The sequence below is a fragment of the Adiantum capillus-veneris genome, chromosome 27, assembly GCF_014529385.1.
Source record: "Adiantum capillus-veneris isolate H3 chromosome 27, ASM1452938v2, whole genome shotgun sequence".
NCBI lineage: Eukaryota > Viridiplantae > Streptophyta > Polypodiopsida > Polypodiales > Pteridaceae > Adiantum > Adiantum capillus-veneris.
Window position 1 is genome coordinate 69,440,354 of NC_140957.1, and position 72,089 is coordinate 69,512,442.

Here is a 72,089-nt window from a genome sequence, read left to right on the forward strand (position 1 = left end):
CACACTCCGTAATGTACTCTTATCATATGTGCCACAGGTGAGTCTTATGCAAGCAACATGCATTTTTCAGTCAAATGGATGGGGGAAGAGCAGGACTGTGTATGAATTGTGGTGACTTAAGGTGTTGATATGGCAAAAAAATTCACGATGATATTGTTAGTGTTGGGGTTAAGGCTTATGTGCCTTGACCGGTCGCCCAGGTCATGGGCGCCCGCCCACTGTTACCCTATACTTATAGTGAGTATATTGTATAGGGGGAGCTGCCACTTCACAGTCTCCCCACCCACATCGTGTGTGTGTCTCGTTCTCTCTCTCTCTCTCTCTCTCTCTCTCTCTCTCTCACTCTCCGTCTGTGGTGCTCCCCGATCCCCTTCAATTGGTATCAGAGCTATGGTGACTGCGGAGAGCACGACGGCTTTGAGAGCTTCGAGGCGATAGCTCGCTCGCTCTCGACGGTAGAGAGATTAAGAAAGCTTGGAAGCTTTGTGAGAATGCAATGAGAGCTTGTGAGCTCAGTTGAGAGTGATGTATGCTCTTGTGGAAGCTCAGAAAGGAGTGTGGAAGATTGTGTGTATGTGAAGGTGCTGCCCTAAAACTGTGTGCACAGCAGCACTGTTTTCAGATTCGTTTTTCTCCTTGTAGAATGCAGATCTGAGAATTATTTCCATTCATGCCATCCGTTTCGACGTGGTCTACAACTTTGCAGAAGAAACTTTTTGCAAATTCCTCACCGTTTTGCTGATATTCAGCTCAGACTGACTGTATACAAAAATTCCAGATTTTCTGTTGTCGCATTGTGTGCGAGTTTGATGCACTTTTGGAAGCACGGGAGATGCTTGATGTTGAGTGCATAAATTCTGAGCTGAAGATGCAATTGCAGCTTGTGTTAAGCTTGTGATTTGAGGGTTTTTTGGTAGACTTGGGCAACGAAGTACGGAGGCGTTTACACACCATCGAGGCGGTCTCTTGAGAGACGCAGTTTTTTGGAGCACACAGGTGGAGCTTCTTTCACTGGTTTTCACAGGATACTTTGGCAGTGATTTTGGGCTTGGATTCATGGTCTTTGCGGATGGTTTGCATATGGTTATGGCGCATGGTTGATGCCCATTATACATGCATTTTGACGAGCACTTTCAAGTGCCGGTGAGCTCTCTTGAGAGCATTGTTTTCGCATTGAATAAGTTTTCAGATTGCAAATCTTTTGGCGCTTGCTTATGCGCGGTCACTCCGTTGATGTACGTTGAGTGCGGATTGCCATTGTATGTGAAAATGTGGAGCCATTTTAGCATTTCTACTCATTGGCATTGAGTAGTGTTATGGTTTATGGTAGAGATTGTACTTGAGTTTTTTGCTCAGTTTTTAGGGGAAATTCTGTCGGATTTTTCCCAGATTCTCGCCATAGTTTGTGATCGAGTGTCTACTCTCACTTTGACAGGTTTTGTCAGTTTGGACACAGTTTTGTGTTTTTGTATCCACTCTCGCAAGAGTGAGGAGTTGTGTATCTTTCTTTGCTTGAGACAGTGGTTTGCTCTCGGGTGGGAGAGTCTTGTGATCTCGAGCATTGTTTGCCATAGTTTTGCAGAGCTTATGCATGTATGTTGAGTGTAGTTTGATGCGCATTGATTGCTCATTGTATTGAGTTTGCAGGACAATGGTTATTTTGTGTTGATAGCCATTGTACGTCGAAACTCTGGCGAAATTTTCCCAAAAGTTTTATGCGCATCATTTATGCGATCTAGGTAGAGAATGCGGGTTGCACTCAGCATTTGCGTGCGGTGTTCTCTGCAGGTGGGAGATTTGTGCATGTGTATGCATCGATACCGCACAGTGTGGGCTTGGTGATTAGCTCACAGATTGCAGTGTGATACTAGAGCAGACGAGGCTTGTATTGACATTGCGGGAGCTCTATTTTGGAGTATTCTCACAGGTTTTACATTGTGTTTCTGGCCATATTTGTAGACAGTTTCCAGGTGTTGTTGGTGAGGTGGTTTTGCTTTCTAGTTTGCTACATTGTGCTCATGGCAGAGACAGGTGATCGCTCAGATTATGATCTCTCCAAAATGTGCATGTTTGATGGGTCAGACTTTGCGGCATGGAGAGAGTGTATGCTTGATGCATTGACACAGCGAGGGTTGCATCGACCATTGAGTGGTGATGTAGGTAGACCTTCAAACATGTCTGACGATCAGTGGCAGGAGCTAGAGGAGATGGCACTATCTACGCTTTCTTTGCACCTTGCGGAATCTGTATATGCTCTTGTTATGTATGAGACTACTTCGAGAGCACTTTGGCGCAGATTGCATGATATGTATGATAGATCTGAGTCATCAAGGACTCGTGTGAGACATGTACATTCACGAGCACGCCGACAGGTGACATGTTGGTATTGTGGTCATTCTGGACACGTTAGACGGCGTTGTTTTCGTCGTATGCGACATCGTAGGAGACATGGCAATCTCAGAGATGTATGTAGTGATGCCATGGACTCAGTTGCTTTGACAGTTGAGACACATGTAGTGTCAGAGTATACTAGTGACGGGGATGTCACTTTTACCTCGAGCTATGCACGAGATGCTATACATGTGGATAGTGCACTCCCTTCGCATTGGTTGCTAGACGCAGATGCTATGTTTCATGTCACGCCGCATCGTGCATGGTTTTGTAGCTATTCTAGCGGGATGCTTGGCAGTGTACGTTTGACCGATGGATCGGTGTATGCGATAGCAGGTGCAGGAGATGTGAGACTGTCATTACCGAGTGGTGCATCTTACTTGTTACGACATCTGCGCTATGTACCAGATTTGACAGTGAGTTTGATCTCGATTGGTCAGCTTAGAGATTGTGGATGTCAGATTTCGCTACGAGAGCGAGATTTTGTGATGCATTTGGGTTCGCTAGTGATTGCGAGAGGTGCCAGGAGTGGTATAGGTTACCCATTGCATGTGGATCACGCGAGAGACGGTGTTGTCTCTGTGATCATGCAGCCAGGTAGAGAGCGAGAGAGCAGGCGAGTCTCTTTTGCTTGTGGGTTGCAGGATGCTTTGCATGGAGTGCAGAGCAGTGACCTTGTTGTGCGGGTTGCGTCTACGGATGCACAGGTAGAGCGGGACAGCTCTAGTGAGTCACAGCAGGATGAGTCATCAGAGGTGATGACAGAGATGACTCACATGGATGCTGAGATGTCGGCTATTGTGGAGTCATTTCTTGATATGCTTATGCCAGAGCTTGATGCAGATTCAGAACAGATGGATACTCTTGGTACACATGTGATATGTGGTGGGCACGAGGAGTCACTCCAGAGCTCGGAGTCAGAGTGCCATGGTCTCTATGATAGGGGACAGGATTACCATGAGTTGAGTTCTGAGTTGGAGGTGGCAGAGGTTGCCAGGGTTGCATCAACATTCGGTGTCCTCATGTACGAGATGCTGATCTCGAGGCCCGACATAGCAGCTGCAGTGGGAGCATTTGCAGCAGGGTTGATTAGTTGTTCGATGACTGATCTCGGCATAGAGCATAGGGGAGGTTTGCAGGTATTGGACCGATACTTGCAAGAGTGCATGAGCTCTTGTAGACTCTTTGCAGAGCTTGGAGCTAGCTCTGTGTGGCTTCCACAGTGGGATGTTTGTCTATCAGTAGAGCCGGATGCACTAGCTCATCGAGAGTCAGTGGGCATAGGTTGAGAGAATATCTCACCTTCTATTAGTTGTACACTAGTAGATCTTGCTTAAAGGCACATTGGCCTTTAAGTGGGAGGTTGTTGGGGTTAAGGCCTATGTGCCTTGACCGGTCGCCCAGGTCATGGGCGCCCGCCCACTGTTACCCTATACTTATAGTGAGTATACTGTATAGGGGGAGCTGCCACTTCACAGTCTCCCCACCCATATCGTGTGTGTGTCTCCTTCTAGGGGGAGCTGCTGCCACTTCACAGTCTCCCCACCCACATCGTGTGTGTGTCTCCTTCTCTCTCTCTCTCTCTCTCTCTCTCTCTCTCTCTCTCTCTCTCTCTCTCTCTCTCTCACTCTCCGTCTGTGGTGCTCCCAGATCCCCTTCAGTTAGTTGATGGTTGTTGAAAGAAAATGTTTTGTTTGGCACTACCTTGGTCGACATGTATGCCAAATGTGGTGCACTTCATAAAGCACAAAACGTACTTGAGGAGCTTCCTCTCTAGGATGTCATCTCTTAGAATGCACCGAGTACGGGATATGCCCAAATTGGTTAGGGCCAAGGAGCTCCGGGATATTAAGAGTGAGCGAGACCCCTTGGTAAGAGCGAGCGAGACCCGCCAGAGGCAGGTCGCGTGAGCTCATGTCAATAAAACCTGCCTCGCCTTGCCGCCTCCTCTGAAATCTCTCTCTCTCTCTCTCTCTCTCTCTCTCTCTCTCTCTCTCTCTCTCTCTCTCTCTCTCTCTCTCCACGTGTCCCTTCGCCCTTTTTTTCTCCTTATAGTTATGAGAGCATCTCCACAGATGCCACTTAATGAGCCCAAAAAAAGACGTTTTGGTCACTTACTCATAAATCCTTGTATAATTATTTCTTGCAAATTTTGTGTTTTGTATCATGAAAACTTTGTTGTCTAATATAGGATGCCTTCAATGTGCAATGAAGAAATGATGATGGTTTAATATGTTGTCTGCCACCCAAACCAAAGTCAAGGGTCAAAAAAATATGCAAATTTCACCCATTCTGCAAGTGGATAAGGCACAGGGAGCTCAAAAAGATGTATTACAAAAAGTTGTCACACATATTCTGATCGAGCAATTGTGCATGATATTTTTCAAATTGCGATGATCCAAGATGGATGATTGGATCACGTGAAGAATATGATTTTATCCCAGCTAGCATGGAAGATAATCCTCGTGCTTTGATTCTTGATCTAAATGGTCTTCTCATTCACAAAGTGCATCCACAAAACAAATTGTCCTTTCATCCTGGTATCTTGAATATGATTAGGTTCTTGTGGAAAAGCCAAGAAGACTTTACTTCCTTGTGCTCCCTAATGCAAGACAATTTCTAATGTGGGCAAGCACACACTTCAACATCTACATATGGAGCTCGTGCATAGAACGCAATATGGTGGTGTGTTTTTGTGAATGTTTTCCAACTTTGCAAGGTGTGATTGCAAGATTCATTGCATAGGGTTTATGTGATGTTTTGAAGGATGTTTTGTTGCATGATCAAAAACCTATGTTTTTACAACACTTGGATGATTTTTGGAGTAGATATGAGGATGAATTTGGCGAAGAAAATATTCTACTAGCTGATGATAGCATGTATAAGTGTTTTTTCTATCCCAGTGGCACTTGTTGCATCGTGCCAAAGTTTGGCTCACCAAATGATACAAGGCATGCACCATTTCTTACCCACACGCTATGCCCATAGCTATGGAACTACTTAAAAGCAAAGGATAGAATTAAATTTGTTGGGGCAGGAGATGTGTTTGAGACATGGAGCAGTGAAGAAGATGTTATGGTTCTTACACTCATTGAATAATACGGACAAAGAAAACCAAACCGATGTGATGGTGTTAGGTTTGGTCGCATAGTAGAAAAGACCTCGGGCGAACTTGAGAAGAAGAAAGATAACAACGTAGGGGATGAGCCAGAATCAAAAGAGGCATTCAAGGTGGTGTGGAGCCAACCAATGTACAAACAAGTAGGACAAACTCAATTAGGCACATTGATGTAATTTTGGTGTATAGATATGTGGGCATGAGCTTTTGTTATAGCAGTGGCATGTGGCATAGCTTTTTGTATTTTAACTTGTGAGCGAAAGTATCACAATCCAATATCTTAATGTAATATGGTATTTTGTTGCTTTCTTTCTAATAGCGACATATTCATGTATTTATTTTGTATCAGATATTCATTTTCAAGCATTTTCATAATTGAAGTGGCTTCAAGTTCCATATCTTTGGAAGCATGATCTTTGCAATACAATAAGACAATTGGTGCTAGTTGTTGAGGACTATTTAGAACCACACAATATGGATATATTGTTGTTGACTATTGCAATAACATTATGGATGAATCCTTAAGCTCTTTTGCTGAACTAAAGAATCTTGCAATTTTTTCAATTGTTGGTTGGCACAATAGGAACTAACACACCTAGGAATCAATATGTGCCTAATAGCTATGGGGTAGTCACTAAGCGTTATTGTTAGATAGGAGCCTAATAGCTATATGGTAGCTAGTAGCTACACAAATGTGTGATAGCTATTTGCTAGTGGTTGTATATGAGTATGTAATAGCTATTAGTTAGCTTTTAAATAGCTATTAGCTCGTGTGACAGCTATCCATTACCTACCAATACTAACTTTGGATAGCTATTGGCTTCTAGCACATAAATATTTGACAACTTTGTGATAGCTACTTGCCAACTTTGAAGTAGCTATTAGCGAGTAATAGCTGTCCAATAGCTACCAAGGTAAGTTTTTGATAGCAACTTGCATCAGACACATGTATACAGCTATCAAAAAGCTATTAGCTACTAATAGCTTTTCTATAGCTACTGTATAGTTATGTACAAAAAAATTGGCTAGCTCACAACTTTTTTATCAACCATTTAGATGGTTATCAAACAATTATTAAACTTTTTCATCAACCATTTATATGGGTTAGTAAATGATTGGTTTTGAAAAAGGTGACCAACTTTTTCTGTGTATTGAAACGTTTTGAAAGTCAAAATATGGTCCAATTCCAAAGTTATCTTCTCAGAACTATGGTCCATTTAAACTCATCAAACTCATAGACGAAGTTGCTAACATGTAGGATTTACCATCCTCTTCCAGAGTGCATTCATTGTTATGTGTTAGAGGTGTACAACTACAGCTAAGAATTGATGACAATGTGGTGAACAGATGTTTTGGTACAGTAGATCAAACCACCAAGTTTGCCTCATGAACTAGACGTAATCTCAATTCTTATATTCTAGGTACAAGACATCAAGAACGCCATCAAATTTTGGTTAAGAGCAAAGGTAGACCAAAGAAGGGTTCTACTTGGGAGAACAGTAGTGTGATTAAGAAAAAATTTATCACTTTGTTTTCGAAATCGAAAACTTCTGTAGAGTACTTTGAGGACAAGGGTCTATTGCAAGGACTTCGCAAGAAGAGTAAAAATACAGGGGCGTAGCTATTCCATGGCGTTCAAGGATTGGACCAAAATGTGTGCTTAAGTCCCAAGACTACCATCAGTTGCCCCCCCTCCCCCCCGCCCCGCCCGCGGCTATTCAACGCCAATCACGAGCATGAGGCTTGAGCCTGGTCCTAATGCAAGACACTCACTGATTTGCAGCTGCTGCAAGCCAAAATTATGTGCTGCCACATAATCTGAACCAGGAGAGTGGAGGCAGAAAAATCGATTGAGGGCTGCCGTTGCCCTCATCTGAACCCAGCCTAAGTACGCCAAATATGATGCTCTTGCAAATCTTCAATCCTTAAGGTCACATGTATCTCAAGTATGGGGACAGAAAACTTTTATTTTCATTGCATATTGGCGGGTTACACCCTCTTATAAAGTAAGTTGCCATGGTGGATAATGCCACAAGTAGTTCTAAGTATGACCATCTTGATGCAAATGCTTACAGTATTATCAAGCCAGTAGCATGACACCGGACCATAACAAAAAGCATCTCTCTCTGTCACTCTCTCTCTCTCTCTCTCTCTCTCTCATGGGTGTCTGTGTGCACACACAATGAATGTGTGGAGTGTCACCATCCAAATCTTTACTAGGCAGAGAAAGACAATTTACTAAGAATAATCAGCAAAAATACAACAGTACTTGTGGAAAATGTGTTCTTCTCCACAAGTAAAAGATCAGAGTTAAATCTGCCTCAAAGCCCCTGCTCCTCAAAACCCATCAATGTTGGTAGTATGAAGGTTTTGTATTGTTGTGTGAAACAAGAAACCTTTTCTGCAGCACATAAGAGGGATTCAAGCCTATTCTTCTCTCTTGGAACCAGGCGCTTGGTCCTCCTGCCAGGTGGCTTGCCACTGCCTGTCATAAAATGTCCACTCCTGCGCTAATTGCTTTAAGGTATCAAGATCTTCATTCTTCCGGATAAAAAGCACTCCAAGCACTGATATGAACAGCAAGAGCTTGCCTAAAAAGCTGCTGGTTTGATCTACAAGTCCGACTCCCGTCAGACTATCAACCACATAACCCATAAAGAAACCAACCATAGCCGCACGCCCTGCAAACACATTAAAATACTAAAATAAGACAATGTGAAAAAGGTATTGGCCACAGACATAGAACCACATACATATGTACATACCTACATACATAACATTTCATACATACATATGGACCTCCATAAACACATTACATGGATGCGTTCATAACATACATACATATGTACATACCATTCTTGTGTACTCATATGCACCCACCGACACACATTTGAGCATACATATGTCCATACCTAAATACATAACATGCATGCATGCATCGGTGCAATGCTACAATTCTTGTGTATTCATGCGCACATGTGTACATACCACCCATACATGCATCGGCACAACGCTATTATGGTAGGAATCCCTGTAGCTTAAATCACAAAGTAGAAGGTTAAAAACCAAAAAGTACCATTCAAGAGTTCTGCCTCCGGTAAATGAAATCTTTTCACCCACGCCCACCATGGAATAATGCCAGTGTCAAAAACGACGGGGTCCTCATTTGTAGATGCCTCAGGGTTGTCTTCTAACCATTTTCTTCTGATGACCTCTGAGAGCAATTCACAGAAAAAAAAATGAAATTAAGACAAGAAATGAGAAAATTTGGCAAGCATGACAAGCTCTACATTTTACATAGGGGCCCTTGGAGACACTATGAAGACCACTCTATAAACAAAGCTACACGCACAACCAGATAAATACTCACTTAAATAGAAAATTTCCAAGCACTAATAACACAGAAGAAGCCCGAATAGAGGTGACCATATCCGAAACCGGACATAGTGTGATGCATTAGTACTTCCAATCAAAAGCCAGCTCAATGTGAAAGCATGCAATGTATGATATACACTGGGGATAATGTTACCGCCCAAATTAAACACTTGTCCACCTATAACAGAATTCCAAACCCTGAACTACAAGAAACAAGCACGCCTCAAAAGTACCCTCTCCTGGGCAGTGAGCACTGCCATGAGATGTCGTATGGGTGCAACCCTCGACACCGTCCGACTCCACTCTTCCATCGTCATCGGTCTCCGCATGTGGAGAGAGAAACCAAAAAAAAAAGAACTCAACATTGCCAAATGCACATCTCCTACGATCACAAGCTACACTAAGACTCAAAACTCCATTATTTATACTATGATACAAAACTAAAGCAAATAGACAACTATAATGCGACCGCCATATTGAATATAGCAATAATGGAAGCTTTGAAAAACAAAAGTACTCTCAAACAAAGGCATTTGACCCAACTTCAGTTATCAGACAATCTTCCGTCTTCATAAACACATGGTAAACCCTGCTCCTACACTAATCAAGTGCACAAATATCTGAGCACAAGGAGAGATATGGCAAATAAAAGAGGGAAAACCTGCATCAATAACAGCATCCCAGTCGACCTTGCCATCTACAGTGAACTGCTGAATATCCCAAGTCCCGTTCTTCCATCTCGCATCCTCAAAAGGCCCAGTCATGGCAAGTCTTGGAGCAGACTTGCCAAGAGCAGACGCACTTGGATCCTTACCAGCTGCCTTCTCCCCTTTGAGGGTGCCACCACGCTCCAACATGGAAGGCTTCCGTGGAGCCGCTTTGGCAGCAACACCGGGCGTATCCGGCTCCTCGTCTAGCACCGCCACTTGCCCTACCACAGAGTCTGACGATGCACCTGCTGCAGAAGAGTTGGATGTGTATGAATCATCCCCTTGCGCTCGAGGACACACTAAATTACAAGGATTTCTGAAAAAGTTAGGGTTCGTGCGAGCTCCTATTGCCAAAGATCTGAGGAAGAGCGAGGATGGACGCCATTGATGAGCTGCTTGACTCTGCTGTTGTTGCTGCTGCAGAGACAAAACCGATGAAGCGGAGGTAGCCCCTATGGCCACTGCCCTGGGATTAACCATAGCCCTCTACCTCCTCTCTACCTCTCCTCTGCCTGAATTTTGCCCGGCTCCCTACTGAGAAGATCCATGTTGGCTAGATAAGCTTCCTCGTTTCACACTCGGTCTCTTGAAAATTATTCGTCCGGTCTAGACTCTGGTAACCCATTGTGTCCTCATACAGGTAAGGGCATACCAAGCCCTACTTAGGCTTGGTTCGAACGAAGGGTGGGCACACGCGAGAGAAATAGCATACTTCAGGCATGGCAGAATCTCATCCACACTATAACACAGCATCTACTTTTGGACTACCTCACCATGGGTGATGCCCCGCTTAGAAAGACCTCTCTTCCTCTTGTTGTACAACTTGAAATGGGGAGGAGCTTGTAGAAGTAGACGATTGACCATTGAAAGCATGATCACCATGAGATGATGGGAGAGTACCTCCATCTTGTTTTGAATTGGAAGGGTAGTAGCGAGCAGCACAAAGGTACCCTTCTGCTGGCACCTCCATAACCCAGTCAATAAGCACCCCCTAAGAGTGGAGGTCTCTTTGCGAGGCGGAAAACCATCTAGAGGTGAATAGGCCACCCATAGCCCTAGTATAATAGTTGACACATCTAGGAAAGTTTGAATATTCATTAGGAGGAGCAATTGTGCAAGTGGAGAGGCTCTCACAAATGAACAATAAGGCTATAAAGAGGTGCATCTTTAAATTGGGGGTTGGTTGAAACACCCCTAGCAAAGATGCAAGTGAGCTTTGTATAGGTTTTTGAAGAAAAAGTAGGAACACCATGAGAACCTACAAAATAGTTTAAAAATCATAATGTGTGTGTGCATGTGTGCATGTGTGTGTTGTTGTTGTTGTTGTTGTTGTTGTTGTTGTTGTTGTTGTTGTTAGACTTATACTTATACACAAAAGAACATAATAGTTCAAAAAACAGCTGACTTTAAACAAAGGACAACGATTAATGTTACCATATACATGTGGTAGTGATGTGTGTGAACACACTTAGGACAGCCGGGGTATTTTTTCCCTCACTAGGAGGTTTTTTCCCCCGTGCATTGTATATACGTCCATCATTCTAGGGCTATCTATCTTTCCATTGCACACTAAGTAATACACTCTCTGTTGTGTGCCTTGACCTTCCTTCGTCTTCTCCAAGCTGTGTGTTTTACAACAATCCTAATTCCAACAATTGGTATTAGATTAGGTTACATCCTCCCTGGATTAGTCGTTAGCAGCTCCAGCACACGCTTCCTCACTTTCTTCGATTTCTGTGAGATTTGGCCTTCGTTTCCACTACAGGTAGTACTGCACATGCTATTTTGTCATTTTGTGTAAAAATTTTATCAGTGTCGTTTTTTGCATAATACGTCCCTTACAGTCTTCTACAGTTTGTGATATATAGCACATGTTCTTCTTGCTTCGTTTCTCCTCTTTTCGGGCGGTTTTCACATCAAGTGCATGCATTCGTCATGGCTGACAACAACACAGATGTTTTCAAGATGTTTGCTGCTGAGGAAAAATTGGATGGGGACAATTACCCTATGTGGGCTTACATGATGCAACATGTTCTTGTGTCAAAGGGTGTCTGGAATATTGTGCAGGGCATTGATGTACGTCCTGGTTCTGAGGATACATGAGATGTTGAGGATGTTGCAGGTCTTGCTGCAAGGATTGTTGTTGTTAGAGTTGTTCTGTCTACTGTAGAACAAGCTCGTTGAGATGTAAAAGACGCGCAGGCTCATCCATTGATTGCGTTGTTTGTGAAGAGCACTATTACTCCTCACATTCGTTCAGCAAAATCTGCTAAACATGCTTGGGATATTCTAGCTGGTCTTTATGCAAGTCGCAATGAGGCTAAACTCGCATTGCTGTGTAAAGAGCTAGAATTGAAGATTATGCATGAGAAAGATGACATGGACACTTTCCTTGCTGGTGTCAAGGATATCAATGAGCAACTTATTTCTGCAAGTGAAGTCATTTCAGACAGTTCCCTTGTGCAGACTGTTCTTGATGCCTTGCCAAACTCTGACCAGACTTTTGCTAGTACTTGGAGACTTATGACCCAAGGAAATCCTGAAGTTGTCAAGTTTGATGCATTGGGCACATTCCTGTTGCAAGAGTCACTTTCCAAAACAACACAATTAGACAGAGTGCAGTTGAACAGGCTTTTACTGTTGCTCAAAGAAAGGGTGGTAACAACAATGCAGCCACTACTTATGGTTCTTCTACAAGTAGAAAATCACTTGTTCCTAATGCTTCAGCTGGCAGCAATTCGTCTGGAAATTATGGTGATAAGGGCAAAAAGAAGATGTGTTGCCATTATTGTAAAGCTAATGATCACTTGATCAAGCAGTGTTCTAAGTTGAAGGCCAAAGAGGCTAAGAAGAAAGAGGGTGGTTCCACTGCAAATGTTGGATCCACTATAAATGCAGCTATTGTTGAGTCTTCTGTGAAAGGAGACTGTGATGATGATGTTGATGTAGAATGGGCTTTTAGTGCAGAGTGTACCTATAATCCTGTCGTCCATGATGCATGCATGTCAGTTGTTGTAGATTCACATGTGTGGTATTTTGACAGTGGTGCTACAAAACACATTACCTCACATCGTGATTTTTTCATCTCTCTTGAGTCTGTCCATCACGGGAATTCAGTTACTTGTGCCAACAATGTCTCTTATCTGGTTCAGAAGTTGGAAAGATTGTGCTTACTGCTGCAAATGGCAGTTCTTTCACACTTGTCGATGCACTTTATGTACCTGGGATCAAGAAGAATCTTTTGTCTGTATTTGCACTTGCTAGACTTGATCTTGTAGTAAAATTTGTGGATGATAGATGTACAACACATGATCTCAGTTTCGGTGATGAAATTGTTGCATCTAGCATTTTATGGTGTGGGCTGTATAAGCTCACTTTGTATGGCAAGTGTGGGCAGAATTTTGCAAATGCAGATGTGGATTCAAAGGCTATTTCAGATGCAAAACTTTGGCATACACGTTTTGATCATCTGAATTTTGCCAGTTTGCTGCGTTTGCAAAAATCTGATATGGTTGCTTCTTTGCCGCCACTTGAAGCACCTGTCAAACTTGTTTGTGAAGGCTATATTTTGGGTAAGATACAACGTTCGAAGTTTCCAAAGGATGGTTCAGTTAGGGCCACATGCAGGTTGTAGCTTGTGCATAGTGATGTTTATGGGCCCATGTAAACTCCGTCCTTGGGCAATTACCTTTACTTCATGACTTTCATTGATGATTACTCCAGGTATGCATGGGTATTTTCGCTTAAAGCGAAGTCCGAAGTATTTATGTTCTTCAAACAATTTCTGGCTATGGCTGAAAATGTACTATGGACACCCTGTTCCGATCGAGAGGGGGAGTATATGTCTCATGATTTTAATGCATTTATGGCTAGTCGTGGGATAAAACACCAATGTATAATGCCTTATACGCCTCAGCAAAATGGTATTGCTAAGAAGAAATACAGATCACTTACGAAAATGGCACAATGTATGGTCAAAAGTCAAGCTTTGCTGCATTCTTTTTGGGTTGAGGCCATCATGTGTGCCACTTATGTACTAAACAGGTGTCCTACGAAAGCTTTGCAGTCTATTACTCCATATGAAGCATGGCATGATAGAAAGCCTTCTATTGAGCACATGCATGTTTTTGGTTGCTTTGGTGCCACAAACATAGGGCAAAAAATTGGATGATAAGGCTGGAAAATGTATTTTTGTTGGTTATAGTACTGAAAGCAAAGGTTACAGGTTGTATCATCCACAAACAAAGTATTCTGGTTTCACGGGATGTTGTGTTTGTGGAAGATTCTGTTCATCCCTTGTTGTCATGTACTAGAGACAGTAATGTAAGCTCATATGACATTTATGACACTTTGTTGCCTCTTTTTAGTGGTGGAAGTACGAATGTAAATTCCAATGACACACATGTACAGCCTATGGGGGTTTCTAAAAATGTTACGGATCAGCCTATTACTGATGTAGATGTACATGACGTACTTGATGAGGAAAGGGCTGAGAATGAGCAGGCTAGAGGTATGCCTAAATGGTTGGTGCATACTTTGCGTGATAGTAAATTGGATGCACCTTTGTCTAGTCGTACTCGTTCAGGTTCTCACCATGCATCTTATGCATCACATTGTTATGCTTTGGATGTCTCTAGCTTACATGACCTCTATCTTTTGATGAAGCACTATAGCTATGAAGATTGCCTTGTACTCAGCCTCACAACTAGAAGTGGCCACAGTAGGTTGCTTCTTGCTCAACCATGATATACGTGAACTGTCAAGCATGAAACAAAAACCACTTGTGGACACTCACGTGTCAAAACAACCACCCTATCTACTCTGTGCCTTATGACTAATTTGGGTAGTGGACAAGACACTGGAAACTCTATGCTTCATTAAAAGATAGAGGTTCCTCAACTCACGTGCCTTATGACTAATTTGGGTAGTGGATAGGACATTGGCAACACTATCTACACTGACAGTCAGCACTTGTTGAGAATGCACTTGTTGATTCTCCTATGCTTCTCCTTCGCATTTTCTCGCTTAGGAGAACACCCACAACATCATCAAACTAAAGAGTATTTGTGCCAAAGATAGAATTACTTACAGCCATCACAAGGTTGTCCCAACTATCTGGTAGAGATGATAGTATAAGGAGAGCACACACTTCGTCATCAAAATTGATTTTCACCGATCGAAGTTGACTTATGTTGGTGTTAAAGTCATTTAGGTGTCCTACAACTGAACCATTCTCTGCCATCTTTAAATTGAACAAGCGCTTCATGAGAAATACCTTATTGCATGCCGATGGTTTCTCGTAGAGACCGTCAAGTGACTTCATCAAGTCCTCCATGGTCTTCATCTCTAAAACGTACCGTTGATGCCAAGCTTAGCCGGATTGTTCCTAATTCCTTTCGGTCAAGGAAAATCCATGCTTCATCTGCCATTGTTCGGGCTTCTTTATAATTGCATGTAGTCTTCTGTATCAGAAGGTCTACCAGGCTGCCCCCTCCAACGACGAGCTCATGATGAGGTTTGCGAGGGGGTTTGCATATGAATACTGCGATGCTGCCAAAGCAAACCCCAACAGCCATAAGATTGCATGGGCTTTGGTTGGGGATCAAGTATTAGAGAATGTCAAGAGTCATAAGGGGGAGCTCAATCGTAAAATACAGAAGTTCATGTCCGATTACAGCGTGAAGCAAGCCCCCACATTTGAAAGACTAATAGAGAATGTTATGGGGACGGTCCTGCGACATCCAACCACCCTCTACAACACATGTGGACAGCCTCTTAGACCCTCTACATAGCATGGGTGGATAATCTTGCCGATGACCTTAAGCAGCAGGCAGTGAAGGCAAAAGAGAAGGTGAAGTCTACAAAGACACTCCTGCCTGCAAAGTGGGACTTATGGTTGCGCAACGAAGGTACCTCCTCAGCTTGTGCACCCATCACTGCAGAGGTGGAGAGCCTGAGAGAGGAGGTGGAGAAATTGAAAGCCTCTCCAATAGAAAACGCAGCTGCAATTGCCAAAAAGGAGGCTGAAATCGGAGCCCTTACAAGGGTACTCTCCAAGTCCTTTGTATTCAATGATGCTGCAAAGATGAAGGGGGGGATGTCAGCCATGCAAGTACTCCAATCTTCTCTTTCTTTAAAGTGTATAAAGTGCTAAAAGTGGTTGAGAGTGCTCACCTTTTAAGCACTTGTGAGCACTTTCAGCCACCTACATGCTCTTTTAAGCACATGCAAACACCTGGAAATGCCTGCAAGTGCTTGCAGGTGCATAAAAGTGCTTTGCATGTGCTAACAAATGCTTGACTATTTAGCACTTGCAAACACTTTTAACCACCTGCTAGCACTTTTAAACACCTACAAATGCCTGCAAGTGCTAAAAAGTGCCTAAATTTTATGCACTTGCAAACACTTTGAACCACCTGCTCTGCAGGCACATTAAAGCACTTTGAAGCACTTTCAACCACTTGCAAACTCTTGCAAGTGCTTGAAGGTGCTTCAAAGTGGTTAAAATTGCTTCAAGATGCTTTCAAAGTGATTAAAATCGCTTTTTGCAATCACTTCATAGCACTTTTAACCACTTTAAGGCACTTTGAAGCAATTTTAAGACCCTACAAGCACTTGCAGGAGTTTGCAGGTGGTTAAAATTTCTTCAAAGTGCTAAAAAGAGCTTCCAAGTGCAAGCAATGCCTTTCAAAGTGTTGCAAGTGGACAGATTGAGCACCTGCAAGCACTTACAAGCCTTTTAAACACCTACAAATGCCTGCAAGTGCTAAAAAGTGCCTAACTTTTATGCACTTGCAAGCACTTTGAACCACTTGGGCACATTAAAGCACTTTGAAAGTGCAAATTGCTTCAAAATGCTTTCAAAGTGCTTAAAAGTTTATTTTGCAATCACTTCAGAGCACTTTGAAGCACTTTTAACCACTTTTAAGACCATGCAAGCATTTGCAAGAGTTTGCAAGTGGTTGAAAGTGCTTCAAAGTGCTAGAAAGAGCTTCCAAGTGCTAACAAGTGCCTTTCAAAGTGTTGCAAGTGGACAAATAGAGAAGTTGCAGGCACTTGCAAGTGTCTACAAGTACTTGAATGTTCCAGCAAGTGCTCCAAGGTGCTTGCAAGTGCCTGCTCTGCTAGGGCCTCCATGTCCCCCATCATGGTTGGTTGTGCACTAATCTTCCTTTGTTTTTAATTTTGTACAAAAAATATTTTAGAAAAAGGACAGGGAGCTTGGTGAGTTCAAAAGAGCAAGTTCATGAAACGAGAGGGCAAGGCCCTTCTAGTGCCCACTTCACCTTCCAGTCTAAATTTAGTGTGGATACTGTTTTATTGTCTGGAAATTGTGTGGCATGTGGTCAAGGACTGTCGGGAAAATATGCGATCGGTGTCTTTCAGCTGTTGTGTGCCCACAGATACCATCCGTTATGCTTTTCAGTAGTCAATGTGATTGATCCCAAGTGTGTTTTACCAGACTGTAAATGCGAGATACCCCATCTAGCAAGATGTTGGGCACTTGGGAATTCTTATGAGGAGCTTGAAGGTAGGTTGGTCATTTTATACAACAAAACTTATGCTAATCTGTTGTGGAGACTAATTGTGTACGCTGGTTCAGTTGAGCCAGTGGCTGAGAAAGAACATCGTCCATGCACGATGTGAACGAGGTCTTTGACCTTGACGCAATGCTGCTGAAGTACAAGAACTTTGAAGGTGGGAAAACTGTTGAGGGTGGTGGCTGAGACATTGTGAAGGAGACAACTCCGTCCGCAAGCAACCAAGGTAATGTCAATTTTGTATATCTGTCTCCTCCCATGTCTGAATCATGGTCACCGTGTTCATTGTGGTCACAATATGTTGCCGAGGTACTGATGCCTGTAAGGAGGACAATGTAGTTGAGGTAGAGGATCCTAAAATGGAATCAACCCTTCAATTTGTAGTGGTGGAGATGTGAAAGAAGAGAAAGAAGCAGATGGAGGACGAGCTATCCCAGGACCCCAAAAAGAGTACTTGCATACTCCCCCAAAAACCAGAGCATGCAAGAAGCTTTAACTTCTTGAAGCTTTGTATCTTTTTTTTTTCATGCTATCTTTTTTAGATTGCAGCTTTGTATCTTTTTTCCCGGCAATATAAATTCAAGTATTCTCTAAGGAGCTTGACCAAGAACCTCTCGAAGCTTGAGCAAGCCAAGGTAAAAGGACATTCCAAGCAAAGTCGAGATAAAACAAGCAACCAAGATCGGAGCAAGCCAAGGCAAGAAAGACAGATCGAGGTCGAGGCTTGAGCAAGCCGGCAAGGGAAGATTTGAAGCAGGATACGGCTATTTCTCTCTCGTGCATAAGCAAGTGACTCAACGTAAAGAAGCAAGAGGTCAAGAGCACAAGAACGCAAATTAATGGAGTGAATTGAAGCTTGATGATCGAAACAGTGAACTGAATTGAAGTTTGCAGAATCCGCGAGGTATTTGAAGCAGATAAAGAGACATAAGAAAATTTCCATCACCAACATCAGTCCGAAGTTGATTAAGCATTTTTGTTAAGTCCGGTGTCGTTAACGGCCCGGTTAATCTTGTAAACGGGAGCTTAAGCTCCTAGTTAGCAGATGATCCAAGTGACGGTGCTGTTAACAGCCCGCCTTGGCTAAAGAGTAAGTTGTACTCAAACATATTAATCAATTAATTGATGATTGCGGTGATTGCCAGAGTCTGTTGCATCAGTGTCTCTTATTCTCTCTCTTTCACACCTCCCACAGCCAGAGGCCCGATGCCTGCCCGGATCACGTAGCGAACACTTATCCCTCGACACCGGGAAGTGGCATTTTTGATGCAAGAATTTTTTGTTGTGCCCATACTTTTCCATGTGCCAGATCCCAGTCCAATTGTGCAAGTTCATCCTTCGTAGCATCAAATGGACATTCGCATTTCCTAATAGTCTTGGCTCTGTCAAGAGTCTTAGCCCACTGTATTATAAATGAGGCAGCATCCTTCTTGAGGAAATTTTCTCACTGCCTCTCATTTTGCTTTTCTATCCCAGGCAGAATGACAAAGTTACTCGGATCATTGAAGCACATCTTAAAGGGAATCATCCAGCAGTGTGCGTCGATGTGAGAACATGAGGCAAAATCAAAGCAAACCTGTAACCACTACAAGCATAATATAAATGAATGGTAAGAGACAAAGTATGGTGAGAAATCTACAAAAATATGACAAAATATCCCCTGTAATTGAGCAAAATCTCAAGTATAATCTCAACCATAAACCATGCCAAACTAGCAACAAAGTGGGAGGTAACTCGACCACTACACAATGCTCAAAAGCATGATCAATTGCATCAAATATGATGCTAACATATGCCTAAAATCCACTCCACAATTTGCAAACTCTCCAAGCATAAACTCGAACAAACTGCTCAACTGAGTGTAAACCGCATAACCATATACGCAAGTAGAGAGCAAACTAGCTCAAAACGCATCGCACAAGAGAAATTGCCTGCAAAATATTTGCAAAAACCTATGAAACCTATGACTGTCTATCTGTAGCCACACAAGCATACACAATCACAATCCTCACACTTTCAAGAGTCGGTACAAGAACACCAAACCGTGTCCAAACTGACAAAACCTGTCAAAATCTGTCAAAAGTGAGAGTAAGCACTCAATCACTGTCAAAGTGGGAATATATCGACCACTGTAGAAGATGGCATAACTTTGTGAACTTTTATGGCGAGAAGACGGGGAAAAACGAACAAAATTTCCTTTGCAAATTGAGTCAAAACTCAACCGCAAGCCAAAAAACTGCATATAACTGCTAGACTAGGAGTCAACTCAACCACTAAACCATCAGAGAGAAAACTGTGAATACGTACAAACCATGGCGGGAATGTGGGAAAAATCCGGCAGAGTTTCCCCTGGAAATTGAGCAAAAACTCAAAAAATCTCATCAAATCGCAAGAAAAACTAGACACACAATGTCTCAGTAAACAGATCCACAAATGGTCTACATACGCTGCCAAAAGCCTGACAAACTGGCTCACTCCTGACCGAGTGGCTCTATGGACATATACCTGTCCAAAAACACCTGTAAACCTGTAAATATGCTACCTGCGAGCTATCTTAGCTCAAGTTGTATCCACGTATGCATACAAAGCATGGAATTGCACCAAACTGTGCAAAAAACTGCTCTCTAGTGCTCCACACAAGCTGCATTGCAACCTATGAGCAAAACCACTGAGAAATTGGCAATTACTACCTCATCGATCGGTAAAAACGTCGATCGGAAATGCTGTCCAAGAGCTGTATGCGCTCAAGGAAAAAACTGCTCTGGAATGGTCCGCCAGAGTCGTATGTGTCGGTATGTGCCATTGAAGCCGAAACTGGAGATGACCGTCGAAGTCATAAAGCAGGGGATGGCCGTCGGAGCCGTTTTCCGCCGCCGTCATAAGTGCCAATGCTCTGGCTGCCTGTGCTCAAAGTCGAGAAAATGTTCGATGTCAGTTTTCATCGCGCCGGGCAAAAGTGCGCTAGTCAAATAGCTGCAAATCAGTGTTGAAATCGATGCGCCAAGCCGAGCCGTCAATGCTCGAGGCCATAAACTTGCTAGAAGACCGAACTCGAGTCGATGCCGGATAACACTGGGCTTACTCACTTGTACGTAGCCAATGTGTTCTCACACAATTCGCTTTCTCTCAATCTCCTTTCACTCTCCAAGCAGTTGTACACCAAATTGTCTTGAAAAACATAGTCTCTGTGTTTTGAATTTTCGACCGACCTGCACTCCGAATCAAAAAATGATTTCTTCTACAAAGTTGTAGATCTTAAAGAGATCTACGTTTTGATTAAAAAAAAGTTTTGAAATTGGAGCTTCCTAGCGTAAGTTATGGCCAAAATACTGAACAGTTGTGTCAAGCTGCCAAACCTGAGCGACCTGCTTCTCAGTGTCCCTAGCTCATAGAAAACTTGATCTCTCTCTCCCCTTTTGCCTGGTGGAGTGTAAGCTCCTTGATCTCTGAGATCTACTTTCCGAATTCGTGTCGAACCGCCTCCGATTCGATGCCGCCAAGCACCAAACTCCGTCGCCATCGAGAGATCTCCGCCATCGCCTTGTCGTAGCTCTGATACCAATTGTTGATGAGTGCACGTGTGCATAGATACGTGTGTGTGTGTGTGTGTGTACGTGGTGCGGTGCAGTGTGTGCGGGGAAGAGGGAAGAGCACAAGCCAGTGTGGGTGGAGCAGCCTCACAAGACTAAAGATGAGGAGCTCCTTATTCTCATATGTAATGAAGAATAAGGGTCTGTACACACGTGGTCGGGTGATCGGACACTAGACATCCAGGCGGGAAAAAGACGGAGCGGCTTTACCCCAACAGCCATATGGTAGGAAACCTTGTCCAACAAAGGTATATGCCATCCAAAGAATGAAAGAAACATGCACTAGCATCAGAAGGTTTCTGGGAGCATGTGCCATTTATGTTATTTGGATTCCACATTATGCACATGTAGTTAATCCTCTTTATCAATTGCTTAGAAAGAATCAAAAGTTTAAATGGACAAAAGCACATGTAAAAGCCATGAAAAAGCTAAAGGAATTGCTCTAGTTAGCACCAACTTTGAGAAAGGTAGACTATGAGTGTCAAAGGCCAGTGATTGTGACAGTAGACACTAGTCCTACAGGAATTGGATGGGCAATAGTTTGCTCATGTCCACTCCAATGAAAAGGATCTTTCTGTGTTGCCTTTTGCAAAGAGTGTACATACTCAGCAAGTGTACAAAAAGACCATGACAAGTACCTTAGATTTTGTACAAAACTCATCAACTCCTATGTACTTTTAGGACTTTCCATCATAAGCAAACATTCCACTTTTGAAGGATTTCAAGTTATCACATTCTCGGGGAAAACCTTGCCCTTTTGCATATGTACAAGCAAGGAATTGGAGCGCGTAGTCTACCCTCGACTAGCTGCACAAAAGGGAGTTGCACACAACGTAGCTACCATGCCTCAAACCAAGATGAAGAGAGGTCAATATGCGGAATCACACACCTTCATCAGCCCATTGAGGAGAGAAACACTCTCAACTCACCACATCAGGCTCTCACACGGCGAGAGGGGTACCCCTACATCTAAACCCCCACCCTTCACTACAAGTTGTAGCAACATGAGCTTCCCTCTTCATAGCGGAAGACACCTCTTCACTCACGACCCCAATGTTTAGTTTTTATTCATGTTTTTAATGCACTTACACACTCTTTGAAGCTTCGACACTTCTATGTAACAAAACCAACAAACTATGTACCCTGCACAACTGGCCCGCATACACTGCCTTTGTACACTTTGTACAAGCATGCTTTATTTGCATCCAAGGGTCCCAAAAGCATTAAAAAAAATTTATCAAAGACTTTGTGGCGGTCTATATCATTTCTCAAAAACATGTCACAACGTGAAACCTGGTGCACTATTCCAAGGGCCCACCTCCCACATGTCCATTAATCACACATGCATAGCCATTTGGATCTTTTGAATCCAACCAACGAGTTTGATGATCCTATTCTGTTCTTTCTCTTCTGCACCATATTAAAGTATCCCACCAAGAACCATTCCCCTTTAACGTGGATGTCTTTTAAGTGTTCCGACAGTTTTGTTATGTCCTTCGACAATCAGGGTCTATATATGGTGATGATAGTAATATGATGATCAACCCACTTGATCTTTACTCCTAGAGCTCTCCCAGAGGGATGATTTAAAACCACCTTTGGCTCTAGATCCCTATCCACAACAAAGAGGATGCCATTGTACCCATCAGCCACTTCTCTGTAGTAGACAAGCTTCTTCCCCACTGCTCGCTTTCTCTTCCTTGCAGCATTGAGGTGATGCTCGTGGATAGCCCAACAATTTATTTCCTTGTCTTTTTTTACTTCCTCCCAAAAAAGGGAGTTCTTCTTCTGGGTTTTAATCCCCTTCACTGGCATTCCATAAGTGGATAACAAACTCTTCCATTACTGAGAGAGGGGTACGAACTCCTCCACCTCAAGGAACTCTTCTTTCGTGCCCTCTTTCTTGCTTTCCTCCTTCATTGGTCCTTTCCCCTTTCCCTTAGTTAGCCTGAGGTATTCCGGGTGAGTATCCTAAAGAACCTCAAAGATATTATTATGAAGGGGGTTTTGAGAATATCTGGTGGGGCTTCTTTCATTTGCCCAACAACTTGTGCCTAGGGTTTGAATTGCTTGCATGAGATGTTGGATATTTGTTGCCATCTTTCATCTTTCTTACCAAATGTGGGTGATAACACAATCTTCTGAAACACTGGGGAGGTCTTTTTTTTTTGGGCGGTGAACATAAAGCGGTATCTTGGGGTGGCCTTTCATTGCTATGCTGGGATTTGGCAGGCTTCTTCAAATTCTCTACGTTATCTTGTTTGTATTAGGCAACCCATCCACTCGTGCCTTTTCATTAATAATTGGTGGAGTCATCGTTGTATCAATATCCATTCGGAGCATTGCAAGCATGATTTTTTCACCAACTACAGGGCCAGGGGCCGTGACTAAGGTAGCTGGACACGACCTAGCAAAGTACCCAAATTTGTTACACTTGAAGCAAGCACCAAAAGAATATGCCAAATTTTAGAGGTATGACCTTCAGAACAACCCCCACATTTACAACCAGACTCTTAGGTTGGGGCTTTCTAAGATCCCACCAAATACACACTTTACCGGCGGTGATACCTACTAAATTGCTTGATGGTACAAACAAAGGGGTACGAGGGTTGCTACTAGGTCTTTCTGTTGGAATTAGGGTTGCAGAGAAATGCACACAGCTTGTAGAAGATGAAGGAAGCTCAAGGCACACTATAGAGAGTGTATTACTTAGTGTGCAATGGAAAGATAGATAGCCCTAGAGTGATGGGCGTATATACAATACTCGGGGGAAAAACCTCCTAAAGAGGGAAAAAATGCCCTAGCGGTCCTAGTGTGTTCACACACATCACTACCACATGTATATGGTAACAAATCTCCCTTGGAGTGATGCAGTGAACGAGAGCTGGCACATGAGTAAAGGGAAGCGCCATGCCCTGAGAACATGATCAGTCCACAAAGGGGAATAGGCCCAAAGCTTTGCGGAAAGCTTCAAGCTTCTCATGAGACAATACCTTTGTGAAACGATCTGCAAGGTTGTCCTGTGTTGGCACTTAAGCCAAGCTGGTCTCTCCTGCTGAGAGCCTCTCCCTGACATAGTGGTAATGCACCTCAATGTGCTTTGTGCGAGCATGAAAAATTGGGTTCCTTGCAACTGCCAATGCACTTTGATTGTAAGTGTAGATAGTGTTGGCAATGTCCTGTCCAACACCCAAATCAGCCATAAGGCGTCTGAGCCATACAACTCAACCGTAGCTGTGAAGACTGCCCTCTACTTAGCCTCACAACTCGAAGTGGCCACAGTAGGTTGCTTCTTGCTCAACCATGATATACATGAACTGCCAAGCATGAAACAAAAACCACTTGTGGACACTTGCATGTCAAAACAACCAGCCCAATCTGAGTCCAAAAAAGAATGTAAGTCTAAGGCAATGATCCCCCCTTGGGATAAAACAAGCCAAGATGTAAAGTGCCACTAAGGTAGCAAAAAATACTCTTGACAGCGTGCCAATTCTTAGACCCTGGGCTATGCATAAATCTGCTGACCTGTGAGACTGCAAACTAAATATCGGGCCTCGTGTTGCATACATAAATAAGGCAACCAACAACAGTTTGATAAAGAGTGACGCCAGCAAAACCACCAGGATCATGTAGACTCAACTTCAAAGCTGTTTCCATGGGAGTGGCAATAGGTTTGCAATCCTCAAGTCCAAACTTACATAGCAATGTCTCTATGTAACTTTTCTGACACAAGGCAATACCACCATCACACTGCTTAAACTATATACCCCGGTAATGATGCAACAGCCCCAAATCTTTCATCTTGAAAGTAGCATTCAAATCAGCGTTAAATTGAGAAATATGTCTCTCATTTGGTACAGTGATCATCAAATCATTGACATAAAGAACCACAATGAGAAGTACATCACCCTCACGCCTTACATACAATGTGCTTTCTGTTGCACTGTTATGAAAGCCTCGTTTGACCAAATGAGTGTCAGCTTTCTCATACCAGGCACGAGGAGATTGCTTCAACCCATACAAAGCCTTCTTACATCTGCGCACTTTGTCCTCTTGTCCTTACAAAACCGCGAGGCCGCGTTACATAAACTTCCTCAAATATGTCACCATTCAAGAAAGCAGTAACAATGTCTGATTGATGTACATCCCAACCAAAATGAGCTGCCAATGCACATAGAAAATGCACAGTAGTCATACGACAAGTGGGAGCAAAAGTCTCTTCATAATCTATGCCTTTTTGCTGTGCATAACCCTTTGCAACAAGTCAATCCTTATGGCGATCGATCTCACCATCTGGCTTGCGTTTCAACTTGTAAACCCACTTCGTACCAATGGCCTTTTTGCCAAGAGGCAAACCACATAAAGTCCATGTGTCATTTTCTATAAGTGCTTCATATTCTGATTGCATGGCAGCCATCCAATTTTTTGAATTCTGTGCTTCATCAAAAGACAGAGGCTCCTTAACATCATGTAAGCTAGACACAGCCAAAGCATAACAATCTGATGCATAAGATGCATGGCGAGAGCCTCAACAAGTACGGCTAGAAAAAGGTGCATCCAATTTACTGTCACGCAAAGTGTGCACCAGCCATTTTGGCATACCTCTAGCCTGCTCATTTTCAGCCCTTTCCTCATCAAGTACATCATGTACATTTGCATCAGTAATAGGCTGATCTGTAACATTTTCAGAAACCCCGTACAGCCTCATTGGAACTTACATTCGTATTTCCACCACTGAAAAGAGGCAACAAAGTGTCATAAATGTCCTGTGAGCTTACATTACTGTCTCTCGTACATGACACAAGGGCTGAACAGAATCTTCCACAAACACTACATCCTTTGAAACCATAATACGTTTTGTTTGCGGATGATACAACCTATAACCTTTTCTTTCAGCACTATAACCAACAAAAATACATTTGACAGCCTTCTCATCCAATTTTTTGCGTTGTGTTTGTGGCACCAAAGCATATGCCAAACAGACAAAAACACGCATGCACTCAATAGAAGGCTTTCTATCATGCCATGCTTCATATGGAGTAGTAGACTGCAAAGCTTTCCTAGGACACCTGTTTAGTACATAAGTGGCACACATGATGGCCTCAAGCCAAAAAGAATGTGGCAAAGCTTGACTTTTGACCAAACATCGTGCCATTTGTGTAAGTGACCTATTTTTCCTCTCGGCAAGACCATTTTGCTGAGGTGTATAAGGCACTGTACATTGGTGTTTTATCCCACGACTAGCCAGAAATGGATTGAATTCATGAGACATATACTCCCCCCCTCGATCGGAACGGAGGGTGTCCATAGTACATTACGAGACATTTTCAGCCATAGCCAGAAATTGTTTGAAGCACATAAAAACTTCGGACTTCACTGTAAGTGGAAATACCCATGCATGCCTGGAGTAATCATCAATGAAAGTCACGAAGTAAAGGTAATTGCCCAAGGACTGAGTTTGCATGGGCCCACAAACATCACTATGCACAAGTTGCAACCTGCATGTGGCCCGAACTGAACCATCCTTTGGAAACTTAGAACGTTGCATCTTACCCAAAATACAGCCTTCACAAACATGTTTAACAGGTGCTTCAAGAGGCGGCAAAGAAGCAACCATATCAAATCTGTGCAAACGCAGCAAACTGGCAAAATTAAGATGACCAAAACGTGCATGCCAAAGTTTTGCATCTGAAATAGCCCTTGAATCTGCAACAATAGCATTTGCAAAATTTTGTCCACACTTGTCATACAAAGTGAGCTTATATAGCCCACGGCACAAAAGGCCAGATGCAACAATTTCATCACCAAAATTGAGATCATGAACTGTACATCTATCATCCACAAATTTGACTACAAGTCCAAGTCTAGCAAGTGCGGATATAGACAAGAGATTCTTCTTGATCCCAGGTACATAAAGTGCATCAACAAGTGTGAGGGAACTGCCATTTGCAGCAGTAAGCACAATCTTTCCAACTCCCTGAACCGGATAAGAGGCATTGTTGGCACAAGTGACTGAATTCCCATGAGGGACAGACTCGAGAGAGGTGAACAATTCACGATGTGACGTAATGTGCTTTGTAGCACCACTGTAGAAATACCACACATGTGAATCTGCAGCAACTGACAAGCATGCATCATGGACAGCAGGATTGTAAGTGCACTCTGCACTAAAAGCCCATTCTGTATCAACATCAGCATCACAGGCTCCTTTCACAGAAGACTCAACAATGGCTGCATTTGTAGGGGAACCTGTATTTGTAGTGGAACCACCCTCTTTCTTCTTAGCCTCTTTGGCCTTCAACTTAGGACACTGCTTGATCAAGTGATCATTAGCTTTACAATAATGGCAACGCATCTTCTTTTTGCCCTTATCACCAGAATTGTTAGCAAAGTGCTGCCAGCAGAAACATTAGGAACAGAAGATTTGCCACTCGCAGTAGAACCATAAGAAGTGACTGCATTGCTGTTACCACCCTTTCTTTGAGAAGCAATAAAAGCCTGTTCAAATGCACGCTGTCTAGTCCTATTTTTTCTGGAAAGTGACTCTTGCAACAACAATGTGCATAATGCATCAAACTTGACAACTTCAGGATTTCCTTGGGTCATAAGTCTCCAAGTACTAGCAAAAGTCTGGTAAGAGTCTAGCAAGGCATCAAGAACAGTCTGCACAAGGAAACTGTTTGAAATGACTTCACTTGCAGAAATAAGTTGCTCATTGATATCCTTGACACCAACAAGGAAAGTTTCCATGTCATCTTCCTCATGCATAATCTTCAATTCTTGCTCTTTATGCAACAATGCGAGTTTAGCCTCATTGCGACTTGCGCAAAGACCATCTAGAAAATCCCAAGCCTGTTTTGCAGATTTCACTGAATGAATGTGAGGAGTAATAGTGATCTTCAGAAACAATGCAATCAATGGATGAGTCTGCGCGTCTTTTACATCCCAACGAGCTTGTTCTACCGTAGACAAAACAACTCTAATAGCAGCAAGACCTCCCACATCCTCAACATCGCCTACATCCTCAGAACCAGGACGTACATCAATGCCCTGCACAATATTCCAGACACCCTTTGACCCAAGAACGTGTTGCATCATATAAGCCCACATAGGGTAATTGTCCCCATCCAACCTGTCCTCAGCAGCAAACATCTTGAAGACATCTGTGTTGTTGTCAACCATGGTAAATGCTGCACCTGATGTAAAAACTGCTCCAAAATAGGAGAAACGGAACGGGAACAACATGTGCTATATAGCACAAACCGTAGAAGACTGTAAGGCACCTGTTATGCAGAAAACGGCACTGACAGAAACTCCACACAAAATGGCGAAATAGCCTATGCAACACTGCCTGTAGTGGAAACAGATGCCAAAGTGAGCCCAAGTCAGAAATCTGAGCAGACTCAGCTCTACGAGCTTGCCCAAAATATTTTCCGACCTACGAACGCTCACCAAAGCTCATTGAAATTGGAGAAAGTGAGCAGGCGTGTAGTGGAGCAGCTGGCAACTAAGCCCGGGAGGATGCAGCCTGCTCTGATATCAATTGTTGGAATTAGGGTTGCAAAGAAACGCACACAGCTTGGAGAAGACGAAGGAAGCTCAAGGCACACAATAGAGAGTGTATTACTTAGTGTGCAATGGAAAGATAGATAGCCCTAGAGTGATGGGCGTATATACAATGCTCGGGGGGAAAAACCTCCTAAAGAGGGAAAAAATGCCCCGACGGTCCTAGTGTGTTCACACACATCACTACCACATGTATATGGTAACACTTTCAAGTTGCGTCGTAGCCATGATGGAAGGTTGAAAATTTCCACCCACATCGAGCTCATATCTTGGAAAGCATCAAGGGATTCAAATAAGGGATCCCAAGGGAGCATGCACACCGACGACCAGAGAAATAGCGGACTTTTGTCAAAAACCTTAGCCACTGCCGCTTCGTCGCTAATTGCACAGAGGAGATGCCTTTTTCAAGGTATTGCATGTTGGATGCAGATCCACCCTCATTCAAAATGTTGGAGCTATGAAGCCAATTGATGTCAGGACAAGGGTCCTGTAACCTAAGAACTAGGATGGTCATGGACTACGGCCAAGGGTCGGGCTAGACAATGTGGACAGGGGATCCATCTAGGGCAAGGGGCTAGGAGCCCGCCTATATAAAGGGAGGTTAGGAGGAGGATCTTCAGTCTAGTTTCCCCTAGTTCTTACACTGGTATCAGATCTTAGGTCTCTCTTCCACTCTCTCTCTAGGCGTGGTCACTTTTTGCTCCTAAAAATAGGAACTTTAGGTGATAACCGTGGCCTTCGTGGGGCCTTTTCCATTTTTAGCAAGGGACTGTCTAAATCGGGCATACTTTCCTGTTTTGGAAGCTGAGCTATGGCGCATGAAACAGCACCCTCTTGGGCTTGACGGAGGCACCCTGGGAAGAAAGGGGGGAGTCCAACACCTCGCGGGGCCGTTAGCCGCTTGAGCTAGCCACACACATCTTCTTCTTGCTCGCGCTGTTGACAGCACGCTGCCTACTCTCGCCTAAGCTCTCCGATAAATTCCCTTACTCTTCTCGGCTTGCTTAAGCTCTATTGCTTCCCACTGGCTTCGAGAACTCGCGAGAGAGAGAGAGAGAGAGAGAGAGAGAGAGAGAGAGAGAGAGAGAGAGAGAGAGACTTTGCTTCACTGACTTGTGTTGCTAGCCGAGGACTAGCCAAGCTCTCTCCTCTTCCGAGCTCTTCACCCCGTAACCCTCATCTCCTTCGCTTCCTTCTTGCCCTCGTTCAACTTCTCTTCTTTTTGTTGCTTACCCCCCTGTGCAATGCCCTAAGTTTTTTATTAATAGCCTTTTTGCCTCCCTTAGCAACGACGGCACCGTCGTTGCTAGGGAGCGCAAAATCATCCTCCAAATGACGTGGCAGCCCGACCGTCTGGGTACACGGAACGCGGCAAAAACGGACCCAAATCTGGTCGTTCTGCTGAGCTGAACATAGTTCGTTTCATGGCGGTCGCCATCGGAGGCTCATGGAACCCGGCGCGACTCATCTTTTCCCTGCGCAGTCTCGCACGCTGCCTTGCCCACCATCGCCATGTGTTTTTTATTTTATTTTCCCTTAATTCCTCAAGTGGGCGACCTCTAGTGGCGGGCACCCTTTGTGAATATGGGCAGCCTTGCCTTTGCTTCTGGGTGGGCGGCAGCCCTTTGGTTGCTCTTAGGCGGCCATAGCTCTTAAGTAGCCACACTTCGTATACATATCGGCAAATCATTATCAAGCACTAAATCGTTCTTCAGCACTCCTTCATTGGACGACCATATTAGGCGGCACTGGCATACATGCCGACTAAAGCAATGCCAAGCATACCATTTTTCTCCAGCAAGCCATATCCATGTTGTCTTTTCCCTGCAATCATTGCATTCCAAGAGACGACATTCCGATCACGAAGCTCTTCAAGCACTTTTTGTGCTTTATGAGAAGTACACCAAATTTGGCGTACATGTAAAACTGTCGTAGTGCCATTGGTGGCAGTATACCCTGCTTAGCAATGCATTGCAGGAGATAACATTTTGGACAGATTCTCCTTGAGCACTTACTCTTTTGCATTCCAAAACCCTGGCTGTAGCTCATTGACCGAGCGGACCGGAGTGGTACGGAACCAGCTCCCGGTGAATCTTTATCGGCCAATATCTTGGCGACCGGGACTCCAATCACACTGATCTATAAGGACCGACGCGCTCCACAAAGTGAGCACTTCAGGCCCGTGCATTCATTTCATTTATGTCACCTCAGTTGTAGTTGCCGAATCCGTTGCGGATCTGCAATCGACTTAAACATCAATATGCCATAACTTCTTCACCGTAGCTCTAATCGACGAGCCGTAAAGACAGGCCGATAGAGCACTTCAAGCACTGCAATTTTAGATCATAATATACCATATGTGATCACTTCAAGCATAGTCCTTTTTAGCATCATAAAGGCATGTTTCGGCCCTTTTTAAGCCGCATCTGGCATACATTAACCATTAAGCTTGGCCTGTTAACTAGCCCTGATCGTTGCTCACTAAATGTGTAGGCTTCAAAGAAGCTTAGCTTGCATTTCTCTGCTCTTTTTCTCTTCATGGCAGTGGAGCTGCACGACATCCACCCCCTCTGAACGTGCACAGCGTCCGGTCTGTGCCAACTGCACTTTAATCAACATCTACTTTAGGTACCTTAATCTCTTTCCATCATCAGACTCACATTATGAAAAATGAAATAAGGCTTATACCCTATCATCAATGTTCTAGCTTAAGCATTAGGTAGTTGCCCATCAAAATTCTTTGAACTGTATCTGCCGTATCTTCAAAGCATTCAATTATGAATATCCTGTTTCGTGAACCCTGCCAGACTCAAGTGCTCTAGTTAACAGCACCGTCACTTAGATCATTTGCTAACTAGGAGCTTAAGCTCCCGTTTACAAGATTAACCGGGTCGTTAACAACACCGGACTTAACAAAAATGCTTAATCAACTTCGGACTGATGTTGGTGATCGAAATTTTCTTATGTCACTTTATCTGCTTCAAATACCTCGCGGATTCTGCAAACTTCAATTCAGTTCACTGTTTCAATTATCAAGCTTCAATTCACTCCATTAATTGGCGTTCTCTTGCTCTTGACCTCTTGCTTCTTTACGTTGAGTCACTTGCTTATGCACGAGAAAGAAATAGCCGTATCCTGCTTCAAATCTTCCCTTGCGGGCTTGCTCAAGCCTCGACCTCGATCTGTCTTTCTTGCCTTGGCTTGCACCGATCTTGGTTGCTTGTTTTATCTCGACTTTGCTTGGAATGTCCTTTTACCTTGACTTGCTCAAGCTTCGAGAGGTTCTTGGTCAAGCTCCTTGCCCAAGGACTCTCGCCCAAGCTCTCCGATGAATTCCCTTACTCTTCTCAGCTTGCTTAAGCTCTATTGCTTCCCACTGGCTTCGAGAACTAGCGCGCGCGAGAGAGAGAGAGAGAGAGAGAGAGAGAGAGAGAGAGAGAGAGAGAGAGAGAGAGAGAGAGAGAGAGAGAGAGAGAGAGAGAGAGAGAGAGAGAGAGAGAGAGCTTTGCCTTGTCGAAGCTCGAAAGAGATCTTGCCTTTCTTTTCTTCGTTGAATCAAGGTCAACAGGGAGAGAGAGAGAGAGACTTTGCTTCACTGACTTGTGTTGCTAGCCGAGGACTAGCCGAGCTCTCTTCTCTTCCGAGCCCCGTAACCCTCATCTCCTTCGATTCCTTCTTGCCCTCGTTCAACTTCTCTTCTTTTTGTTGCTTACCCCCCTGTGCAATGCCCTAAGTTTTTTATTAATAGCCTTTTTGCCTCCCTTAGCAATGACGGCACCGCCGTTGCTAGGGAGCGCAAAATCATCCTCCAGATGACGTGGCAGCCCGACCGTCTGGGTACACAGAACGCGGCGAAAACGGCCCCAAATCTGGTCACCCTGCTGAGCTGAACATATTTCGTTTCATGGAGGTCACCATCGGAGGCTCATGGAACGTGGCGCGACTCATCTTTTCCCTTCGCAGTCTCACATGCTGCCCTGTCCACCATCGCCATGTGTTTTTTATTTTATTTTCCCTTAATTCCTCAAGTGGGCGACCTCTAGTGGCGGACACCCTTTGTGAATATGGGCGGCCTTGCCTTTGCTTTTGGGCGGGCTGTAGCCCTTTGGTTGCTCTTAGGTGGCCATAGCTCTTGGGTGGCCACACTTTGCATACATATCGGCAAAGCATTATCAAGCACTAAATCTTTCTTCGGCACTCCTTCATTGGACGACCACATTAGGCGGCACTGGCATACATGCCGACTAAAGCAATGCCAAGCATACCATTTTTCTCCAGCAAGCCATACCCATGCTGGCTTTTCCCCGCAATCATTGCATTCCAAGAGACGACATTCCGATCACGAAGCTCTTCAAGCACTTTTTGTGCTTTATGAGAAGTACACCAAATTTGGTGTATATGTAAAACTATCGTACTGCCGCTGGTGGCAGTATACCCTGCTTAGCAATGCATTGCAAGAGATAACATTTTGGACAGATTCTCCTTGAGCACTTACTCTTTTGCATTCCAAAACCCTGGCTGTAGCTCATTGACCGAGCGGACCGGAGTTGTACGGAACCGGCCCCCGGTGAATCTTTATCGACTTAAACTTCAATATGCCATAACTTCTTCACTGTAGCTCTAATCGACGAGCCGTAAAGACAGGCCGATAGAGCACTTCAAGCACTGCAATTTTAGTTCATAATATACCATATGTGCTCACTTCAAGCATAGTCCTTTTTAGCATCATTAAGGCATGTTTTGGCCCTTTTGAAGCCGCATCTGGCATACATTAACCATTAAGTTTGGCCTGTTAACTAGCCCTGATCGTTGCTCACTAAATGTGTAGGCTTCAAAGAAGCTTAGCTTGCATTTCTCTGCTCTTTTTCTCTTCATGGCAGCGCACGACATCCACCCCCTCTGAACCTGCACAGCCTCTGGTCTGTGCCAACTGCACTTTAATCTACATCTGCTTTAGGTACCTTAATATCTTTCCATCATCATACTCACATTATGAAAAAGTAAATAAGGCTTATACCCTATCATCAATGTTCTAGCTTAAGCATTAGGTAGTTGCCCATCAAAATTCTTTGAATTGTATCTACCGTATCTTCAAAGCATTCAATTATGAATATCCTGTTTAGTGAACCCTGCGAGACTCAAGTGCTCCAGTTAATGATGCACACGGCTTAACCATTAATCTCTCTTTAAGGAACCCTGTCAAGCTCAAGTATGTCTTACTCTGTCTACACACGGAATGGCCGTCAAGTCCTTTACTTCAAGTTCTCAATAGATGTGAAGATACTTCATCAATTATCCAAAAAAGTCAACTGGAAGCCAGCCATGTAATCTTATTGACTGCATAACCGAAAACTCTTTTGACTTAACGTAATCTAAGAAACAAAACCTTGTACCATGCAACCTGCTGCAACAGATAACTGGTACTCTTCAAATCTGGAACTTTGCACTTTAGTAGCCCCCGGGATCAAACGGGAAACTAATCATTTGCCCAACTGTGAGCATTCCTTTTAAAAAATTTGCAGTATCCTCTAGGATCATAGGGAAGATACAACAATTTCCAATCAGTAGAGCATAAACATATATTAACCCATAAATATTCATGAAAACCGCCTGGATCATATGGCATATAAAGTAATTGACAGCAATCATAGCTGGCATGATAACCTCCTGGGTCATAAGGTAGTGGAAGATCATATTTTAAGTATATTGCATCTCCACAAACTTTCTCATAGCATAGGAACAAAAAGTCCCAAATTCCCATCATAGCAGAACCCAGAGGCAAAATGAATTCAATCACTATGGTTTCCAAAATATCAATCTGCATATGTGAGTCATTGAATGCCATCACTTCATTTGATACCACAAACGCTGCATGGATGCCTTCTCTAGTAGGCACAAACTCCTCTAGAGCCTCATCCAGAAGAAACATAAGCTCTTCATCATATGTTGTAGGATGTTCTTCACTACTCTTGTCACAAGGAACTCGAAATTCCTCTAGGGCATCATATATCAAGAAGATCCATAAGCTCCATATCTTCCTCCTTGGAAGAACCACCTAGTGTGTGAGTATTATCACAGGAAACCTCATGGCTTGTTTCATACGTAGGCACGAATTGTTCTGGCAGCTTCACACTCCCATTCAAATATATTTCCACTTCAATAGCACAAGTCTCAGCATGCATTACAAAGATAGCATCAATTTCTTTTTCCATAGCATCATCATAGCAAACCCTGTCACATGTAGCAGTCATAGACTGATCATCATCATGCACCCCCTCTAAATATGCATCTCCATAATCATAATCTTTGTCTGGGTTTACATCAAATACATATGAATCAGCATCAAATACATCTGCATCATCACTAGTGTCCTGAAATGTAGCCATAGACATAAAACCCTCTTGCATAGCATTAGCCAAAACAATTGCTTTTGCATGTAATGCTGCATAAGCATTCTCTTCATGGTCTACACCCAAAGAGCACTCCAAATGGGCATCTACATCACATATTGACTCTGACAAACATGTTGCTTGATCACTGTTAGCGGCTATGCTTGCATGCATAGCATGCACTGGCTCTAAGAAACCTGTTTCCTCATTTATGTCACTTTGAGAGTATATGACTACATCCACAAAGTCACACTTTCTTTGAAATAAAGAAGTCAATCCCAATCGAGCATAAACTGTATCCACTATGAAATCATCATCTACATGCAACAATGATTTGTCTTCCAGAAGACATGCATCGATAACAGCTTCTAGCTTAGCATTTTCTTTGGCTTTAATTCTTGCAGAAATATGCTCCCAGAATTCATCATAGTTGAGGATCTGCATCTGATCCCCTTCACCTTTACTGAAGACAACCTTACTTCGTTCAGTAATCTCCTTTATTTCCCGATCTAGAATCCTTGAGCTTTCGTAAATAAATTCCTCTGCAAAATACTCCCACCGTGTGGGATATGCTTCTGCCAGTTCTTGAACCTGCTTTTTAAAATCCGAATTTACAACCTCCTCAAAAGCTGCAATCATTCGATCTTCTGGAACATTTCGGCTCTTCATCTCAGCTTCGTAACATGCAATAAAACCTTCTGGATCATATCCCTGAAAAATATAATACTGCTCCCAAACAACATCAAGTGCTAGCTCTACAACTTCATCAGTCTGCTTTTTTATCTACATGGCTTTTGCTTCCTGTAGATACCCCTGAACCAATTCCATCATTTTTGGCAAATCTGTAACTGCCAGATTTTTATCAAATCCATTGGCACTGAAATCTTCAATAAACTGCTTTAATTGTTCTGGCATCTCCATCTTTACCTCCCACCCCGGCTCGTTTCGCGTCGGGTTCACCAAAGATGTCGAGGGATAAGTGTTCGCTACGTGAGCCGGGCAGGCGCCGGGCCTCTGGCTGTGTAAGGTGTGAAAGAGAGAGAATAAGAGACACTGATGCAACTAACTCTGGCAATCACCGCAATCATCAATTAATCGATTAATACATTTGAGTACAACTTAATCTTTAGCCAAGGCGGACTGTTAACAGCACCGTCACTTGGATCATCTGCTAACTAGGAGCTTAAGCTCCCGTTTACAACATTAACTGGGTCGTTAACGACACCGGACTTAACAAAAATGCTTAATCAACTTCGGACTGATGTTGGTGATGGAAATTTTCTTATGTCGCTTTATCTGCTTCAAATACCTCGCGGATTCTGCAAACTTCAATTCAGTTCACTGTTTCGATTATCAAGCTTCAATTCACTCCATTAATTGGCGTTCTCCTGCTCTTCACCTCTTGCTTCTTTACATTGAGTCACTTGCTTATGCACGAGAGAGAAATAGCCGTATCCTGCTTCAAATCTTCCCTTGCCGGCTTGCTCAAGCCTCGCCTCGATCTGTCTTTCTTGCCTTGGCTTGCTCCGATCTTGGTTGCTTGTTTTATCTCGACTTTGCTTGGAACGTCCTTTTACCTTAGCTTGCTCAAGCTTCGAGAGGTTCTTGGTCAAACTCCTTGCCCAAGGACTCTCGCCGAAGCTCTCCGATAAATTCCCTTACTCTTCTCGGCTTGCTTAAGCTCTATTGCTTCCCACTGGCTTCGAGAACTCGCGAGAGAGAGAGAGAGAGAGAGAGAGAGAGAGAGAGAGAGAGAGAGAGAGAGAGAGAGAGAGAGAGAGAGAGAGAGAGAGAGAGAGAGAGAGAGAGAGAGAGAGAGCTTTGCCTTGTCGAAGCTTGAAAGAGATCTTGCCTTTCTTTTCTTCGTTGAATCAAGGTCAACAGGGAGAGAGAGAGAGAGACTTTGCTTCACTAACTTGTGTTGCTAGACGAGGACTAGTCGAGCTCTCTCCTCTTCCGAGCTCTTCACCCCGTAACCCTCATCTCCTTCGCTTCCTTCTTGCCCTCATTCAACTTCTCTTCGTTTTGTTGCTTACCCCCCTGTGCAATGCCCTAAGTTTTTTATTAATAGCCTTTTTGCCTCCCTTAGCAACGACGGCACCGTCGTTGCTAGGGAGCGCAAAATCATCCTCCAAATGACGTGGCAGCCCGATCGTCTGGGTACACGGAACGCGGCAAAAATGGCCCCAAATCTGGTCACCCTGCTAAGCTGAACATAGTTCGTTTCATGGCGGTTGCCATCGGAGGCTCATGGAACCCGGCGTGACTCATCTTTTCCCTTCGTAGTCTCGCACGCAGCCTTGCCCACCATCGCCATGCGTTTTTTATTTTATTTTCCCTTAATTCCTCAAGTGGGCGACCTCTAGTGGCGGGCACCCTTTGTGAATATGGGCAGCCTTGCCTTTGCTTTTGGGCGGGCGGCAGCCCTTTGGTTGCTCTTAGGTGGCCATAGCTCTTGGGTGGCCACACTTCGTATACATATCGGCAAAGCATTATCAAGCACTAAATCTTTCTTCAGCACTCCTTCATTGGACGACCACATTAGGCGGCACTGGCATACATGCCGACTAAAGCAATGCCAAGCATACCATTTTTCTCCAGCAAGCCATAGCCATGTTGGGTTTTCCCCGCAATCATTGCATTCCAAGAGACGACATTCCGATCACGAAGCTCTTCAAGCACTTTTTGTGCTTTATGAGAAGTACACCAAATTTGGCGTACATGTAAAACTGTCGTAATGCCGCTGGTGGCAGTATACCCTGCTTAGCAATGCACTGCAGGAGATAACATTTTGGACAGATTCTCCTTGAGCACGTACGCTTTTGCATTCCAAAACCCTGGCTGTAGCTCATTGACCGAGCGGACTGGAGTGATACGGAACCGGCCCACGGTGAATCTTTATCGGCCAATATCTTGGCGGTCGGGACTCCGATCACTGATCTGAAAAGACCGACGCGCTCCACAAAGTGAGCACTTCAGGCCCGTGCATTCATTTCATTTATGTCACCTCAGCTGTAGTTGCCCAATCCGGTGTGGATCTGCAATCGACTTAAACATCAATATGCCATAACTTCTTCACCGTAGCTCTAATCGACGAGCCGTAAAGACAGGCCGATAGAGCACTTCAAGCACTGCAATTTTAGATCATAATATACCATATGTGCTCACTTCAAGCATAGTCCTTTTTAGCATCATAAAGGCATGTTTTGGCCCTTTTTAAGCCGCATCTGGCATACATTAACCATTAAGCTTGGCCTATTAACTAGCCCTGATGGTTGCTCACTACATGTGTAGGCTTCAAAGAAACTTAGCTTGCATTTCTCTGCTCTTTTTCTCTTCATGGCAGCGGAGCTGCACGACACCGGCCACATAGACAAGAATGGCTAGAGCAGTCTTCTAACTAACTGACTTTACTCCTTGAAAAAGCTAAATTCCTGTAAAGCAAATTGTCCTTGTATCTAAACCTGAATATACTATGAAGAATTTTGCAAGTCAATTGTTTTTGCTACTGTCAACTGGATTGGGTGTTAAGTGTTGGTTAAGTGGTCAAGTGGTTCAAAGTGGGTGGTGGTCAAGTGGTCAATAGTGATTGTCAAGTAGTATAAAGTGCTTAAAAGTGCTGGTGAGATGGTCCAAAGTGCTGGTCAGGTGGTCTGAAGTGGTTTAAAGAGTTGGTCACGTGGTTCATAGTGTTTGTCAAGTAGTATAAATGTTACCATATACATGTGGTAGTGATGTGTGTGAACACACTAGGACCGCCGGGGCATTTTTTCCATGTTTAGGAGGTTTTTTCCCCCGTGCATTGTATATACGCCCATTACTCTAGGGCTATCTATCTTTCCATTGCACACTAAGTAACACACTCTCTATTGTGTGCCTTGAGCTTCCTTCGTCTTCTCCAAGCTGTGTGTGTTTCTCTGCAACCCTAATTCCAACAATTGGTATCAGAGCAGGTCACGTCCTCCCGGGCTTAGTCGCCAGTTGCTCCAGCACACGCCTGCTCACTTTCTCCGATTTCAGTGAGCTTTGGTGAGCGATCGCAGGTCGACAAAATTTTTGGGAAAGGTCGAAGAGCTTGGTCTACTCAGAATTTTGATTTGGGCTCATTTCGGCCTCCGTTTCCACTACAGGCAATACTGCACAGGCTATTTCGTCATTTTGTGCATAATTTCTGTCAGTGTCGTTTTCTGCATAACAGGTGCCTTATAGTCTTCTACGGTTTGTGCTATATAGCACAGGTTGTTCCCGTTCCGTTTCTCCTATTTTTGGGCAGTTTTCACATCAGGTGCAGCATTTACAATGGCTGACAACAACAACACAGATGTGTTCAAGATGTTTGCTGCTGAGGACAGGTTGGATGGGGACAACTACCCTATGTGGGCTTATATGATGCAACATGTTCTTGTGTCAAAGGGTGTCTAGAACATTGTGTAGGGCATTGATGTACGTCCTGGTTCTAAAGATGTAGGCGATGTTGAGGATGTTGCAGGTCTTGCTGCAAGGATTGCAGCTGTTAGAGTTGTTTTGCCTACGGCAGAACAATCTCGTTGGGATGTTAAGGATGCGCAGGCTCATGCATTGATTGCGTTGTCTATGAAGCGCACCATTGTTCCTCACATCCATTCAGCAAAATCTGCAAAACAGGCTTGGGATATTTTAACAGGTCTTTATGCAAGCCGCAATGAGGGTAAAATTGCTTTGCTGCTGAAAGAGCTGGAGTCGAAGATTATGCATGAGGAAGATGATATGGACACTTTCCTTGCTAGTGTCAAGGATATCAATGAGCAGCTTATTTCTGCAGGTGAAGTCATTTCAGACAGTTCCATTGTGCAGACTGTTCTTGATGCCTTACCAGATTCCTACCAGACTTTTGCTAGTACTTGGAGACTGATGACCCAAGGAAATCCTGAAGTTGTCAAGTTTGATGCATTATGCACATTACTGTTGCAAGAGTCACTTTCTAGAAAAAACAGGACTAGGCAGCGTGCAGTTGAACAGGCTTTTATTGCTTCTCAAAGAAAGGGTGGTAACAGTAATGCAACCACTTCTTATGGTTCTGCTGCGAATGGCAAAAATTATGTTCCTTATGCTTCTGCTGGCAGTACTTCGTCTGGCAATTCTTGTGATAAGGGTAAAAAGAAGATGCGTTGCCATTATTGTAAAGCCAATGATCACTTGATCAAGTCGTGTCCTAAGTTGAAGGCCAAAGAGGCTAAGAAGAAAGAGGGTGGTTCCACTGCAAATGCTGGTTCCACTACAAATGCAGCCATTGTTGAGTCTTCTGTGAAAGGAGACTGTGTTGCTGATGTTGATGCAGAATGGGCATTTAGCGCAGAGTGCACTTACAATCCTGCTGTCCATGATGCATGCTTGTCAGTTGCTGCAGATTCACATGTGTGGTATTTTGACAGTGGTGCTACAAAGCACATTACCTCACATCGTGAATTGTTTACCTCTCTCGAGTCAGTCCCTCATGGTAATTCAGTCACTTGTGCCAACAACGCCTCTTATCCAGTTCAGGGAGTTGGAAAGATTGTGCTCACTGCTGCTAATGGCAGTTCCTTCACACTTGTTGATGCACTTTATGTACCTGGGATCAAGAAGAATCTCTTGTCTGTATCCGCACTTGCTAGACTTGGACTTGTAGTCAAATTTGTGGATGACAGATGTACAGTTCATGATCTCAATTTTGGTGATGAAATTGTTGCATCTGGGCTTTTGTGTCATGGGCTGTATAAGTTCACTTTGTATGACAAGTGTGGACAAAATTTTGCAAATGCTGTTGCAGATTCAAGGGCTATTTCAGATGCAAAACTTTGGCATGCACGTTTTGGTCATCTGAATTTTGCCAGTTTGCTGCGTTTGCAAAAATCTGATATGGTTGCTTCTTTGCCGCCTCTTGAAGCACCTGTCAAACATGTTTGTGAAGGCTGTATTTTGGGTGAGATGTAGCGTTCTAAATTTCCAAAGGATGGTTTAGTTCGGGCCACATGCAGGTTGCAGCTTGTGCATAGTGATGTTTGTGGGCCCATGCAAACTCCGTCCTTGGGCAATTACCTGTACATCGTGACTTTCATTGATGATTACTCCAGGCATGCATGGGTATTTCCGCTTAAAGAGAGGTCCGAAGTTTTTATGTGCTTCAAACAATTTCTGGCTATGGCTGAAAATGTCTCGAAATGTACTATGGGCACCCTCCGTTCCGATCAAGAGGAGGAGTATATGTCTCATGAATTTAATGCATTTCTGGCTAGTCGTGGGATAAAACACCAATGTACAGTGCCTTATACACCTCAGCAAAATGGTGTTGCTGAGAGAAAAAACAGGTCACTGACGGAAATGGCAGGATGTATGGTCAAAAGTCAAGCTTTACCGCATTCTTTTTGGCTTGAGGCCATCATGTGTGCCACTTATGTGCTTAACAGGTGTCCTACGAAAGATTTGCAGTCTATTACTCCATATGAAGCATGGCATGATAGAAAGCCTTCTATTGAGCACATTCGTGTTTTTGGCTGTTTGGCATATGCTTTGGTGCCACAAGTGCAGCGCAGAAAATTGGATGATAAGGCTGTCAAATGTATTTTTGTTGGTTATAGTGCTGAAAGAAAAGGTTATAGGTTGTATCATCCGCAAACAAAATGTATTATGGTTTCACGGGATGTAGTGTTTGTGGAAGATTCTGTTCAGCCCTTGTGTCATGTACGAGAGACAGTAATGTAAGCTCACAGGACATTTATGACACTTTGTTGCGTCTTTTCAGTGGTGGAAATACGAATGTAAGTTCCAATGAGGCAAATGTACAGCCTATGGGGGTTTCTGAAAATGTTTTAATTTAGCCTATTAATGATGCAGATGTACATGATGTACTTGATGAGGAAAGGGCTGAAAATGAGCAGGCTAGAGGTATGCCAAATGGCTGGTGCACACTTTGCGTGACAGTAAATTGGATGCACCTTTGTCTAGTCGTACTCGTTCAGGATCTCGCCATGCATCTTATGCATCAGATTGTTATGCTTTGGCTGTGTCTAGTTTACATGATGTTGAGGAGCCTCTATCTTTTGATGAAGCACAGAATTCAGAAAATTGGATGGCTGCCATGCAATCAGAATATGATGCACTTATAGAGAATGACACATGGACTTTATGTGATTTGCCTCATGGCAAAAAGGCCATTGGTACGAAGTGGGTTTACAAGTTGAAACGCAAGGCGGATGGTGAGATCGATCGTCATAAGGCTCGACTTGTTGCAAAGGGTTATGCACAGCAAAAAGGCATAGATTATGAAGAGACTTTTGCTCCCACTTGTCGTATGACTACTGTGCGTTTTCTATGTGCATTGGCAGCTCATTTTGGTTGGGATGTACATCAATCAGACATTGTTACTGCTTTCTTGAATGGTGACATATTTGAGGAAGTTTATGTAACGCAGCCTCGCGGTTTTGTCATAAAAGGACAAGAGGACAAAGTGTGCAAATGTAACAAGGCTTTGTATGGGTTGAAGCAATCTCCTCGTGCTTGGTATGAGAAAGCTGACACTCATTTGGTCAAACAAGGCTTTCGTAACAGTCCAACAGAAAGCACATTGTATGTAAAGCGTGAGGGTGATGTACTTCTCATTGTGGTTCTTTATGTTGATGATTTGCTGATCACTGGACCAAATGAGAGACATATTGCTGAATTTAAGGCTGATTTGAATGCTACTTTCAAGATGAAAGAAAGGGGCTGTTGCATTATTACTTGGCTACACAGTTTAAGCAGTGTGATGGTGGTATTGCCTTGTGTCAGAAAAGTTACATAGAGACTTTGCTATGTAAGTTTGGACTTGAGGATTGCAAACCTATTGCCACTCCCATGGAAACAGGTTTGAATTTGAGTCTACATGATGCTGTGCTGGCGATCCTGCTGATGTCACTCTTTACCAAACTGTTGTTGGCTGCCTCATTTATGTATGCAACACGAGGCCGGATATTCAGTTTGCAGTCTCACAGGTCAGCAGATTTATGCATAGCCCAGGGTCTAAGCATTGGCAGGCAGTCAAGAGGATTTTCTGCTACCTTAGTGGCACTTTACATCTTGGCTTGTTTTATCCCAAGGGGGGATCATTGCCGCCAGACTTACATGCTTTTTCGGACTCAGATTGGGCTGGTTGTTTTGACACGCGAGTGTCCACAAGTGGTTTTTGTTTCATGCTTGGAAGTTCATGTATATCATGGTTGAGCAAGAAGCAACCTACTGTGGCCACTTCGAGTTGTGAGGCTGAGTACAGGGCAGTCTTCACAGCTACGGTTGAGTGTGTATGGCTCAGACGCCTTATGGCTGATTTGGGTGTTGGACAGGGCACTGCCAACACTATCTACACTGACAATCAGAGCGCATTGGCAGTTGCGAGGAACCCAGTTTTTCATGCTCGCACAAAGCACATTGAGGTGCATTACCACTATGTCAGGGAGAGGCTCTCAGCAGGAGAGATCAGCTTGGCTTATGTGCCAACACAGGACAACCTTGCAGATCTTTTCACAAAGGCATTGTCTCGTGAGAAGCTTGAAGCTTTCCGCAAAGCTTTGGGCTTACTCCCCTTTGTGGACAGATCTTGTCCTCAGGGCATGGCACTTCCCTTTACTCATGTGCCAGCTCTCATTCACCGCATCACTCCAAGGGGGATTTGTTACCATATACATGTGGTAGTGATGTGTGTGAACACACTAGGACCGCCGGGGCATTTTTTCCCTCTTTAGGAGGGTTTTTCCCCCGTGCATTGTATATACGCCCATTACTCTAGGGCTATCTATCTTTCCATCGCACACTAAGTAACACACTCTCTATTGTGTGCCTTGAGCTTCCTTTGTCTTCTCCAAGCTGTGTGTGTTTCTCTGCAACCCTAATTCCAACAATAAAGTGCTAGTCAAGTGGTCCAAAGTGGTCCAAAGAGCTATTCAAGTGGTTCAGGGGGTTGGTCAAGTGGTTCAAATTGCTGGTCAAGTGGTTTAGAGTGCTTTTCAAGTGGTATAAATGTTGGCCAAGTGGTTCAAGGGGGTGGTTAAGTGGTATAAAGTGCTTAACAGTGTTGGTCATGAGGTCCTAAGTGGTCCAAAGAGCTAGTCAAGTTTTTCAGGGGGCTAGTAAAGGGTGGTTAAGTGGAACAAAGTGTTGTCCAAGTGGTTCATAGGGTTGGTCAAGTGGTTCAAAGTGCTGGTTAGGTGGTTCAAAGTGCTTGTCAAGTGGTATAAAGTGCTAGCCAAGTGGTTTAGGGTGTGGTCAAGTGGTTCATAGTGCTTGTCAAGTAGTATAAAGTGCTTAAAAGTGCTGGTCAGGTGGTCCTAAGTGGTCCAAAGAGCTGGTCAAGTGGTACAGGGGACTAAAAAAGTGCTCAAAAGTGCTTTGAAGTGTTTTTGGGGGCTAGTAAAGTGGTTCAAGGGGCTAGTAAAGTGCTGGTCAACTGGCCAAGTGCTCATAAGTTCTTTCAAGTGTTTTAAAAGACGTCTTTTATCACTCTACTTTGAAAAATGCTAGCTATTCAGCAAGGGTGATTTAGCTGTAATTTTAGAGGGAAGTAATCAAGTGATCCCCCCCAGCTTTGATGTAATCCTTCCTAACTCTCTTCAATATAGTTCACTGGCTTCTTCTTTTTTTTTAAAAAGTGCTAGCTACTGTTAAAAGTGCTAGCCAAAGTCAAATTTACAGAGATAAATCTTACAAGTTCTCCTCTGGGGGCATGCTGTTATAGATTTTCTTGAATATGTCATTTGATATATCATATACATTATGGTCAACTTCCCTCGGGGACATGGAAAAACTGATGATCGCACCAGATTGGAGTAGATTAGAGCGGTGGGCTTGTTGTCCAAAAGGACAAAAGTATCATCTTGACCATTTACCTTGTCGTCGAATATAGGCCCTTAACCACATACAAATTTTTCTTAATGATGTTGTGCCATTGATCGTTTTCCCCTGTTTTGGCCACGCGCTTTTTATTGGTGCATTTCATGACGTAGAAGTCTGCACCTGCCTCCTCTACAGTCACTACAAAGTTCTGGCCAACCATCGAGGCATCGCTCAGGTCATCCTGGTGGCCAGCATACATGGGGGTGTATTCATCCTCATCCTCGCTCGACGCTTCTCCATCACTTTCATCCATAACTGTGGGTTGTATTTGCAAGTATACCCACCCTGCACATGATCTTTGTTGGCACATCTCCTCCATTGACCTTTGATGCACGCACCACAAAAGCAAGAGAGCAGTCTGTGCCTTAGTCCGTGCATATCTGTCTGATTGTAGCCATTGACACAGTGCCAGGATTGAGACCCTGCCATGCGCTTGACACTATAGCCGTGTCTTTTCAGCCATTCATTGTGCAAAAGAAAAAGTGTTGCACAAACAAAGTGTCATGTGTCTCGTCAGAGATGTAGAAGCGAGTCGTCTTTTGTATAGCACCAAGCGCATCACGTAAGTATGAAATGTGAACAAAGATTGTGACCTAAGATGAATACCAATGCATTGACTGGATCTCATTCTACACCTTGAAGAAGTAATTCTCTGCAAAATCCACTATAGACACCACTACATCGTTAGGAAAATTTGCCAAACACTCCTTGAACTGTTGAGCTTGCCACTTGTACAAGTAGTTGTGTTTGATGAACTTCCCTAGTTTCCCTCGGAGCACAAAAATGAAACTCATCGGACTGAGCTACTGAACCACGAGGTCTTTTCGACATTTATCTAGACCTTCTTCATCATTTTCTTGTGTAAGAACCTTGTCAAAAAGCTTGACAGTCATTCTAGAGATACCATCACTCTCTTCGACGGGACACAACAAGAGCCTTTCAATCCCACAATCAGTGCATGTTCCCAAAAGACATTTTTTGCGGCAAAAAGCACTATCAGCTGGCTTTGGACACAATACAGACTCCCATAGTTCTATCAAGGATGAAAAAGTGGCTTTTTGATGCTGTGCACTGCACTATTCCACCACTCGGGTTGCACACAAGACACCTGCAAAAGCATGACGTTCATGTAGTCTGTATCTTCCATGACGCATCTGATTTAAGCCTTCCTACAAGTAAACAAGCAGAACATGGTATTCACAACAGCAGGTGTACGAAGTATGACTTCATACCCTCAAAGCATCTAAGGGACATCCTAATGTTAGGATGAGCCTCCTGGAACCGCATGTACAAATCCCTCTGCCACACAAAAGACTTTAAAAAATACTATAAAGTATTGAAATCTAATTGCAACACTTACCTACTACCACCTCGGGGTGTATTTTCACAAAAGTAGGTATGAATTCACCTTTTGTCCACAAAAAAAGTAGGTATGTCATTTCTCCACCTTTTCAACCAAAGTGAGGTGGGGTTGGTTGAGTAGTGGGAGTTGGTGTCTATTTTTGGAAATTCACAGTTTCTACTTCAATTTTTCATACTGTTGAACTTCTGTCCACTAGTGAAGCACTTTCATGCACTTGGAGAACACCCTGAAGCAATTTGGAGCACTTTTAAGCACTCTGCAGCACTTTGGGACACTTGAAAGCACTCTGAAGCACTTTGTGGCACTTTCAAGCACTACGAGGCACTTTCAAGAAACCTGTCATGCACTTTGGTGCCCTTTGAAGCACTTTGCAGCACTTTAAAGCACTCGAAAGCACTTCAATGCACTTTAAGAGCACTATGAGGCACTTTGTGGCACTTAATAGCACTTTACCGGTACTTTACCAACACTTTGAACTACTTTGGTGCACTTTGGAAGCACTCTAAACTACTTGGTGGCACTTTCAAGCACTATGAAGCACTTTGGGGTACTTTGGTGCACTAAATAGAATTGTGTGGCACTTTGAAGCACGCTGAAGCACTGTAAGAACTTTTTGACGCTTTCAAGCACTCTAAAATACTTTGAAACGCTTTGAATCACTCTGCAACACTTTAAAACACTTTTGGGCACTTGAAAGCACTCCGAAGTGCACTTTAAGGGCTCTTTGAAAACACTTAAGTGCTATTTAAGAGCACTCCGAGGCACTTTATGGCACTCTGCAGCACTCCAAAGCACTTCAAAGTTTTAGAAAGCACTCTGAAGCACTCTAAAGTACTTTGTGGTACTTTCAAGCACCATGAAGCACGTTAGTGCACTTTGGAAGCGCTCTGAAATACTTTGAAGCACTTTTTGGTGCTTTCAAGCACACTAAGATGCACTTTTCTGGCGCTTTCAAGCATTTGTAGGCTCTAGTAAGTGATGCACTTTGAGACACTTATAAAGAATTTCAAAGCTTTTGCAAGCACCCAAAATTACTAAGTAAAGCATTGTGACACACTTTGAAGATGTTCTGGCTGATATACCTGAGGTAAATCGAGGAGATGCACCACATGTGCCCTCTTGCCGATTCTCTTTCGAACGACATCTTTCTTGTTTGGGGAGATGCGGGTTTCCATTGACCAGAATTGAAACAAGATTTCTCTGATTTCGATTGTTAAGGTACTTGTCCTATGCTGTTGACGTTGACATGTGTCTAAGGGAAGTGACCCCTCCTCCATATCAGTTTGCAGCCGAAAATTGGCTCAAGCGACATTTCTTCGATGAAGTCCTAATGCCTTCGCAACATCATTAGTGCTCATTACATTGTCAGTCCCATTGACTCCATTGAGGCATGCCATGACATAGTCTGTTTCAAAAATAGCTCATTGTTTGAACGAGGAGTCTTCACCTCAGACAATGTATGACAAATGTTAGAGAAAATCAGCTTTCCAACTGTCTTCGATGTGGGTTGCAACACTGAGAACGTTGGATGACTGAGAAGTTATTGTAGAATGCTCCATTGAAGATCCTTGAAAAGCCCGTTTTTGTTTGATTATGTCAACACTTAGCAACTGCCCTACAGATTTTCTTTGCCTCCTGCTCATCAATGTCACCATCCTCTCTCGCTTGTGCCATCCTTTTTTTCATGCTTCTTTGTTCCCTCTTCTTTGCAACCCAGTAGTTTCATAGACTCGACAGAAGATCCCTTGGGATATGCTATGTAGCAGATAATGGAGGAAGGTAAACAGGGTTTGTACTGCCATTATAAGTATTATGTGATTCCATGCGGAACATGCAATGATGTTATTGACATGACAATGGAGACAGTCAAAACAGTGGCATAGTACTCAGAGAGAGAGAGAGAGAGAGAGAGAGAGAGAGAGAGAGAGAGAGAGAGAGATGGGCACAAGAGGCGGAGGGACCCATTGAGGCAGCGCTGCAAAGAGCCCAAAGGAGTGGCGACAAGAGGGAATTCAAATGTGCAAGCAGTTTGCTACTTTAAGCTTTAGTATTAAAGTGAAATGGAATTTCCACTCCGCCTAAATTCCAACCTCTCAGTCAAAAAGATTTTATCTTTCCTTTATATGGAATGAAAATGAATAACCCACCACCCATTTCATCTCCTCCAAAAGGAGCGTCCAAGACAGTCCTTTTTTGTACCACCTAAACATGCTATCAGCCTGAAGGCTCCCATCTCCATCAGATATCTCCCATACTCAGTGTACTCCTCATCCTGTGAGCGTCTGTCAAGTCCCATATAACTAGTATTTAGCTCTCATCTGAGGTATCAGAAAAAATTAATGAGGATTTCTCGTGCGGATATTAAATTCCCCCAAGAGAATGACATTACCATCCCTTGAAAACTCCCAAATGTCCTCAATCTCACTCACACGTATTTATTATGATCATCTCTTCAAACAATGTGCACAAGTAGTTGTAACTCCTCTTTGAATAGGACTCCTCCTTCTCTTGATCCTTTGCCCCTATGCTCTAATCTTGTCCATGCTTGACAAGTTGTCTCCCACCTATATCTAGTCACACATGGCCTAAGATGTCCCGGTGTGTGGTGTGTCTCTGACTAAAAGATGATGCCTGTCCTCGTAAAGCTATCCTCAAATGCCCCTGCATCAAGACAAAGTGACCCATTACAATTCCATGGTGTCATCTTTAATGTGGTCCCATAGGTCTCGCACCATCTAGGGAGCGTCGCACCAATATCGCCACCCTTCCATCTCCGTAAAAAGAAATCTTACCTTTTTCCTTTGCCACTCTAATGAGCAATTTGCAAGAGCGTGAGATCATCTCCAAGAAAAGATGCCCATCTTCTTAAGAGTTGGCCTCTTCTTCAAAAAGTCCTTCTTTGCTTCCATGGACGGGAATGAAGTATAAGTGCCCTTTCCTTTGAAGTTTCCCCTTGCTTCCACTTTTCTTATTACCCATTCTCTAAGCCCTTGTTTGCGTAGGCTCATTAACCCCCATCATAATCATGAGTTCTTTCACCTCTTCATCAACATTATTTTGGTCCCTGAGGCCACAAATCCTCACATGTAAGGCACACACATGATGGTGGGTATGGGGGTGTGGGTTGTTTCCTTGACTTTTCCTTTCTTGGCAATCTCGATCCATTTCTTAGCGTCATCGCTTCTTGTTGGTATTTGTAATAACATCCACCCAAGAAGTTGTCCTTCCTTTGTGTTGCTCCTCCTCTTCTTTGATGGCCGGCACTTGTTTGATAATCGTATTGAGTTCTTCAATTACTGAGGGTTGAAGCCCTTCCTCTGCGAGTGTGTTTCATGATCGCACTTCTACAAGATCCTTCTTGAGTAACACGATCTGCTCACCTTGGACCGTTACACGATCCTCAACTGTGTTTATTTTGCTTTTCTAGATCGACACGCGTTCTTTGAGTGTCTTTTGTGTTTAGGAGAAAACGATTAATCTCGTTAATGGTCTCGCACATTTCTTCTTTGCATTTTTGAATGCCATCCTCCAGGGGGTCACCCTTGCCATCCTCCAGGGGGGCCTTAAGCATAGTCATGGCCTCAATCCCAAGAGACATCAAAGATCTACGTTATGAGTGTTGAACTTAAAAACTGAAATGCAAGAGTGAACGCCCCAAGATCTCTCCACTATTTATACAATTTATACATTTAAGGAACATTGATTGTATGATCGGTGTTACATAGTGGGTCACCCTTGCCATCCTCCAGGGGGGCCTTAAGCATAGTCATGGCCTCAATCCCAAGAGACATCAAAGATCTACGTTATGAGTGTTGAACTTAAAAACTGAAATGCAAGAGTGAACGCCCCAAGATCTCTCCACTATTTATACAATTTATACATTTAAGGAACATTGATTGTATGATCGGTGTTACATAGTGGGTCACCCTTGCCATCCTCCAAGGGGGCCTTAAGCATAGTCATGGCCTCAATCCCAAGAGACATCAAAGATCTACGTTATGAGTGTTCAACTTAAAAACTGAAATGCAAGAGTGAACGCCCCAAGATCTCTCCACTATTTATACAATTTATACATTAAGGAACATTGATTGTATGATCGGTGTTACATAGTGACAAAAAAGCATTGAAGACCACACTTTTTGCGGCCGCAACACAAGCGGATTCCATATTAGTCTCTCTTTGAGGGCTTGCTACCTCTATCAAGAGTGAGAGAAATGCTTAGCTTATGAACTTGCAAATAATATCTTTTAAAAGCAAGTTGTCAAAGCCACATCGTCAAAGTAAAGGGATCACACAGTTAGGGGTGGAGCAGATAAAGGTACCTGTGAAGCTCTTAATCAAAAAATGAATTACAATTGTTAGAGTTAGTACAAGGGTGGCCGGGCGACACTGGGCCTTTAAGCCAGCATGGACAGCCACACACCGTCTGCTTGTGCCTATGTACAAAAGTGTATGATTCTCCTCTGGCTGCCCATTCTTGGTGCTCCTCATTGTCCACAGGGAAAGGCCAAACATTTGTGGATCTGGCCTATATAGGTACATAGTTTCACACCCACTTTTGTAGAAATGTCATGGTATTTAGCCAACTCTATGCATAATAAAGCTGATCATTTATCTGTCCTGTGCTGATGACTACCATGATGCCATTCACTGTCCCTTACATACAAGGGGGTCCAACCTGCCCAGACCACTCTTATGTAAAAGTTAGTCTCGAACATCAAAGGGAGCCAGTAAATTGGCACCTTTACATGTCCTTTGCACCTGCAGGATGTCAATTTGCATTATCACAGACATCTGGTTACGTTTACACAACCCACCTCAAAGAAACAAGAGGCATCATGTGCATTTAAGCATCTTCTGCATCTCAGGATTCATTGAAGTTTTTTTCTTCAACATAGCAGGTATCAATTGCCTGTCTTTTCTGCTGTATAGTTACACCTTCATGACATGTTTTCTGCACAGTATAGGGAAACGACCAATTCCAATATATAAGAAGACGCTCCCTGTCGAGGCTTGAAACTAATTTTCTCCCTCTTGCACACTTGCAGCAGCATAGATATTACTCATGCAGACAAAGTTGGCAGAATATTTTACATCCAACTGTACCACATGCTCAAACACCCATGCCCCAAATTCCCCTGCCCTACTACTTCGACAAGCACCCATCAGAACTGACCACAGAACATCACATTCAGAGAACGGAACTTCTCCAATAATACTACTTGCAGCGTTCAAATTTCCTGCCCGGCCGAACAAATCAACAATACAAATAAAATGTTCCCAGTCCGGGCTAATGTTGTAGATGGTGGTCATATTCCCAAAGCACTTTTGCCCCTCCTCCACTAGACCTGCATGACTGCAAGCATTGAGCAAAATAACAAAAGTAATGACATCTGGTGCTATGCACTCCCGTAACATGTTGTTGAAGGAGTTGAAAACCATTTCCACCTTGCCAACTCGGGCATATCCAGCCATTAGTGCATTCCAGGTGGATACACTCCGCGTTGGAAGCTCATTGAAAAATGCTGCCGCCTTTGTGAGCATCCCACACTTGGCATACATGTCCACCAATGCAGTGCCTACCATACTCTGTCTTTCGTTTCCCAATAACCCCTGCCTGCCAATCTCGGTATGGATCTCTTTACCCACTTCCAGTGCTCCAATAATGCCACAAGCTTTCAATATACAGAGAAAAGTGACCGCATTTGGAAAAATAACCTCTTCTTGCTGCATGCACCCAAAACAGTCAAGTGCTTCATTCGCAAGCCCCTGCTGAACATAACCTGCAATAAGGGCATTCCATGTTACTACATCTCGTACTGGAAGCTTGTCAAACACTGCTTGCGCTTTAGTGAGCATGCCACACTTGGCATACATGTCAATCACTGCAGTGCCAGTCAAAATATCTGTTTCCAGCAGCCCAAGGCTACCAACCTCAGCATGTATCTCTTCACCCTTCTCTGTTGCAGCGATACAGCCACAAGCTTTTAAAACGCTCGCAAAAGTGACTGCGTTTGGGGAGATTCCCTTGCCTTTCATTTCGCTGAAGCACTTTATTGCTTCATTACCAAGCCCATGCTCAGTAAACCCAGAAATCATTGCATTCCAGGCGACTACATCCCTTGAGGCAAGCTTGTCAAACACACCTGCTGCTTCCACAAGCTTCCCACACTTGGCATACATATCTACTAAGGCAGTGCCAAGAACATTATCTTTTCTGAATATGTCTTGCTGATTGATCTCTGCATGTATAGCATCACCCAGCTCTGATGCTCCTGTATTGCCACATGCTTTTAAGATGTGAACAAAAGTTACTGCATCGGGGGAGACACCCTGTCCTTTCATCTTTTGAAAACAGCTCAAAGCTTCTTCCAGAAACCCATGTTGGGAATATCCTGCAATCAGTGCATTCCATGTGGCTTCCTCACATTTTGGAAGCTTTTCAAAGATATCTTGCGCTTTTGCAAGCATCCCACTCCTGGCATACATGTTCACCAAAGCATTCCCAAGAACCGACTCCTCTTTCCATAGATCCTGCCAGCCAATCTCAGCTAGGATCTCTTCCCCTGTTTCACACGCTCTTTTTCGGCCACAAGCCTGCAAAATACAAGCAACGGAAACAGTGTCTGGACAGACACCCTGAGATCGCATCTGCCTAAAGCAGCTGATAGCTTCATCATAAAACCCATGCTGCACATACCCAGAAATTAGAGCATTCCATGTCACTGAATTCCGCATTGGAAGCTTGTCAAAAACTCCTTGTGCTTTTGAAAGAGCCCCACATTTGGCATACATATCCATGAGTGCAGTGCCAAGCGTACTATCATTCTTCAATAATCCTTGCCTGCTGACTTCTGCATGTATTTCTTCACCTTTGTCGATGGCCCCTATGTTGCCACAAGCTTTCAAAATGCAAATAAATGCTACTCTATCAGGAGAGAGGCCCTCATCTTGCATCTGTTTGAAGCATCTTAAAGCCTCATCACTGTGTCCATGCTCGGCATAACCAGAAATAAGTGCAGTCCAGCTGGCCACATCCCGTGTCAGAAGTTTGTCAAACACTCCTTGAGCTTTGTCAAGGGCACCACACTTACCATACATATCCACCAGTCCAGTGCCCAGAACATTTTCTTTTCCTAACAGCCCTTGCCTGCTGATCTCAGCATGTATCTTTTCGCCCTTTTTAACTGCTTGTATACTGGCACAAGCTTTCAAAATGCACAGAAAGGTAACAATATCTGGGAAAATTCCCTCATTGCTCATCTGCTCAAAGAATTTTAAAGCTTCATAAGCAAGACCATGATGGACATATCCTGCAAGTAGTGCATTCCAAGTAACTACATTGCGTGAAGGAAGTTGGTCAAATACGCTTTGAGCTTTTGAAAGAGCACCACACTTGGAATACATGTCCACCAAAGCAGTGCCAAGCACAAGGTTCGTTTGCAAGAATCCATGCCTATCAACCTTAGCATGAATCTCTTCACCCTTCTCAACTGTACCTGCATTTCCACAAGCCTTCAAAATGCAGACAAAGGTGATTGCGTTTGGGGAGAGGCCCTCATCTTGCATTAGTCTGAAGCAACGCAGTGCATCTTCATTAAACCCCTGCTGGGCATATCCACAAATGATAACATTCCATGCAGCTACGTCCCGCAACGGAAGCATTTCAAACACCATTCGAGCTTTTCCAAGTTCGCCACACTTCACATACATGTCCATTAATGCAGTGCCAAGTGCAACATCTATTTCCAATAAGCCCTGTCTGCCAAGATCTGCGTGTAATTTTTCACCCATCTCCAAAGCTCTTATGCTGCCACAAGCTTTTAAAAGGCAGATGTATGTAATCACATCTGGATACAGGCCCTCATCTTGCATCCATTTGAGGCAACTAAGAGCTTCACTACCTTGTCCATGTTGGGCACAACCACATATCAACGCATTCCATGTAACAATATCATGTTCAGGTAGTTGATCAAACAATCTATGCACTAGCACGAGAGTGCCACAATTGGCATACATACTGAGGAGTGCATTGCCAAACGTGACATCACTCTCAAGCAAACCTCTTCGAATGATATCAGCATGTATTCTGCTGCCTTTGTTCAGGTCCTTTCGTTTGCCACAGGTCTTTATGAAGTGTAGAAGAGCAGCACGGTCTTGGAATTCGTTAAACTCACATGAGACCTTGCCATTTTGGGCAGATTGTGATCTTCCTTCGTTTTTGATAGAGATGTGACCATCGACATACACAGGCTCCTTGGTTCCTTCGTGCTTTTGACGTGAAAACCTTGAACTATGAAGGGAGATCTTAATTTCATGGGATTGAGCAGCAACACTTACCTGGAGGTTTCCATCGTCACAGAATTGATTCGTGGGAAGCTCTTTCCAAGATAAACGAAGGTCTGCGCAAGTCATTTCCCTCGTTATTGTCGTTAAATGTCAGTTTTCTTCTGACATGGCCATGGCCCCTTGCTAACTGAGGCATTTGGAATTGGCATGCTGAGGGTAGGCGGGTGGAGAAAGAACGCATGCAGCATTTTGAATGATCAATTCTCAATGCTCAGCTATGCCACGTGTCATAATGTATGTGGACCACTCGTCTATGGGCGTATAATGTCCCACTCTACCACCTTTGGCGGCTGTTCAATTCTTGTTGATACCGAGTGTGTGATCCGTTTCCGGACCGGAAGAGGCCAGGGGAGAGAGAAGAAGAAGAAGAAGAAGAAGATTGTTTTAATGTCGTAGGAAACTATCCCAAGAGACCTTGAAGATATATCCGACGAAAAGAGAGAGAGAGAGGGTGCCTCTATCCAAGAACAATGAATGACTATAGTCTATTCAATTCTTGTAGATAACGAGTGTGTGATCCGTTTTCGAACCGAGGGAGGCCACGGGGAGAGAGAAGAAGAAGAAGATTGTTTTAACGTCGTAGGAAACTATCTCAAGAGACCTTGAAGATCTATCCGAGAGAGAGAGAGAGAGAGAGAGAGAGAGAGAGAGAGAGAGACTCTATCCAAGAACAATGAATGACTATAGTCTGTTTCTATATAAGTTTGCAAGTGCCTGATAAAGAGCAATTGGCAGTAGCACACCCACAGAGTACCTCTTGCTAGTGTCATGTAAGGGTACAATCAATAGAAGAGCCTCCATTAGAATCGATTAGATTCTAGGTAAGAACCCATGAGTGCTACAGCCGGAGGCGTGGAGCTCCCTGCAAAACATCCGAAATAGCATACTACAAACCATAAACAGACTAGTCGACATACCTGGCAACCACATAGACGCATAATCACGAACAGAGAGAGACAGAGAGCGAGAGAGAGTAATACGGCTTGTGCAGGCGCACCTCCTAGAGCGGAGTGCTACGCCTGGCACGGAGAGAGAGGAAAGAAGAGAGGAGAGAAGAATGAGACAGACACTGGGTGCAATCTCCCCCCGTGCAAGAGTGACCATTTCCCTCTTGCACGTATTTCATTTATAGATTTCTTGAATGGTCAAAAATGAGTACAAACTGGCCGGTCGGACATAATTGGCCAAAGCTCATAAAGAGCACTTGAATGATAAAATGTACATAAAATATGATATCCTGTTGCAATAGCTTAGCTCGGTCAAGCCTTTTCCACCTGTCACACAGCTGCAATAATTAATAAGATATCAATTCCATAACATACCTCTCCGTTGGAAAGCAACTGTCCTCAGTTGTGAAGATAACAAATCTGCAAACAATACTTGTGAGAAAAATGATTAGAATTTTGTGTCAAAAAATAGCATATAGTAAAATGAATGAAATTAACAACATTGCTTATGCCTGCCGTCATCCACATACTACCTATTATAGTGTCCCATACCACTAGAATAAGCAGTATATGTCATACCTTGATGAATCAGGATATCATTGGTCACACTCATTATTCAATAATCCATTGATCTCATCAATCTCAAGTCCAATTCCATAACTACTGTCGCGACAGAAAATCATCATATACCAATTTCAAATCGCATTTCCAAATCCAAATCCAAAATGTCTTTCATTTTCTATACCCGGGTAACAAAAAATCATACCAGTTGCAGTGGTGGCCAGCCACTGCAGCATGATTTTGTGATTGGTGTTGCCTAAATCGGTGAATCTACACCAATAAGATGTGCTGCCTAAATCGGCGAATCTGCATTTGATATTGTTTAAAATTCATGAATCTGCAATTTATCAATGTGCTGCCTAAATCGACGGATCTGCACCAAGATGAGTATCTATACACTGCCTAAATCGGCGAATCTGTGTGCATGTGACCAATGGACTAGGCAAGGCATAAAAATATAACATTTATCACAGGTGTAACAGCAATGTGGAGCGTGTTTGAGTAGGGGGGTACTTAAAAACTGTTGTTTACTATCCCAGAGTACCATTGTTGGCGCATGGAGAGAGGTACAAGTGCTGCAGCTAGCAAACTTACACCAAAGTATAGCTAAAAGATTCAAAATGTGTTAGCGTGAGGTTAATAATTGGTCATGAACTTGCAATGACAACTATAGAAGGGATTAGTATACAATTAAGACAAATGTGAGACAACTAAACGGAAAGGAATTTTTTGCAATTCTAATTTAATAGCATAGGTCAACTAGTGTCACTAACCAAAAAATACAAGAACGAAGTGTGAGTTATTGCAGAGCAACTTGTGCTTAGGCAGTTGTAGACAAGAGAGTTAACATACTTAACAAATGAAGTGCTTATTAAGAGGTTAGGTTAGATAGTACCTTCTAAGTCCATGAGTCTTGGTTCTTTCTATACAAATACGAACTTGACATATAAAAGTAGGAAAGGACTTATCTTGCTCCAGAGGGTGGTCTATGGTACCAGGCAAGGATTGAGATTGAAAAGGTTAGCAGTGTCACTACTTGTAGCTTTCGAATCGTGAAGTGACTAATGACAATTGTGTTGAGTTTGGTGAGCTCTATCAAAGAAAACCATAGAAAGTTAAAAATATAACAGTGTTAAGAAGTTTTTGACTATCATTTGTAACAAAATTTAATTAAAAACCAATATTTGTGCCCATCAAATAGAATAACTTAATGTTTAAAACTTTATTAAAGACTACTATGGTCATATTCGATCGTAATGTCATTCCAACTTTTTGGTTGAAGGTCTGTAACATTTAATGGCCTAATAACTTGTGTGTAGAGGAAATTAGCATGAACATAGTGGGCAGTTCATTAGAATAGATTCCTAATGAGAATTACAAGAGTTCTTGGGTGGAGAGAGCAACAAAAATTGTAACACCTAGTTAGATAGCATCAACAATACTTTCAAAAGAGAGAGAAATTAAGCAATTGACAACAGTTGAGGACCGGATTTGCATGGAGCCAGTCCCCCCTCCAAAAGGCTTTGTATTATGGTTTCTCCCATCAAGAGAGACATTGTACAATACAATTCTTTGTGTTCCTTCAAGATTAGCTAGTGCAATGAAGATGAAAGCTTCATGCACTAAGAAAAACACTTAGCAAACACAACATCAATTATCCCCGTTCTCAGACCCAAGACCTCACACACCTTCGAAGATGGTGAGAGCTAGCAGGGTATGAGAGTAGATTGAGAGGAAGAAGGAGTATCTTACGAGAAAGATATACATCTCCTCACATAATCACTCATATTAGCATAGCTTAGCTTAGTAATTAGCATGGTAGAGGAGATGAGCATGCATTGAAGCTTGGCTCTTGGTTGGATTTGCATCCACATGCCAAGAGTGTGTTGATGTAAGCTTCTATCTCACAAGCTTGGAGTAGGTGATGAGCTCTCCATTAAAGCTTGGGAAGAGATAGTCTTCTCTTTCTTCACACATGAGATTGTGTGTGTGTGTGTGTGTGTGTGTGTGTGTGTGTGTGTTAATGCCTTGCAAAAATCATCCCCCTCTCTCTCTCTTGGGCGAGCCCTCTTGCTATTTGCTCTTGCTCAACCCTCATTGGCCCTCCCCAAGTCAAGCCAATGACTATTAAGCAGCATAAGTGATAGCCTTCTGACATGTGTCCCCCTTTCCCCTTTTGTGAGAGCTTTAGGTTAATTAATAATTCAATTAAACTCTCATTGGCCCCTTTGCCTCCTGGCCAATAGGAATCAAGCAAGCCATTGGGCTGCTGAATGCTCATTGGACCCCTTGGGAGACTGTCCAATAGTCTTCTAGAGGACTTAATTCTCATTGGTTCTTTTATTAAGTGTTTTTAAATTAATTAAACTAGATTTACTGTAGCCTAATTCTCATTGGTCCACCTCCAAGGCCATCCAATAGGAATTGGGCACACCTTGTGGGCATCTGGCCTAGGAAGCTGACATGTGTCCCTCATTCCCTTTGTGTAAAGGGGGCTTGTGTGTGTGTGTGTGTGTGTGTGTGTGTGTGTGTGTGTGTGTGTGTGTGTGGATTTCTCTCTCATCCCCTACATGCTAGGCTCGCCCCCTCCTATGTAGGGATATGCAAAGACTTTTTTGGTCACACACAAAGCATCCAATTCCCTTAAGGTTGACCTTTGGACACAACCTTTGAATTTTGCATTTTGGAAGTCTTAATGGGCCGAACCTTAGGGTCTTTTGAGCCCATTGTTGCACATGGCTTTTTTGCAGATGGCCCCCCCTTTGGATCCCTACTGTGGCCGGTCTGCTAGCTTAACCAATATTCTAGCTTTTTCTCCCCTGGCACTTCCCCATATTAAATGATCAGTTTAACATGAGAAAATCATTTAGGAGAATTAGATATTGATTATTATGACAAGGTCAAAGACATATGTTGTGCTGTATCATAGACTCCTGGCACAAACAATGAGAACATACCAAGGACTGGTAAATTGTGTTCATCTGTGACTACTTTCACTAGGTCCTTAAAAAAAAAACTTGAATATTACAGAGAGAGTGTATTCAAGCCAAAAGTAAACCACAACAAAGTCTAGACTAATAAGATTGCATTTTTGTTAGGTGTGCGTCTTATCTTTTCTATTGCATCATTCTAAAGATGGTCAGGATCTTCAGTCTCCCTAGTCTTGGCGTTGATCGAGACAATTGATTGAAGGCAATGCCAATTCTAGGTGCTCAAAATTGAGGCCTTGGCCTTCGAACTTGTCTATACTATCTTCGGGGGCACGTTTAAATTATCCTCTTTGTCCATGGCGGCTTGCAACTTACTTGGCAAATTAAATATCCCACGCATGTGAAAAAAAACCCGAAGAACATATCAGATGTCACTAGTGGTGGGAGGGTAACATTGCATGGTTCTCGTGATCTGGGTGAGTCGGAAAGAAGGGAAACAGCGTGATGAGGATGCTCTCCAAGTAGCTCTCGTATTGACTTCAATTTCCCCACCATGGATAGCCGAATAGACAAGTCTGGTATCCCTCCAGACGAGACATGAAAGTGCATGATTAAAAATAGATGAATAAGTAAATATAAGTCTCATTCTAATCTGCAAAGCGATACCAATTGAAACATAATTTCCTGTCTTATGGGAGCGATCTACAAGAGATTTTGCCTGTCGAATGAGATCAGGGAGGGAGAGGTGGGTTGAGAGAGAGAAACTAAATGAAATAAAATGAAATGATATATATTAAACGGCTACAAAAAGCCAAAATCACCCATGAGTAATGAGATCAAATTGAGACAATCCTTAATCCTTGTGGATCTAATGCAATGTCTGGGTACAAAATCAAATGAAGTAAAGTGAAGTACTTAAGAATAAGACTAAAACTATAAAAATAATGACCCTAAGACTGTTTATTGAAATCAGCTTCATCCTCTTCAAGTCTGTTGTCCGAGAAAATATCGCAGTAGTCGCTGATGAGCGTCGTTAATGTCCGCCTCTGTAAGTAGTCAAGGGAGGGGAGGGCACAGTTGTGAGGGTGGCATACACCAGACGAGGGGGTGTGTCTCAGCACGAGAGAGAGATAGAGAGTGTTGATGCAACTATTTGAGCCTGGTCTTGGCAGCCAGTTGGCCTCACAGAGAGTCGGGAGGGAGAGAGAGATGTTATTCTGGCAATGCAAAACAACACCCCAATTGAGTCCCACGCTATTCATGTCCCCGAGCATGGGCTTTTCCGTCTCTCCGGCATCGCATTTCTTCACACAGATGGTAGATTATTCCGACCTGTCTTGGGCCACGTTTCCTCTTTTGCTCTTTTACAACCTTTAGTCTAGGCCATGCAGGCCCTTTCCCATGATGTCTGCACCATGGCAGAGGTTTGCATTGGCTCGCTAATATTCTTGAGGCCCTCAAACAGTACTCCTTGCCCTCAAAGTTTACGATTCTTTGCAGCTATCTTGGCATGCCTCACAAGTTACCAGTAGCGCCTCACAGAAGGCGGCCAGTTGCACCTTCCGAACAACCACAAGCTTGTCATAGTTGCGCACTTTCTAGATAATGCAGGTCAATAAAATCCAACAAGCACATCTTGATTGGAATATGCTGGTATCACAAGTTTGTAGTAGCCTGCTGCAACATGGGTCTGCCGAATGACTCGTGACCTACTGCAGCACACCTACAAGAGTGTTGACGTCTAGGTTATGGCCGTGGAGTGCATGCAGCCAACGAACAAAACCAGAGGTGGGCATGCATCAATTACCCAAGTTGGTCTAAGGCGCCCTTGGTTGTTGGGTGGGTGATGCGATGCAGCCAACTAAGAGAGAGGGAGAGTTAGAGAGAGATGTTGGCGCCAAAAGTAAACGAGGGGGAAGGAGAGTATCTCCCACGTCTTTGCATGGCTTGTGTGAGCCGGAGGGAGGGGTTGATTAATGTGTACTGCAACCGCCAGTGGACAACGAGAGCGAGTGAATGTTGTTGGCGGCTGCATGGAGAGAGAGGAACAGAGCGGTTGCATGGAGTTGGAGGAGTTAGGGTGGCCGAGTGGTTTAAGGCTCTCTACGCTCCTGTCTATAGCAATGAGCCCCATGATCTTGACATTCTAAAACTTGTTGTAGGTGTTCGGATGGTGTATGCTTATCGGTATTATCAAACCACCACCATGGAAAAGGGTATCTCACATTATTGCAATGGGCATGACATTGTATAACCAGGGAGTCAACCAATATGATATCAATAGAATCCTGGTATGAGGATAGTATGCTATCAATATCATATCTTAAACATGTCGTGCCATACCACCATGATACTTGTAGCATAGCATTATGATACAAATATCATATTGGTATGAAGTTTTTGATGCAAAGATCACAAATATTTTTGATAGCGCATGTAGCTCGAACAAGCACAACATTGGACAAAGATTTGGTAGCTAGAGCAACTTGAGTTGGCACAATACTAGATGATAGTAACATTTTGTCTATTCTAGAGAGCAATATTATAAATCTAAATTTTACACACACACACACACACATGTGTGTGTGTGTGTGTGTTTACACACAGAGGGGCGAGAGACACTCTCACTATTTTTACAAAGAAAACAAACCATCAACTTTGTAGTCATTTGAATAGCATATGAGATGTGATCTTGTACATTATGTTTTGCTTGCTCGAGACTTTTCTTAGATATTGCACTAGAGATCATAGAAGACATAAATTATAAACGATAGTGAGTTGTGAAGGATTGGGGATTTCTCAATAACACCTAAAAAAGTCTTAGATATTGGCATTAGAGATCAAAGAAGACATAAGCTATTAAGTTGTGAAGGATTGGGGGGTTTCAATGACACCTCAAACCACCACGACGAAAGGAGAATTAAAGAACTCGATAGGCCCTATCACCCTTGGTAACATCCAAAGACCGAAAGGAGAATTAAAAAACTTGATAGGCCCTATCACCCTTGGTAACATCCATAGACCTGGAGGGTGCCTTTGCTTCCTTCATGATTCTTTTATTCAAAGCAACGTGTTGAGAATCTTAGCCACTTCTTTCTCGATATGCTCCTTGCATCCTTTCAATTCCTCCTTTTGCCCTGGCCGCCCCCATTATGTTGGCCTACAACACCTTCCAGGTCTTTATGTGCCACACCGGGTGATGGGTCCTTTGCCTCACCTTGGGCCCCCACTACCGCCTCCAAGTAGGATAGTCTATGCGCGTTTTCCATGGCCAGAGAGTTGGTGTGACATGGCCTTAATTCAAAGCACCAAAGGGTTCAAAGGTCCTTAGACCCGGATGGATTCGTGAGACCATATGGATTGTGCTCCGAAAGTAGGTCTAACCTACAAAGGCAACTGCCGGCAACACCAACGCCCACACCCCGGGTACACAGTAGCAGCTCTCGTCGTACACCACGGGTACACATAAGATTTGGTGATGGGTCACAATCCAGGGAAATGGATTGCGATCTATGAACAAAATTCACAAAAGTGATACAATTTTGTGCTAGGCGACACTCCAAACGTGGGCCTACAACTGGAGTATTCACAAGCTTGGTGCAACACAAAAACTCAACACCCAAATCAAATGGCACATGTGAACTATGTGGCCCTACTACACAATATAGTCAACCAAGAACAACAAGGTCAAACCAACAACACCCACCCTTTCTCACAGTCGGTTACACATCCTGCCAGCCGACGGGTCCAGCTCGCTCTCACATGTCGAATCTACCCTACTCTGTCTCTCTCCCTCGCCATAGCTTGCAAGCTCTCATAGAGGATACGCTAACCGTTACGGTCCCTCCTGCTCTGATCAAGAGACAACTTGTGGAGCTTGCTAAGTCTATGTTTGTCTTCTAATTCATGGGCAAGATGCCTGCCAAAGCCAAACTTGTCAATTGTAAGAACTAGGGGAAACTAGACTGAAGATCCTCCTCCCAACCTCCCTTTATATAGGAGGGCTCCTAGCCCCTTGCCCTAGACATATCCCCCTGTCCACATTGTCTAGCCCGAACCTTGGCCGTAGTCCATGACCATCCTAGTTCTTAGGTTACAGGACCCTTGTCCTGACATTACTCCCCCCTTAAAGAAGAGTTTTCGTCCTCGAAAACAAAAGTGAGAAACTTCTTCTTAAGAACACTAATGTTTTCCCAAGTGGCACCTTCTTCAGGTCGGTCTTTCCACTTGATTAAGGCTTGTTGTCGTACGTGATGTCGTGTACGCAACGCATGATAATCCATAACACGTTCAGGTTCATGCGGTAAGGTAGGAGGTTCAATGTAATCAACCAAAACCTGTTGGTCAATGACGTTGTCATCCCCATGTAACCACTTTCGTAGACGGCTTACATGAAACACCGGATGAATGCGAGAATGTGATGGTAGTAATAGTTTGTAGGCACGATCACCAACTCGCTTGAGTCTTTTGAAAGGCCCACAATATCAGGGAGATAATTTAGGTGTCGGTCCAGTTTTCAGACTTTTTGAATGTTCTGGCACATGTAAAAATACTTCCTCCCCTTCTTCGAAGGTAACTTGCCAACGTTTCTCATCAACGCATTTCTTATACCGATCCTGTGCTTGCCGGACATTCTGACGAGCAAGTTTCAGCATATCCATGTGGTCTTGGAGAAAATCCTTAACCTGTTGGAGTTTTTTGGTTGCCAACCCCACAGTAACTGGTGACCTAGGTTGAAACCCATACATGAGTATGAAAGGACTAAAACCTGTTGTGACATGCTTAGAACTGTTGTAGGAAAACTCGAGAATAGGTAAGTATTCTTCCCAGTTTGACGGTTTTTTGCTGACGTATGCTCTTAGCATATCCTCTAGCACTTGGTTAACCCTTTCCGTTTGACCATCCGTTTCTGGATGATCAGTTGTACTGAGGTTGAGTTGTGTACCCAATCGTTTAAATACAGCTCTCCAAAAGTGGTTGTTAAACTTGGGGTCACGGTCACTAACAATGTTACTTGGCAACCCATACGATTTGTATAGATTGTCCACAAATAACTTTGCTAGTTCTGGTGCCTTAACCGTGGATTTGGTTGGGATAAACTTGCATAGTTTAGTCAACTTGTCTTACGACCACCCATACTAAGTCATGACCTCGTATAGTGGTTGGTAAACCTACAATGAAATCCATAGAGATACTTTCCCATTTTCCATTGGGAATTTCCAAAGGATGTAAGAGTCCTCCTGCTTTCAGGCACTCTGCTTTGTTAACTTGACATTTTTGGCAATGCAAAACATAAGCTTGAACAAAGCCATGTAGACCTGGCCAGTAAAACTGTCGTCGTACGAGAGAATAAGTTTTTCTAATCCTCGGGTGCCCTGCACTTGGACTATCATGACATTCATAAAGAATTTGGCGCCGAATGTCTGTGTTCGTCGGTACAAAAACTCTCCCCTTGTGGAGTAGGTACCCATTGTCGATGGTAAAATGCTTCCATCGCTGTCGTTCATCACTTGATAAAGGAGAACTAGGTGTAGAGGTTAACTGTATACTAGCTGCAGGAGTGAGAAGAATCCCTCTTTTGAACATGGCTCCACATTTTGGAATATGTTTCATCATGCTCATATTTGCCCTTGAGAGAATCTAGAAATTCACTACGAAGTTCCGTGAAGAAGAGCGAATTGATCTCTGGCATTTGACTGAGAGCGTCTGCCACTACATTGTATCGGCCTTTGCGATACCTTAATTTGGCGTCATATTCCTGAAGGATCTCAGCCCACCTGGCTTTTCGACCCTTTAAGTCTGTTTGTTGTGTAAACCATTTGATGCTTTCATGGTCAAACACAATCTCGAATTGAGCACCATACAGATAGTTTCGCCATGTCTTTAAGGCGGACACTATTGCATAGAGTTCGCGTTCGTAAGCAGAATAATTCTGCTGAGCTGCATCCAGCTTCTTACTTTCAAATGCAATTGGCCGTCCGGCTTGTAACATGACTGCTCCAATAGCACGATCACTGGCATCCGTTTCCAAAACGAATGGTTTCAAAGGATCTACAATAGCCAGTATGGAGTTGTAGCTAATGCATCTTTGAGTGTTTCAAAACTGTGCTGTTGAGCGGAACCCCACTGAAAAGCCTTACCTTTGCCTTTTAGTTGGTCCGTCATAGGTACAACAATGTGAGCATAGTTTTGAACGAACCTTTGGCAAAAACCTGCAAAGCCTAAAAAGATTTGTAATTCTTCCAGAGTTTTAGGAGGTGGCCATTTCCGGATGGTATCCACTTTGGATTGATCCTTGTATAGGCCATTAGCTGAAATAACATGCCCTAAATAATGAATTTCCTCCTTGAGAAAATCACATTTAGATTCCTTGGCATATAACTTGTTTGTGTGTAACAACTCAAACACCTGCCTGAGATGTTGTAAGTGTTCTTCTTCAGAAGCACTATAAACTAGAATATCATCGAGGAACACAATGACAAATTTGCCCAAATACGGCTTTAAGACACTATCCATAAGTGTCATGAATGTTGAGGGAGCATTGGTTAACCCAAAGGGCATCACCAAAAACTCGTAATGTCCAAACCGTGTTCGGAATGCAATCTTAGGTATATCGGCAAGCCGAATACGGACTTGGTGATATCCTGACCGCAAGTCGATTTTCGTAAAAATTTGAGCATGAGTTAGCTTATCAAATAACTCATCTACCCTTGGTAATGGGTATTTGTTCTTAACTGTAACCGCATTTAAGCCCCGGTAGTCTACGCACACGCGCATACTGTCGTCCTTTTTCCTCACTAAAAGGATAGGCGAGGCCCATGGTGAAGAACTGGGTTGTATAAACCCTCTGCTAAGGTAGTCAGCAAGCTGACGTTCCACCTCAGCAGCCTCTGAGTAACTCATACGGTAAGGTGGTTTACTAACAGGTTTACAGCCTACAGTCACGTCAATACCATGTTGTACTGAGCGTGTTGGCGGTAAACTTGATGGCAAATCATTAGGAAAGACATCTTGAAATTCCTTTAATAATTTTTGTAATTGATTAGCAACGTTTGCTTGTGTAGAGTTAGCCATTGGTGGAATAGAGAAGAGAGAATCATGCGGCGTTGAGGAATGTTCAACAGACTCAATGTTAGAAAGAAAGTGAGACACTGAGTAACACAAGAAAACCTGTTCTATTTCATTATCAGAAACGAGCTGCATAAGCTTAGCATTACAAATCGGTGGTGATGAAGGTATATCCTTTTCTCCTAACAACAACACATGTGTGCCATGGGAATCAAACATCAAGCTGTTGTGCTCATAGCTACGCATCAGTGATGGTCCTAGGTTATGCAACCACTCCCTACCAAGAACCACATCAGCCCTTTCCATGTTCATAACTTGAAAATCCAAACAAGTAGAGTACACTTGTACTTCCAATGGAACAACTCGGCATTGAGTATCCCATATTTCAATATCATGTCCATTCATCATTGCTACCTTGTAGTGGTGGGTATTCGGAGTTTGAGGCAGTTTGAGCTTTTTCACCAATCCATAATTGATGAAATTGTGAGTAGCACCGTCATCTACCAAGATGCGCACCTTGTGCCCTTGCAGATATCCGTGCATACACACTAACTCATGTGGTCCAAAGGTTTGTTGCCACATGGAAGCTGTGAGACAACATTCATGCACCACCTCAGTGTGTGTTACTTCCACTGTGGAGAATTTTGAGGAAGACTCAAGAGGCAGTAGTTGCACCGTGTGCACTGCTTTCTCCTTCCCCTGAGTAGCAGATTTCCCCTTCGGACAATCCTTTTTGCCATGGCCTCTTCCTAAGCATTGAAAACATAGCTTCTCTTTCTTGGCTTTATTAAAATCCTCAGGGGAGAGAGAACCCCTGGACCCCTTGGGTTTTTTAGATGCATCTGAATTAGCAACTAGAAATTTTCTTTTATTGTGCCCGTACTGAGTGCGTGTATTACCATGTATATTAGCAGACACATTACTATTATGTGTTTTCTTATCATTAGTGTCATCATGAATATGTGCTTTCACTATGGCTTCCTCAAGTGTTTTAGGGTCTTGGGACTTGACATACTTCTTAAGTTCTGGAGTCAGACCTCGTATGAACCCTCGTACTTGTTGAAAGGTATCCAAGCCTTCCAACTTGAGGATGACGTCCCGATAGTGAGAGATATATTCAAGGAGTGATGGATATTGGTGCATGGAACACGTGTCTCAAGCGGTCCAATTCCGATCGGCCTCATTTGTAGGCAAAAATTCCTTTGCTAAACATTGCTTCAAAGGCTGCCCAACTCTGTGGTATGATGTTCTTCTCCTTGAGAGACATCCACTATTTGTAGGCCTTGCCTTTTAGAGTTAAGCTCGTTTGCAAAGCTCTGACTGAATCCGGAGTACGTCGTAAGGCGTGAATTCCATCCCATTTACTGAGAAAGATGTTCACTGCATCTTTATTGCGGTCCCGGTCTTCGCCCTTGAAAACTAATGGTTTAAAGTTCTTTAACAAATCATCTACCTCTTTGGCAGTGAGAGTATGCATTGTTTCATTAATTGGGCCTTGCCCTTGTGTTCTAACGTGCTCATGCATGTGGGTGTTAGTAGCAGGACTCTTAGTCTGCTGTTGCATTAATTGAATGACTAATGTGGAAAGTTTGGTAACATTTTCATTCAAAGTCTTAAAATTGTCATCCATGACTGTCATGCGTGTCTGAAGTGCACGAAATTCTTGAATATCGAGCAATTCATAAGTATCTTCTCCTGCCGTAGCATCGCGGGTACTCTCCTTGAGAGGATCCGGCCGCGAGCCGTCATTGGCAGGATCGGGAGTACTTTGCTCAAAATCGAATGTCATGTTGATATCCGAATCCATGGTGACACAATGCAGTGAAAGAAGTACTCATAAAAAAAATACCTGATTTTGGTAGTACTTGCCAAGTATAGCTAACTTGTGCGTCGTAGCACTTGACCGTTGAAACAAGAAGAATTTGCAAAAATGGCGTAAAAAACGAACTTTGCAAACTCGCCCGTGGCTCAGCCCAGACGACTGAAATCGTGTAGTGTAGATGGTTGAAGCGTCACCGTTGCGAAGAAGGTTGATTATTGAAAGCTTGCTTAATCAGGGGACGAGTATGTTGTATGACCGCCAATTGAAACCGTCGCAATTGGAAAAATATGCACGTTTCTATAATTTTTCTTCAATAACTGAGCCTAACCGCAAGTCGTGAGACTCGATGGAAAGCCGAGACGGCTTGTTGCTTGCTCCGCCTTGCTTGTGCCACCTTGCGTGTGGGAAGGGCCACTAACAATGGCCAAGGCTCAAAACCAATTGCCAATTGGGCTTGTAATGTGAAAATCACGTTTGTTTTGAAGCAAAAAAACGAGTGACTTATTGAACTTAGGAAAGAGGTAGCAAAAGGTTTCTATTTTTTTGAAAAACATTTTCTTTGGGGGGTTTCCATATTCCCAACTGCTAACATGACAGCAGTTCTATGCTAGCCACCCACTCAGACAACGCTTGGACTGAGATAGGCACTTGTCCATACCCTTCTCAAGATTGTGGCAGGCGCGCGGCGACCACAGAAAAGTCTCTGCTATTTAACTGAGTCCAAGAAATAATAATTTTACATCGTTCCGTACATAATAGGTGACGTTATCAACTCCCTTTACTTTGTCAAAGTACAAGTGTTTAAATCTGGGGGTTCCAATCCTTTGCGCTTATCATGCACACAAGCAAGCACATTGTTGAAGTCTACAACTACTGCCAAATCTCTATGGATTGGGAAGCAAGACATTGGTTCGTATTAAGGAAGCTGGCGATCAATGTTCTCTACCTCATCAGTGGGCGATGGGGTTTTGAGCCAACAACGCCACATCATGTCGTGAGTGGTTTAGCACATTTTCTAGTGGGATACTTGGTTGTGGCACTTGGCCGATGGTTCGGTGTTTGACATAGAGGGTGCAAGAGATGTTTGTTTGTCATTGCCCAGTGGTGCGTCATACACGCTATGGCATGTGCGCTATCTTCCTCAGCTGAGACAGAGCTTGATCTCAGTGAGATAGTTGGCAGCTTTTGGTTGTTAGGTACTGCATAGAAAGTAGTCTTTCCAAATGCATTGCGGTTCACTAGTGATTGCCAGAGGAGCCTGCAACGGCCTGGTATATCCTATGCATGTGTCTGAGGTTCGAGACGGCATAGTCTTAGTTTTGTTGGTAGCATGCTTTGAGCGAGAGATGAGACGTGTCTTTTTGCCAGTGATCTTCATCATGCTCAGGAGACAGAGCATTTAGTTGTGCAGGACGTGCTAGTAAACTCTGTAGAGATAGAGATAGAGCGGCAGTGCTCTAGTGAGACATAGCAGGTGTTGTCAGACTTTGTGCAGGCAGAGGTAGAGCAGGTCTACTCCCTAGAGACACAGATAGAGCTGACAGATGGAGTTTTTTAACATGCTCATGTTAGAGGCTGATGAGTTGGTGCTAGGATGCATAGTTTTGCCTATGGGTGAGAGGGACGTAGCTTCCCCAGTGTCGGTGTTGACACATCCATACGTGATGGGTAGTCCTAGGATGTAGTGATTGCAGATAGCACAGGGGAGGTGAGTACAACCAATCTTGAACAGATTTCGTTAGCGTTCGGGCGTCTCATGTTCAACTTGTTACTGTTGAGGCTCGACCTAGCAACTGCAGTGGGAGCATTTGCAGCAAGGATTGTCAATCGTATGGTGGTTGACACTAGCATGACACTTTGTGGAGCTTTGTAGACCATACATATTTGTGTGCAGGATTTGCATGCAGGCTCTAGCATGGGTACGCACACTCGTCTACCAGCGGAGCCGATACGAATGTGTGTAGATTGACAAAGTGAGCCAGTGGGTGTAGGTTGAGAGAGTCTCTCACCTAGTTTCTTGTACATACCAGTAGTTTAGCTAGTAGGCCTCACTTATCGGCGCATCGCCTTTAAGTGGGAGATTGTTGGAGTAAAGGGGCTCCGCCTTTTGCCCACCCAAATGTCCAGTGTCCGGCCGCCCATCCACGTTTGTACATACCCTTATTCTTTATTAAATATGAGAATAAGGAGCTCCTTATATTTAGTCTTGTGAGGCTGCTCCACCCACACCGACTTGTGTTCTTCTCCTTCCCCGCACACACCACGGAAAATCATCAATGAAAGGCATTGTGATTTGAGGAACAAAGTCACATAAGACCTTATTCATCCCATGCATCATATGTGCAACCAAGTTGGTTGCTCCCTGCGGTAAGGTACACATCCTTACCAAACCTAAAGGTGTTCTCATGGTTGTCAAGTCTCTTTTCTCTATTGCAAGATGAAATTGATCATACCCTGAGTAGAGGTCCCCCATTGAGTAGATTTCCCTCCCTGCAAACGCCTTTGCAAACTCATCCACAATCAGACTTGTACCTACATTTCTAATTGTCACCTTGTTCACTCGTAGCACCATTCTGAACTGTGAACCACCTGCTTGAGTATGGAGCACAAGAAGGCTCCAAAATCCCCATTTTGATCTTTTCATTCAATGGCTCTACTAACTTTGGCAAATGAGCCTTTGGAACTGGAATAGGCCGTAGATTCCAAGACACATGAGGTATTGTAAAAATTACCGTAGGAGCTACAATAGAAGGATCAACACATCCTATCTCATGTGGCTCAAATGCAAAAGCCTTACCATGCTTTGAAAACATTTCTTTAAAGCGCTTTGTCTCCTCAAGTGTTAGAAACTCCTCGCAACCAATCTGCAACTCTTGAAAAGACTCCTTTGTGAAGGTGTACCCAATATTTTTAGGATTCCTCAAACTTGGTTGCAAAGAAGCCTGCTCAATCTTTTCTTTGTTGTTGGCTGGTAAGGGTGAAGCTACTAGTTTCACCTTCTTTGCTACACTCTTGTATTTAGTTTCAACATGGACTTTTGGGCCAACTGTTTGCTTAAAACATTGGTTTTCTTTAAAGGCTTCTATTACTTAATACATTTCCATAGAGAATACTTCCACAACTTCTGCAACTAGACTGCATTACAGAATCAAGCTCATCCATACTATCCACAAAAGAAACTTGTTCACACAAACCCAAAACATTTTCAGTAGGCTCTAGAAACCCACTCTCTTTCATGCCTATTTGTACATTATGAACATATTGCCTCTCACATCTCTTCAAATCTTCAAGTTTTATAAAAAAAAATGATCCATTCCTTGTTACCAAGGAGCCTATTGAGAAAGTTTTACCTATTTTTTGATCAGGCAAGACCCTTTTCTTTATATACCATTGCAATCCCGCTTTACAATGGTACTTGGACAAAACCCATCATTTCCCTACTATGATCATGAAATGGACCTAAAGAAATGGAACATGGTTAGAGAAGACTTGAGGCTTACCATAGAAGGAGGCTCCCAGCAATGCCACATGTGCTTGAATCATCTGGCTTGAAGATAACCCTACATTGAAGGATTGGAGAATACCATTAGTGATATCCAAGCATAATGGTTCACAAACCAAAGAAAGAATGGCATCTCTCTCTTGTGGCTGCATGCTAAAAGGGAAGGCTATTCACCATGATGTGTCTTCTTGGCCCGAGAAAAGAAATTCCAAGTCCTCTTCAAGCTTTTCAATTGAGACATGCTTGTCTTGAGTAGAGCAAGAGCTTACGGTCATCATGATCAAGTATCAAACAAGGTGCGTGCTAGTTTAGTCAACAAAGGATCAGGGAGTGGACATGCTAGTACATGAATATAGATTTCACCGAGGTTGGAATGCAAGGAGGAATAGCCTTGAAAAAAGAAGGCGACCAAAAAGGTATAAGGGATGCGGGTGTCCATTCAAGGTGGTGATGCAACACTTTCATGATGGAGACAAGGTGATTATCAAGGTCCATGGCACTCATGAGGTGCACCAGCCTGGTTCATGCATTGACCTCTACCACTTTCTGATGCATTCGTCCGTTGTGGCATGTTCCATTGATGACTTATTCAACACTGGAACATGCCGACATGTTTCAAAACTCTCATAGTCAAAGGAGACTTTTCATATAGAGAATACATTTGAGTTTGATTGCGCTATGCCTACTCAATTTTGCAATGAGGACGGCTATGACATAATTCATATACAAATTAATGAAAGCTCAAAAAGTCTTTTTAGACCTCTACTATGATGCAACAGATGAGTTAGAAGAACATTCAGCTACCTCAGACGATTCGGGGTCGAAAAAAGAACATGTGAGAGCTAAACTACTCATGAAAGGAAGGAAGGAAGAAGGAGCACTTATCTTCTCCGCAAACTGTAAAACTGATGAAGCAATGGAGGGTTAAGTCTCAAAACACTCAACCACAACATTTCATTGAAGAAAAACCAAGATACCAATGGCG

General features: G+C 43.4%; 2 protein-coding genes and 1 pseudogene across 2 annotated transcripts; all 3 read right to left on the reverse strand.

The window, feature by feature from the left end:
* Nucleotides 1-7,721: 7,721 nt before the first annotated feature.
* LOC147422156 (light-harvesting complex-like protein 3 isotype 1, chloroplastic) lies at nucleotides 7,722-10,139 on the reverse strand. The gene is made up of 3 exons (XM_086503206.1): nucleotides 9,546-10,139; nucleotides 8,586-8,723; nucleotides 7,722-8,190 (listed from the first exon to the last, which is right to left on the reverse strand). Exons 1-3 carry the CDS (start codon nucleotides 10,072-10,074, stop codon nucleotides 7,937-7,939), a joined length of 921 nt encoding a protein of 306 aa, XP_086359332.1. The 5' UTR covers nucleotides 10,075-10,139; the 3' UTR covers nucleotides 7,722-7,936.
* Nucleotides 10,140-44,370: 34,231 nt separating this feature from the next.
* Nucleotides 44,371-44,881, reverse strand: LOC147422157 (uncharacterized; annotated as a pseudogene).
* Nucleotides 44,882-49,558: 4,677 nt separating this feature from the next.
* Nucleotides 49,559-54,470, reverse strand: LOC147422158 (pentatricopeptide repeat-containing protein At3g09040, mitochondrial-like). Its single transcript, XM_086503222.1, has one exon. The coding sequence runs from the start codon at nucleotides 54,338-54,340 to the stop codon at nucleotides 50,945-50,947; it is 3,396 nt and encodes a 1,131-aa protein (XP_086359348.1). The 5' UTR covers nucleotides 54,341-54,470; the 3' UTR covers nucleotides 49,559-50,944.
* Nucleotides 54,471-72,089: the final 17,619 nt, after the last annotated feature.

What these genes read in the sequence shown, in the direction of transcription:
- LOC147422156 (XM_086503206.1), bottom strand. Translation starts at nt 10,074, where the DNA reads ATGGTTAATCCCAGGGCAGTGGCCATAGGGGCTACCTCCGCTTCATCG. An exon ending in GGATGCTGTTATTGATGCAG is followed by an intron (nt 8,724 to 9,545) that starts GTTTTCCCTCTT and finishes AATTGCTCTCAG; the next exon opens with AGGTCATCAGAAGAAAATGG. An exon ending in GGAGGCAGAACTCTTGAATG is followed by an intron (nt 8,191 to 8,585) that starts GTACTTTTTGGT and finishes ATGTGTTTGCAG; the next exon opens with GGCGTGCGGCTATGGTTGGT.
- LOC147422158 (XM_086503222.1), bottom strand. Translation starts at nt 54,340, where the DNA reads ATGACTTGCGCAGACCTTCGTTTATCTTGGAAAGAGCTTCCCACGAAT.